Source organism: Orcinus orca, chromosome 4 (assembly GCF_937001465.1).
Source record: "Orcinus orca chromosome 4, mOrcOrc1.1, whole genome shotgun sequence".
Classification (NCBI taxonomy): domain Eukaryota; kingdom Metazoa; phylum Chordata; class Mammalia; order Artiodactyla; family Delphinidae; genus Orcinus; species Orcinus orca.
In genome coordinates, this window is record NC_064562.1 from 154,158,516 (window position 1) to 154,219,463 (window position 60,948).

Sequence of the window (60,948 nt, forward strand, 5' to 3'; positions counted from 1 at the left end):
GAGCACAGGCTCCAGACGCGCAGGCCCAGCGGCCATGGCTCACGGGCCCAGCCGCTCCGCGGCATGTGGGATCCTCCTGGACCGGGGCACGAACCCATGTCCCCTGCATTGGCAGGCGGACTCTCAACCACTGCGCCACCAGGGACGCCTGAATACATATTCTTTTTAAGCACACATGGAACATTCTCCAGGACACATCACATGGTAGGCCACAAAACAAATCTCAACAAATTTAAGAAGACTGAAATCATAGCAATCATATCAAATCATATATTTCCTGACCACAATGCTATGAGACTAGAAATAAACTCTAAGGGGAAAAAAAACCAACAGAAACACAAGCACGTGGAGGTTAAACAATATGCTAGTAAACAACCAGTGGATCACTGAAGAAATCAGAGAACAAATAGAAAATACCTGGAGACAAATGAAAACCAAAACACAACGATCCCAAATCTGGACTTCCCTGGGGGTCCAGTAGTTAGGGCTCCATGCTTCCATTGCAGGGGGCACAGGTTCGATCCCCGGTTGGGGAACTAAGATCCCACATGCTGTGTGGCATGGCCAAAAAAACCCCCCAAAAAACAAAAAGCAAAAATAAAATCTAAGGGCATGGCAAAAGCAGTTCAATGAGGGAAGTTTATAGTAATAAAATCTCACCTCAGGAAATAATAAGAAAAATCTCAAATAAACAACCTAATCTTACACCTAAAGGAACTAGAAAGAGAATAAACAAAACCCAAAGTTAGTAGAAGGAAAGAAATCACAAAGATCAAGGCAGAAATAAATGAAATAAAGACTAAAACATACAGAAAAGGTCAGTGAAATGAAGAGCTGTTTCTTGAAAAGATAAACAAAATTGATAAACCTTTAGCTAGACTCATTAAGAGAAAAATAGGGCTCAAATCAATAAAATCAGAAATGAAAAGGGAGGTACTTCCCTGGCGGTCCAGTGGTTAAGACTTCACACTTCCAATGCAGGTGGTGTGGGTTCGATTGATCCCTGGTCAGGGAAGTAGGATCTCACAAGCCGTGCAGCACGGCCGAGAAAAAGAAGTTACAATTAACACCGCAGAAATACAGAGGATCATAAATGACTACTATGAACAATTATATGTCAATGAAATGGACAGCCTAGAAGAAATGGACAAGTTTCTAGAAATGTACAATCTCCCAACACTAAACAGGAAGAAACAGAAAACATGAAAAGACTAGTTAGCAGCAATGAAACTGAATCAGTAGTTTTTTAAAAATTCCAACAAACAAAAGTTTAGGGCCAAATGGCTTCACAGGTGAATTATACAGTCATTTAGAGAAGAGTTAGCACCTGTCCTTCTCCAACTATTCCAAAACACTGCACAGGATGGAATGCTTCCACACTCATTCTATGACTAGCATCACCCTGCTACCAAAATCAGACAAAGATATCAAAAAAAGAAAATTACAGGCCAATACCACTGATGAACATAGATGCCAAATTCCTCAACAAAATATTAGCAATCCAAATTCAACAATGTATTAAAAGGATCATATTCCATGATCAAGTGGGATATATCCCAGAAATGTAAGGATTGTTCAATATCAATCAGTGTGATACACCACATTAACAAATAGGGGAATAAGAATCGCATGATAATCTCAACAGATGCAGAAAAAGCTTTTGAAAAAAATTCAACGTTCATTTATGATTTAAAAAATCCTCTCAAAAAAGTGGTTATAGCAGGAACATAACTCAACATAATAAAGATCACATGCAGGGCTTCCCTGGTGGTGCAGTGGGTGAGGGTCTGCCTGCCAATGCGGGGGACACGGGTTTGAACCCTGGTCTGGGAGGATCCCACATGCCACGGAGTGGCTAGGCCCGTGTGCCACAACTACTGAGCCTGCGTGTCTGGAGCCTGTGCTCCGCGACAGTGAGAGGCCCGCGCACCGCGATGAAGAGTGGCCCCCGCTCGCTGCAACTAGAGAAAGCCCTTGCACAGAAACAAAGACCCAACACAGCCAAAAATAAAGAAAAAAAGAAAGAAAGAAATATATAAAATTTTTTAAAAAATCACATGGAAACAGTAATGAAGAAAGCTGAAGTGGCTATAATAATTTTCGATGAAGGAAAACTATTAGGGGTAAATAGAAATATTACATAATGATAAAAGGACCAATTAATCAAGAAGACATAAAAGCCTAAATGTGTATTCACTCAACAACATAACCAACATGACCGTCAAAACACATGAAGCAAAAACTCACAGAACTGGAAGGAGAAATTGCAAACCCACAACTATGCAGGGACCTCAACGGTCCTCTCTCAGTATCAGTGGAACAAGCAGACAGATCATCAGCAAGGAAATAGAAGAACTGAACAACACCATCAACCGATGTTCCTAAATGACATTACAGAACAACACTCCGTCCAGCAACATCAGAATACATATTCTTTTTAAGTGCACATGGGACAGTCTCCAGAGAGACCACATCCTGGGCTATGAAACCAACCTAAGAGATTTGAAAGAATTCAACTTACATAAAAATATGTTCTTGACCACAATGGAATTAAACTAGATAGCAATAACAGTAAGATGTCTTTAAAACCCCAGATGCTTAGTGGTTAACAAACTTCTAAATAATTCATGGATCAGAGAAGAAGTCTCAGGGGAAATTAGAAAACTTTTTTTTTGCGGTACGCGGGCCTCTCACCGCTGTGGCCTCTCCCATTGCGGAGCACAGGCTCCGGACACGCAGGCTCAGCGGCCTTGGCTCACGGGCCCAGCCGCTCTGCGGCATGTGGGATCTTCCCGGACCGGGGCACGAACCCGCGTCCCCTGCATCGGCAGGCGGACTCTCAACCACTGTGCCACCAGGGAAGCCCAGAAAACATTTTTGAACTAAATGAAAAATTTTAAATATCAAAATTATTTGTGGATTGCAGCTAAAGCAGTGCTTAGAGGAAAATTTATAGTATTAAGTGTTTATATTGGAAAAGAAGGAAGACTGCATCAATGATCTAAGTTTCCCTCTTATAAAACTAGAAAAATAAGAGCAAAAGAAACCCAAAGCAACCAGAAGAAAGGAAATAATAAAGATGAAGCCCAGATCATTGAAGTTAAAAACAGAGAAACTTTAGATAAAATCAATGAAATCAATAATTGGTTCTTTGGAAAAGTCAATTAAATTGATTAATCTTTAGCTAGACTGAAAAGGAAAAAAGAGAAAGAGAGAGAGAAGATACAAACTACCAATAACAGGGGTAAAAGACAGCCATCACTACGGAGCCCACAGACATGAAAAGGGCGGTTAGAGATGACTCCACACACTCAGATTCAACCGTTTCAATGAATGGACCAATTTCTTGAAATCCACAAACTATCAAAACTTCCCCAAGAACGAGTAACGTGAATATCCCTCTATCTACTAAAGCAATTGAATCCGTAGCCAATGACCTTTCAAAAGAGAAAACTCCAAACCCAGATAGTTTCACTGGCAAATTCTGCACAATATCTAAAGATAAAAGCAACCCCAATTCTACCTAATCTCTTTGAGAAAATAGAAGAGATAACACTTTCCCGTTTTATGAGGCCAGCATTATCCCAACTCCAACAGCGGACAGAGACAGGACCAGATAAGAAGCTACAGAACACTACCTCTCATGAACAACCATGCAAAAATCTTCAGCAAAATACGAGCGAATCAAGTCTAGCAGCATCTGAAAAGAACAAAAACGTTAGGACCAAGTGGGGTTTATCCCAAGAATGCAAGACCGGTTCAACACTGCAACACCAATTATCACCACTGACCACAGGAACAGACCAAAGAAACCACATGATCGCATCAGTGGGTGCAGAAAAGCATTTGATAAAATGCAACATCTGTTCATGATAAAAACTCAGAAAACTAGGAATAGGAAGGAATTCCTAAGCCCATGGCTATCGTAAATTTTTTAAATTTCAGTTTCCAGTGGTCGATTGCTAGCAGATAGAAATGTGATTGACTTTTTGGGGTCGTATCCTCTGAGCCTCCTAGTTTCTGAGTCCCGGGAAGTCAGCTTGGGATTTTCTGTGTGGGTAATGGTGTCACCTGTACGTGGGATAGTTTCGTTTTTCCTTCCCAATCTGGACACCTTGTTTTGGCTTGTTTCTCTTGCCTGAAATATTTACAGGTGAAGGGACCTGATATCTGATACGCTTTAAAATATTCCAGAAAGAAAAGCGTGGCTGTGAATGGATGAACTCCCAGTGACAAAACGTCTGTAATTGTTGAATCTGAGTGACAGCACAAGGGAGCTGACTGTACTCTTCTGTGTTTTTCTGCGTGTGTTTGAAATATTTTAGAATAAAGAATTTCTTTAATCTATTACAACACAATAACCCCAACAGCTGAACAAATAGAAAAAGGGCAAAAGGCAGTTCATGAAAGACGGACCCAGGACCAGTTCCTCACCAGCGTCCGCAGAACAAAAATCACAGCAAGACAGCAGATCCGCCCGCCTCGAGCCCGGGAGCTCCGGCCAAGCGGGGCCTTGCTGGGGGTATCGTCCACGTCCTTCCCTTTAGCCCAGCAGCTCGTGTCTATTTCCTCTTACAGAGGGGGTCACACCTAAACCAGGGCCCCCACCACCGCGCACAGAGCACCCCGAGGCGACCCAGTGATGCCGAGCTCTGGCCTTGGGATGGAGCGGGCCCGGCAGTGGCTGCAGATGGTGTCATCTTGGCTTGTGATGTAATGTGAGGTAGAAGAGCGGCTGCCGCAGCTGGACACGCAGCACCAACGTGTGTGTTTCCAAAAAGCAGAAAACAGGATAAGAGGGAAACAGGTGAGATGTGAGCGGGGCCACGGCTGTGCTGTGGGATCATGGGAGACGTTCTGGCTTCTCTGCACGTGTCCCCTCTACAGTCATAGGAGAGTGTGGCAAGGCCGGGCCGGGTCAGCAGGGAGCCACGGGGCTCCCTTCTTCAGCTGGGAGCCGTGGCCCCCAAACCATCGCTCCTGGCCCTTCGTCCCCGCTGGCCTCCGCCTTGCAGGCCTGGGTATGCCACCTGCCCCCTTCTCTGCTTACAGTGCCCTGAGCTGTTCCCACATCTGCAGCGTCAAGGGAGGCGGGAGGGGACCCAAACGCTCACCTGTGCCATCGGTGCGGTGACAGAGGGCGCCTGGAAGAGGTGCGGGGAGGAGCCCCGGGGGGCACAACAGGGGCGTCTGCCCTGGGGCTCAAAGAGGCAGCCACCGGGCTCCACCTCTAGTACTGGGTGGGCCGTTAAGATATCACAGAAAAACCCGAATGACGTTTCTGGTTAACGCAATATTTGAGACCAGGAGCACGTGGACAGAGCTCTTTCCAGCAATCACCGGGAAACGAAGCAACCAACAGACAATAAGTGCCTGTGTTCGGGGCCCAGGCCGCCGGGGGATGGTGAGAATTTTCTTTTATTGAATTTTTGTATCATCGGTAAGAAATTAACCAATTTAATACTACCATGCAAAAGAGGAAAAGGTAATGGGTTGGTACTTTTAGATCATATTAACGTATTTAGTAAACTGTTAATCTGGGAATAATTTTAGGTCCAAAGAAGAGTTGCACAGTAGATTTCCTCCTACTCCCCCCACCCCCGGGGTCAGCACCTCCCCGCCGCCCACCGCATGCCTGTCCCTGGAGACATCAGGGCTGGGAACCTATTAAGGAAAACCCAGATGGGGTTTCATCAACTTTCTCCCACGAGCGTCCTTTCCCTGCTCCAGGATCTGGGGCAGGACATCACGGGGCACCGGAGGGCGCCATGGGGATGGCGCCCGGAATGACATAGTGAGGTCACCACGTCCTGCGTCTCCGTCTCTGTGTCTTTTTATTTGTGGCCTGCTGTTTACATGTGGTCACGGGTGGAACACAAGGATGGAGACAGGCGTGGCCTGAAGCAACGTGGGGCTCACTCCTGGCCGGTCTGGGGCCTGGAGACCCTGGATTCGTAGCTGGCTTCGTGTGAGATGACGCTTACAAAGCGGAAGGAGAAAACGTGCAGTCGGAGGGTTACGGGCGTCCCTACGAACTGTGCCGTGGCCGCAGCTACTGTCTAGACCTTGGGCCGAAAAAACACCTTTTCTGGGTAGGAGTATTTATCACTGACATTGTTGAGAATCACTGCGCTGGTGACAGCAGGAAGAGGACAGCCTGCTAGCTGGCTTTACTTGTGTTTTAAAATCCCTGCAGCCGGTGCCCTGCTCCCACCGTCCCACACAGCAGCAGCCCGGCCGTGAGGAAGGGGGCGGGAGAGGGCCAGCCGGGCAGACGCCTGGGGGCTGACGGGGAAGGGGAGGCACCAGCCGTGAAGGGTGACAGCCCTGCAGAGGTCCTTGCCCCCTCAGGGTGTCCACAGAGGGTCCTGTCCCCAGGCTCCGCTGAGGCCCAGGGCCGCCCCACCCTCCCGGCGGCCTATCTTCTCGGGGCCCGACTCCTGAGAAGCAGCTGACACCACAGTTTTAGGGGAGGATCCCAGGGAGAGCAGGGTGGCCTCCTGCAGCGGGAGGATGGGCCAGGGAAGGAGCAGTGTCGCTGAGCACACCTGTGGGCGATGCACCTGCACGTGGCCCTCGTCCAGACCACTGTGTCCTGGTTTTGTTCACAGGACAACTGTGCTCACCAAAGGCCACCCCGCTCAGAGGCAGCAGTAGCGGCCCATCATTCCTCCATCCCACCAGCATACAAATAACCATCGTCTTGGGCAGACACGGTGCAGTAGCTGAGACAGGACCTTCAGGCAGGTGCCGCTCGACATGAGTGTCAACGAGAAGATGGGGGGCTGGGCGACGGAACAAGGGAACGGCCAGTGCAAAGGCCCTGGAGCGGCAGCAGGAAGGCCTCCTGGCAGGGGTGTGGGAGCCCACGGAAGGGAGACGAGAGGGGGTGGGCTGGGCAGCTGGAGCAGGCCCCTCAAACCAAGGCAGCAGGCTTGGCTTTTGTTCTCTGTGCTGGGAAGAGGTTGGACGAGCACGAGGTGAGGCCTGCAAGCTGTGCTCTGAGCACCTCGGAGGCGGGAGCCCTCCGGTCTAGGCCGTCACTTCCGAGAGAGATGGGGAAGCGGTGGGGGCGGGCGAGGACCAGGACATCCCTGCACGGCCTGCAGAGCCTCCTTCTCCCCCAGCTGCTCAGAGGCAGAGTCCCTCTTCACGGCAGCCCCACAGCCCGTGACCCTGCAGACCCCTGGTTCGAGGGAGCCGGCTGTGCTGGGCTGGGTTCGGGGCCCGGGCAGCCGGGGGAGGCCAGCGCGGCGGGCGGCAGCGTCCTCGGCCTGCACGCGGCCCTCCTGCACCTGTCCCCAGATTAGATTCCTCCTTTCTCATTACCACCGTAATAGGTCCTTCAGACCTCATTCCAGCCCGAGATATTATCTGACCCGTATAATTAATTAATTATAGCCCCAATATTATAGATTATTAAAAATAGCATAACTAATAGTGTAATATCTCAAGCTGTCGACTTTAATAGTCAACATTGTCTTGGCGGTGCTTATCAGCCCGGGACACCCGGCGAGAATATTGATTCCGGGTAATTTTCGCAGTCATCTGCCATCCTGACGGCGAATTGTCAGGTCCTCACCCAAGCCGGGGCTCATTTGAAATCGTTAAACCACTGTGTGGCTCACAGTGGATCTTAATGTTTCCTTTTTCTCCCCCTTCAATATGTTTCAGCAACAGAGGAAAATAAATAGAGAAGTGGAGAGAGAGGGAGAGAGGGTGGGGGAGAGAGGGGGGGAGGGAGGGGGAGGGCGCTCTCAGGGCAGGGGAGGGAGGACCGATTGGTCTCTCCCCCTGGGGACCCCTGGCTCCCCCCGCCCTTCCCCAGCACATCTTCTCAGGGATTCTCCCGGCTGAGCTGTGCAGGGGGAGGGGCTGAAGGACAGGGCTGAGGGGTTGGAATCAAACACGGGGACAACACGTGCTGCAGCCTGGCCTGGCCTGGAGAGGGAGAGCCCACCGGGGCCCCTCAGGGTGGCCCCCGCCTGGTCTGCGCCCCAAAGAGCTCCCCAAACCCACACAGGTTACAGAGATGGAGAGTCAGAACCACACCACACACACGTACACACCCAGACACACACACGCACACAGATCCACTCTGGGCACATACACACAGTCACACAACATGGATGGACACACGCAAACACGTGGACACCCAAACACACACACGCAGAGTCACACGTGTGAACGGACACACTGGCACCGGTGCGTGGACCACAGGGACACATCCTCAACCGTGTCGACTCACTGCGGGCCTCCTGGGTGCGGACACAGAAGCGGGGGAGGGATGAATCTCACCCGTGAGGGGACCGTGGAGGGGGCAGGGGAGGGGGCCTCGGGAGAGAAGGGAATGGAGAAGCGTGAGCTCCTCCCGGCCCGTCACCCCGAAGCCTCCCCCTCGCCGGCTTCGGGCCAGGAGGGCAGCTGCGGGTGGGGAAGCCGCTGGGCGGGGCTGAGGGGCCCCTTCTCCCAGCGCCCCCCCCTCCCCACCGCCCGGCCACCCGCGTCTCCGGTCCCGTCCTGCGGCTCAGCGGCCCAGGGGCGCGCACGTCATCTCGTGGTGATGCGCAGCCGTCCTCGGACACGCGCCCACCCCACCCCCGCAGACAAGGCTCCCCACCCCGCGGACATTTCCTCTTGGGCACGCAGTCTCCCGGGCACACGCCCCTCCCCACCGCGGACCCCGCCCCGGGACCCCAGGAGGGCCCTGCACGCCAGAGTCGCTGCTCCGAGGCTTCCCGGAGCCTTACTCAAACTTCTAATTATGATTCATGCGTGTGATAATAATAATTTAATAATCAGGGAGCCTCACAGGAGGCATTAACCTCAATTAAGCTCATTACGCCGCCTGACTGCCCCCCAACATGCCCTCCTGACCCGCGGCCGCAGGCCCCGTGAGTGTGGTAGGGCCGCTGGGCGCCTACGACTTCTGTGCCTTCGTTTACTGAGCGCCTGCTATGTACCCGGCCTTCGCGCCCTCTCTGCACCCTCAGACCCCGCTGGACGCTCCCTACTCACCGCACCCCTTCCTCCCAGCACCCACCCAGCTCCCTGCTCACTCTCCTCTGGGCCAGAAGGGGCACCTTCTCACCTCCCTGACCTTCACCCCCCACCCGCCCTCCCTCAGGTGGTGTCCGGTGGGTGGTCTGCGCCTGCCCTCCCTGGTGGCTGGGTGACTGCCCAGGCTCCTCGAGGGCAGAACTGCCCATCTTGCTCTCTGCTGCCTCCAGACCCAGCCAGGACTCACCCTGTCAGGCCTGTGGTGGGGAGTGCAGAAGCATGGGCATGCGGGAGGGACACACTGTGACTGTGGTGGCTGAGCCAGCTGGTGGACAGGTGGAGGTCTGGTAACAGAGGGAGAAATGGATGGGAGAGCCACGTGAGCCGGGAAGCAAACAGACAAGTGGGTGGGTGCTGACAAGACCACGTTTTCTCAGCCCTGCTGCGTGGACTGTATCAGTCAGGGCTCTGCTGCAATCCCGCTGTGTAACAAATGGCCCCAAGGATCTCAGTGGTCCACAGCAGTGGTCATTCCTTTCCTGGTGGCAGACCAGGATCGGTTGCCAGTTGGCACCCCCTCCCCTGCCGGATTCATCAGGTGGGGTTCAGGCAGCCTCCACACCTTCATTCCCATTCCCAGCTGACGGACCATCAGCGCCCTGGAGCAGGTTCTGATGGAAGAGATTGGAAGTTGCAAGGGGCAGAAACTCAGAGGCCCCTGAAGGCCTGAGTGTAGAAGGCCTGGTCACTCCTGCCCGTGCAGTTCACGTGGCCCAGCCCAGCTTCAGCAGGTGGGAAGCATCCTTTCCCCATTGGAAGGCCTTGGCGGGGAGGGACAATGAAGGGAAGGGAAAGCTGGGGCTAAATTATCCAATCGATGACATTTCTGATTTAACTGGAGCTTTTCCAGTGGCATGGGGCTGGGGGTAGGGGAGACGCATTACTGTAAATGTCCACACACACACTCGGCACAGCAGGGGTGTAATTCCTCCCTGTACAAAGACTCCCCAGGTCTGTCTCCTGACCACTGACCCCCGGGGAGGCCCGAGCAGAGCCAGAGGCAGCGATTCAGGCGCCGGGGATTCACTGAGGCAGGAGAAATCCAGGAGGGAGTGCAGGAAAGGCAGGGACAGAACAGAGCAAGGATGCCCTCCTTTAGCCCTGCCCCTGGAGGAAGGGTGGTCCCCGGGGACAGGCACCGCCTGTTAGCCAGGGCCAGTTCTCCCAAGCAGATCGTGGTGTGAGCTTGACCCACCGCACTCAGCAGCTAGAACTGGGGGTCTGGGCAGGGCACCACCTTCATCCACTGCACCAGGCAGAAAACTGATCAGTGCCGGGTCACACTGTCAGCGGAGGACAGAGCCCAGACGGCTAGGGCAGGACAGACAGACTAGGGAGTCAGAGCGCCACGGGCGTGGCCGTGCGATGCTCGGCCGCAGGCTCCGCCCCCCACGTCACTCCTCCGATCTTCCTCATCAGCGTGAACATGCTTTTGCATCCTGCATCCTGCATCTGCTTTGATGGGGGACACGGAGTTGGTGAGACTCACACAGAATGTCCAAGAGCCCCCAGTCTGGGGCCAGGGCCAAAAGGAACACATAAAGGTCTCACGACACGTTAAGACACGACGGAGCGAAGCTCGGGGTTTGGATGGGCACCCAACGCTAAGGTGCGCAGGAAGGATCTGTGTAGACAACAGCCAGGGACCCCGCCAACGGAGGCACTCGGCAGCCAGACCGTCCAGGCTCATCAGGAGCTCCGGGCACAGGGTGCAGACCGTGGAGCTCCGGGCACAGGGTGCAGAGACTGCGGAGCTCTGGGCACAGGATGCAGAGACTGCGGAGCTCCGGGCACAGGGTGCAGAGACTGCGGAGCTCCGGGCACAGGGTGCAGAGACTGCGGAGCTCCGGGCACAGGGTGCAGACTGCGGAGCCAGGCAGCACATCCCACAGGACACAGTCAGGAAGGCCTTGGCGCCAGGCTGCAGAGCCCGGAGTCGGCCCTGGACCATGGCGGCCTTAAGGAGTCTCTGGAAGAGGAGGAGTGTGACTGGACTTGTGTCTTAGAATGATGGGGATAGACGGCAGGGCTGGGCTCCGGCGGGCGCAGGAGAGGCGCTCACCAGCAGCAGATCCTGATACCCAGGGCCAAAGGCACCCCAGACCCTCCACTCGGGAGGGTCTTCTCACCATCCACCTCCAGACAGAGAGGTCTTGGGCATTACCCTGGGGAAAAAAATCCATAGAAACCCCAAATAACTCTAGTGACCACTGACAGTGAAAATGCCTAAGCTTGGAGCTCTGGACCCTGAGGGACAGGAGGGAAGGTGGCCATGCTGGGCAGGGTCAAACCTGGACACCCCTGCTGCCCCTCAGAGATGAACAGTGACAGGGAAAGAGGCTGGAGAGGACAGAGGCCACAAGAGGGACAAGGAGAGACCAGGCCTGCAGAGACAGGGACCCCCCCCCGTCACCGGGCACCCCACCTGACCTGGAAACCAGGCCTGCAGAGGCAGGGACCCCCCCCCCCGTCACCGGGCACCCCACCTGACCTGGAGACCAGGCCTGCAGAGGCAGGGACGGCCCCCGGCACCGGGCACCCCACCTGACCTGGAGACCAGGCCTGCAGAGGCAGGGACACCCCCCCCCATCACCAGGCACCCCACCTGACCTGGAGACCAGGCCTGCAGAGGCAGGGACCCCCTCCCCCCGTCACCGGGCACCCCACCTGACCTGGACACCAGGCCTGCAGAGGCAGGGACACCCCCCCCATCACCAGGCACCCCACCTGACCTGGAGACCAGGCCTGCAGAGGCAGGGACCCCCTCCCCCCGTCACCGGGCACCCCACCTGACCTGGACACCAGGCCTGCAGAGGCAGGGACCCCCCCCGTCACCCCACCTGAACTGTCTTCCGTGTGGCATCTGTTCGTGCACGTTAAAGACGCTGGCACCAGAAGGACCCAGCGTTCACGTCAAAGCTCCACCACGTGCCGGCACGTCACCCATCCTCTCCAGCCTCGGTTTGCTCGTCTGCAGGCTGGTGACTCCCACCCCTGGCCTGCCCTCTGGTCAGAAAGCCTGTTGGAGCCAGGGTGCCCTCTGAGGCCGGGAGAGGGAGCTGGCGCTGTGTCTACAGCCCGGGTGCCGAAGCCAGGTGCCCCTGCCTCCACACCAGCACCCTTGGTCCCCCACAGTCTGAAATCACTCCCATTGTTGATTTTTGTTTGTTTTGGGTTTTGTTTAAAGGGTTTATGGATCTTTTTTTTAATTTATTGTATTTTTGGCTGCATTGGGTCTTCATTGCTGCACGCAGGCTTGGGCAAGCGGGGGCTACTCTCCGTTGTGGCGCGCGGGCTTCTCATCGCGGCGGCTTCTCTTGTTGTGGAGCACGGGCTCTCGGCACGCGGGCCTCAGCATCTGTGGCACTCGGGTTCAGTAGTTGTGGCTCGCGGGCTCTAGAGCGCAGGCTCAGCAGTTGTGGCACACGGGCCTAGTTGCTCCGCGGCATCTTCCCGGACCAGGGCTCGAAGCCGTGTCCCCTGCAGTGGCAGGCGGATTCTTAAGCGCTGCGCCACCAGGGAAGCCCTGTTTAAACCTCACCTTTGTATCTGATTCCTTGCCTCCAACCAGGCCCAGCGCTACATGCTCTTTATCTCTGAACTCATGCAGCTTACAAGCAGGCGGATTCAAACCCAGGCAGTGAAAACCCCTGCCCTTTGGTAGGTCGTGGTTTGGCCTAGGTGAATGGGCTGCTGACAGCGCGTTGACGGTGCCGGGAGGCGAAGGCGCCTGGGGCCTGCGGCGCTGTCCGCGGTGTTGAACATGGGCTCCTCGCGCGCTGCCCATGGTTCTGAAGACGCCCCGACGCCCGGGCTGCGCGGGGCTGGGGCCCTCTTGTCCCCAGATCTGCAGTGCAGTAGCCCGTATTCTCTCCCTTCTCTGGTGTTCTGAGTGTAGGGTACCCTTTCTCCAATAGTCAGGAGACCCCAGGAGAGGTATACCTTAGAGAAGATGAGGAAACAAATAAGCAGAAAGTTCCCCTTTCACTTGCCAAACTCCAGGTGAGAAAGCGGTTGTGTGGGTCGTTTGGGGGTGGACAGGCAAGAGGAGGGGGCACGGGGGCTTCTGTCTCCAGGCTCTGCCTCCACCTCTGCCCCCTCCCACACGTGCACAGGACAGTAGCCCGTTCAGAGAGAGCACAGCGTCAGCCGCGGGACCCAGGCGGACTGGAGGAGCCGAGGCATTAATTTGCAGAGGGGGTGGTAACCCCTGCCCTGCATATTCCACAGCGATGTTGAGAGGACCCTGGGCGGTCTGGAGTAGGGTGAGCTTTGCATGAATCTAACATCATTCAAATTGGGGGTTACTTATCCAGGCGCCCTGGGAACACCTAAGCACTGCTGCCCTTCCAGGTGCAAGATGAGAAGGGAGGCCCCTCACCCCACCACCATGTACAATGAAGGCTGTAAACTTGTCGCCCTTCGACCTTCGAGCGGAGGATATGGGGACCTTAGAGGTCATATGGAATCCAACCCCCATAATTCACAGATGAAGAATGGAGGAGGGGGGTCACAGACACACGGTGAGTTAACGGCAGAGGTGGTGGGATCTCCCACCTGCTCCAGAACCTCCCAAAACTCCGTTGCTGAGGAGAGGATACTGGCGATGGGCTGAAAAGATTGAGTGCCCCGCTCTCCCCCTTCCCTCCCTCCCCTTCCAACACCTCCCTTCCCTCCCCTCTTCTGCATAATCTCAGCCCCCACTCACTCATGTTCCCAGGGCCACTTTGAAGGCCTTTTATCACCAGTCTCTCCCCAGATTTCTACCCTTGTCCATGTCGGTTCCTGCCTTGACACCCTCCCCCCCGCCAGCCCGCCAATGACCCCAGCTGGCCCTGACTGATGTGCAGTGTGTGTGGGCTTAGCAGCGAAGGCGGTTTCCTGTCCGCTGGGTGGGTGGAGGCATCCCCAACTTAAGCACTGATTTCACCTGTCATTGCCCACCTGGGGCCCCACAAGTGAAGCTGGTGGCTTGGAGATAACCTGATATGGCAGATGGGCAGAGATTGCACAAATGACGGTCTAATTGACAATCAATTGTGATTAGGAGCAAAAGGACGTCTTTATAGACCCAGATGCTCTAGGTTGAAGTCGGGGAGATGGGAGGTTGTTTCCAGGTATCTGGGGGAGGAGGAGGGGTGTGCGCATCTCCACGACAGGTTGCTCCTTAGCGAGGGGAGAGGGGTGGGGCAGTAGAGGATGCCGCGATCTTCCTGACCCTTGTCCATGCACAGCACCCCCCTCCCCATGGGAAAGCGCCCTGAGGTCTCCTGTGTAGCTCTGGAGGTCCCCCTCACACCCCACTGCCCTGCCCCTGCTCCAGACTGAAGACTGCAGACTTTGCAATTCACTCCCTGCCTGCCAAGCTCCCAGTAGAATGTTTAGGGGCAGGGAGGAAAGGGGAGGGAAGGACCTGCAAACTCCAGGACAGGGACAGTGCTTTCATCCAAGTAGCACTCAGCCCTGATCAGCCCACCCCTCTCGGCAGGGAGAGCACTTTGCTGTGCTGAGCGTGGGCACGTGCTTTGGAGGGGAGCACAGTGTGGTTGTATATTACCGTATAGTATTCCTTTATGCGTATTACATATCTACTTAACATGCTGTATTCTACTTACTGTGCTTTAGTGGTAATCACCATACATTATACTACATCCACATCATATAAGACGTCATTTTATGTGTGTTTGTGTTCATGTTGAATGAAAGTCGTACCAAGAGAGCTCACGTACCTCTTCCTCACGTGTGCGTATAACGGGGGTGAAGGCAGACCCCTGCCGCCCCCTGCGCACCCAGTGAGGTGTGGCGGCTTTGGACTGCTGCGTTTGTGCCTCGCCTGGTGACCTGCGGAGGGACAGGCATGGAGCGTGGGCGTGCCTGTGAGAGGCTCGTGCCACCCAGAGCCAGGTCAGGGCCCAGCCCTTGGGACTTGGCCCCTAGGGTGCCTAGTAGCTGTGCCTCACGCGGGATCAGGCAGCAGCTCAGGGGACGGGGGACCTTGTGTGCCCCTCCCCCAAGACCAGCCCGGAGCTGGTGGGCGCATCTGTGAGCCGCAAGCCCCACACGGCGTGCCCGGGGGCTCGCGAATGGATTTGCGCTCGCGTGTGGCGCGTGCTGGAGAATGCGTGTGTTTGTGTGTGTGAGCGCGTGTGAGTGCGTGTGCACATCTATATTCAAACTTTGCTGGGGGAGGGGTGGAGAGAGCCTAAGAGTCCCTCCAGGAAGGTGGGGGTGGGAAGGAGATAATTACCTCTCTGTGATGAGAGATTATCCACCCTCCTTCCCCCAGAGGTGATTTATAATTTAAAGATAAAGAATAATCAAGTCCTGGCAAGAAAGGACACAGTGTTTCGGGTCTGATTAGAATCTCGGGACCGACCAGCACGCGGGGGAGGGGACCGGCTGGGGGAGGGGAGGTCTTGCCTGCCCCCCCGCCCCCTCCCCCACCCCGCCTCCCCTTCCCCTCCCCCGCCTCCTCGAGGCTAAGCATGTCCGAGCTTGGCCCAAATTACAGTCAATCGGTCCCCCATTATTTCTCCCAACTTTTAATTTCTGCTTCCAAAGGATCATTGCCCGCGGTAATTGCAAAGGACCCGTCCTTGTGCGCAGAGCAGGCTCCGGGGACCGCAGTGTGAGGCGATGCACACCGCTCACGCACACGCCCGCGCGCACACAGCCGCGCACCCGGAAGACACTCGCACGCGCGCTCCCACCGCCGGCTCCCGCCTGGGTCCCGCGGTCGGCAGGTGTGCGCGTTGGCGGGCGCAGGGAAGAGGGAGCAGCGGCGGTCCCGCCCACAGACGCCAGCCGGTCCCTCCACCCCGAGGGCCAGGGCCCTGGGGTGCAAACCTCGCCGCTGTAGACAAATGTGCGCACGTAAAGACCCGGACCGAAGGACTTAATTCTCCGGGCGTGGGAAGGGGGAGTTTGCTGCGACGTTTCTCCTTCCTTGAGGCTATCGATTTCTGTGTAGGCCTCCTGCCGTCTGTACGATTTTTTCGGTCCCCGTTTTGCGGGGCGGGGGCGGGGGCGGGAGGACCCTCCAGCCGTCCCCATTTTCGATTCCACGTCTAATGAGCGACCCTGGGGGCCTCCGGCCCCGCCCCCGGCGGGGACTCGAGGCCGGGCCCTAATTTGACGACGCAAAAGGGGCAGGGGCGGGAGAGGACAGAGGGCCGGAGACCCTGAGCGAGGGAGACCCCGAGACACGAGAGGAGACCTCGAGCGGAGCGACGGAGAGAGGCGGGACCGAGGTCCACGGAACGCCTGGGAGGGGGCTGACGACGCGGCGAAGACCCCGGGAGTCGGCCCGCGAGGACCCCACTCCTCGCCCCAGCCGCCGAGGGGCACCGAAGCCTCGGGAGCCGCCAGGGCGCCAGGGCCCCGAGCGCCGGGAGCGGGGGATGAGGCCGGCCGGCCGCCGGGATGCCCCAGCCAACTCTTAAGGCGCGCCCGGGGGCCTCCGCGGCCCCTCCGCAGACGGATCCCGCAATTATTTAAAAGCCGGGGCTGTCCCCTCCCCCTCCGCCCAGGAGGCCGGCGCGCCGTTTCCGGACCAGCGGAGGCGCAGCGGCACGCCGCGAACCGCGACAGCCGCTCGCGGAGCGCACTCCGGCTCCGGGCTGTGGGTCTGTCGGTCGGGCCCGGAGCGCAGTCCGTGTGTCCCGCGCGGGACCCGCCTCCTCCGCCCGGGACCGTTCGCAGCCAATTAGGCGCGCGCGCTAACGAGGGCGGCGGAGCCCGCGGCCGCCTGCGGGCGCACGTGTGTGCGGCGAGTGGGCGCGTGGGCGCCGCCGGCGGGGCCGCCATAAATGAGCGGGCCGGGCGCGGCGGGCGCCTGAGGCGGCGGCGGCGGCGCCAGGCAGCACCGGCCGAGCGCGGGGCGGCACGGGGAGCGAGCCGAGCCGCGGCCGCCGGCGCGAGACCGTGCGGCGTCGCCCGGGCCGCCGGGGATGGGAGCCCAGTAGCCGGAGGGGCCGGAGCGGCGGGAGGCCGGCATGAGCGCGAGCGGCCCGGCGGCTACCGGGGACGGCCCCGCGCTGCCGCCGCCGCCGCCCGGGCCCGGTCCGGGGCCCGCACCGCCCGCGCCCGCCGCCGCCGCCCGGGACGCCATGGACGGGCGCGCTGAGCTGCTCGCCTTCCCGCGGGCTGGAGCCCCGCCGCTCGCCGCCAGCGACACGGTGCCCGCGGCGCCCGAGGGGGCTGGGGCGGCCCGGCCCGGCCCGCCGCCGCGCCCCACCTCCTTCTCGGTGCTGGACATCCTGGACCCCAACAAGTTCAACAGCAGAAGACGCCGCTGTGTGCTGCTGGGCCCCGTGGCGCCCGCGGCGTGCGCCCCGGCCCCCGCCGCCCCGGGACGCCCGCCGCGCTCAGAGGAGCTGGAGCGCCGTGCCCTCGCCGCCGCCGGAGGAGCTGGAGCCGGTACCGGAGCTGAGCCGCCGCGTGAGTAGGGCACGGCCGGTGCCGGGTCGCGGGGGTAGAGGGACGGGCCGCGTCTACGCGTTTGCGCTCCCGGGACCCCTCGGCGAACCTGACCGGCCCGGCGCCAAGGCTCGGTGGAAAGTTCGCAGCGCGCGGGGCCCGCACCAGCCCTCCCGCCGCCTGCGTCTGACCCGGACTCCAGGGCCCGCACCGCCCGGTGCCTCCCGGGATGCCTCCCCCAGGCCGGGCCCAGGGCTACGAACTGCATGGCCGGCCCAGGTTTGGCCACCGCGCACCCCCGGCATTGGAGGGCAATAGGTGGCAGAGGAGGGGGAGTCGTGCGCGGCGGCTAGCCCGTAACCTCCCCACTCCCACCGCAGCCTCCGGAGACCTCCCTCCCTCCATTCTTTTATTTCCTTTTTTTTTTCCCGTTCTTTCTCTGTCTCTTTTTTTTTTTGGGCAAATCAGACTAATTGTGACAAAACGCTGGTTATCTCTGGAAAAACAATTAAATCCCTTCGATTACAGTTAAGGGGAAATGTGCTTAGCGGCGGAAAGTGGCCGGTAATGGGGCGGCCCGCAACCCCGGCCTGGTCGATATCCCATTACGGCTGCATGCATATCTCTTTCAAGCACCTTGCAAACTCCCCCCGAACATCTAAATTATAGGGTCAAAATTCGGATAATTACTCGATTAAAACCTATTACACTTATTAGGGGCCGCTATTGATCGAGAATTGCATTCGACCGGCGCCTGATTGCTTTTGGAGCCCCCTCCGCCGGCCCTTCCTCCCTCCAACTTCCCGGGTCCTCTGCCCCGCGGGGAGAGGCGCGCAGGGCCGGCAGGGCTCGGGTGGGCCTTTTCAGGCGAGGGGCCTCCCAGCACCTGCACTGGGCTTCCTCCCGGTTGGGCGGAGATGAAAGAGGAACAATCTCGGGAAGGCTGGAGGGGAGCCCCTCAGGCTTTCGGCCTGGCCAGGGTTCTGGGAGTTTCCACCTGGAGCCTCTGATGGGGAAGACATCCCAGTCGGAAGGCCCAGTTTCTTGGTAGTTTAGGGAGGGAGCTGGGTCAGGGCCCCTCCTTAGCCCACCCCTGGACAGAGCAGGAGCTGTCAGGGTCACCTGGGGGACTGTCTCTTCTCCTGCTAAGGGGTATAGGTGGGTGCCAGGATATCTGCCCTGCCGGCCTCCACGCAGCCCGTGGTCACCCTGGAGGAATCGGACTGAATTTGTCCTTTACTCTCCAGTTCTCCGTGCCAGCCTGACCGGGGCCTGGTGCCCGACGGGGCGGCATGGTGTTGGGCGCTTGCCCTGGCTTCTCTCCTGGTTGTATGACCACCTGTGGGAGCAGGGGCTGCATAGAAACGCCCTCCCCTCCCCTCCCCTCCCAACCCCTCCCCGCCACCCCTCCCCTCCCCTCCCCATAACCCCTCCCCTCCCCTCCCCCCAACCCCTCCCTCCCCGCCACCCCTGCCGGGCCCTGACCGGGACAGATGCTTTTCTTCCAAATTTCTGAGATTCACATTGCAGCCACCGCGCGGGCCTCTGCTTGGAGGATCCGGAGCTGCTGCTCAGACTTGACCTAGTGGGGACTCCCATCCCGGCTGGTCTCAGCGCTGCTCTAGACCCCCACTGGTCCCTGGTTGGGACCAGCCTGGACCTGCTGGGGTCTCAGCCGAGGGGCCAAGGGTGGCCAAGTTCCAGGGCCCCAAGTCTTGAGGTAGGGATGGATCCAGGGCAACTTTTTTGGTCCCCGGAAATCGCCTCCTCACAGCGGGCTCCAACCTTACCCCAGGACTCTGGCCCGGCCCACTCTTAAATGCCCAGTAATTGGCTGGCTCTGTTGGAGCCTTGTGGTAATTGGAGGGTAATGTACGCTGAAATAAATTAAATGGCCGTTAACTAGTTTCTACATTACGCAAAATGAGTTTAATTAAGTTTGTATCTGCCCCATGGATCGATGGGATCTTTCCGTCTGCCGTAAGCTCTGCGGCCCCGTCCTGCCCGGCTGGGGCAAAGGCGCAGGGCTCGGGAGATGGCGGGAAGGGGGGCTCTGGAGAGAAGGAATGCACAGGGGACGGAGAGAGAAAGCGCGGGAGGGTGAGAAGAAAAGGAGGGGAGAGGGCAGGGAAACGAATGCGCTAAGGGGAAAGGGAGGCAAGAAGAGAAGCAACGGAAACAGGAAAAGGGATTCGTTAAGGGGAGCAGGGCGCCGGAGGGGCGAGCGAACGGAAGGGAGGCGCCGGGTCCTAACTGTGCTGTCCTCCCTCCCCGCCCCGTCCCCGCCCGCAGACGCCGGCGACTCCTGCAAGGCGGACGAGGCCGAGGCCAACGGCTACAGCAGCGGCGGTGGCCGCAGCCCGAGCGCGGACAGCGGGGACGAGGCGCCCGACGACGAGGACGAGGCGCCCGAGGCGGGGGCGGCGCGCGGCGCTGAGGCGCGGGGAGGCGGCAGCGGCCTCGGGGCCCGCGGGTCGGGCTGCCAGGGCGAGGCCGAGGCGCCCCCAGGCGCTGTCGATGAGGCCGCTGTCCCCGGCCCCCGTGGGAACTCGCCCGGAGCCCCGGGCCCGCCGGGAGCCTCGGCGGCGCCCGGGGACGCGGGGACGACCCCGCAGGGCGCGGCGACGGCGACGAAGCCCAAGCGGAAGCGCACAGGCTCCGACTCCAAGTCCGGGAAGCCGCGGCGCGCGCGCACCGCCTTCACCTACGAGCAGCTCGTGGCGCTGGAGAACAAGTTCAAGGCGACGCGCTACCTGTCGGTGTGCGAGCGCCTCAACCTGGCGCTGTCGCTGAGCCTCACCGAGACGCAGGTGAAGATCTGGTTCCAGAACCGCCGCACCAAGTGGAAGAAGCAGAACCCGGGCGCCGATACCAGCGCGCCGACAGGCGGCGGAGGGGGACCGGGGCCGGGTTCCGGGCCGGGTGCGGGGCTGCCCGGTGGCCTCAGCCCGCTCAGCCCGTCGCCGCCCATGGGCGCGCCGATCGCCATGCACGGCCCGGCCGGGTACCCGGCGCACGGCCCCGGCGGCCTGATGTGCGCCGCGCAGCTGCCCTTCCTGTCGAGCCCGGCGGTGCTGTCGCCCTTTGTGCTGGGCTCGCAGACCTACGGCGCGCCCGCCTTCTACGCGCCGCACCTCTGAGCACGGCCTCGGATCAGGACGGGACGCCGGGCCGGGCAGCCCCACGAGGCCCTCGCGCCCCTGAGGCCGCGCCCAGGACCCGAGGGCGCCCGCCGTCGGCCCTTTTGTAAGGCTGCGGTCGCTGACTCTGTATATAGCCGATTGCTACAGAAGAGTTTTAAATTTATAAACGACTGTCCGCGCGCGTTGGGGCCGAGCTCGGCCCTTTGGGAAGCACTTTGCCGAACTCTACTTAATCAATAAACCGCAGGAGGCCGCGCCCAAGTCCCTCAGGCTCCCGCGTCGCCCGCGCCCCGTCCTCCTCGCCGCCCTTCGGTGGGGACTTCGGCGCGACCGAGGCGCTCCGGGGTGCTCGACCCGGCGCGGGCCTTGGGCCCCAGTTTCCCCGCCTCCCGGCGTCCCGTGGCCAAGCTTGCCCCATCCTGCGTCGCCCGGGTTCCCCCACGCGCTTGGGAACAGGCGCGCGGCCTCGGTGCTGTGTGCGCTGAGGCACCGGTCCAGGAGTCCCGTGTCCCCGCTCCTTCCCTTCCCCTCCCCCCTCCTCCGCTCGGGGCGCTTGGGGGTGAGGGAAGCCCAGCGGGACAGTGCCCGCGCGGTGGGGCCTGGGGGCAGCGCTCGCGCCGGGCGCCGCCCCCGCCCCCGCCCCCGCCCCAATGCGCATCCGCGCGGCCTTCCCTGAGCACCAGGCCGGCCCGAGGAGGAGGGGCTTCCCGCCGCTTCCCAGTGGAGGAAAGCTGGGGCTGGCCGAGATGGGGCAACCTGCCCAACGGCGCCTGAGCCGGACCCCGAGCCCGGCCCGCGGGAGTCCGGCGCGGCCACCTCTCCTCCAACAGACTGCAGCCCGGCTCTGGGCGCGGTCCCCACGCGGGCTCCTGGAGCCCTGGGGAGAGAGGGGAGGCGAGAGGCGGCGGCGCCTGGGCCGGGTGGCCGACTCGAGGCGAGAGCCGAGGCTCGGGGACGCGGGCGCTGCCGCGCGGTGAGGGGGTCCCCGCCGCAGCCCCGCCGGCACTCAAGGTGGGTGTCCACGGTCGCTGGACGCCAGCGCGGTGAAGCCGTGCGCCTGCCCCGCCCCCTGGCTGCTCCGCGGCCGAGCCTTGCGCCCGCAGAGGGGACATCCCTCTCCATGTGCGACTAGCGAGCTCTCAGACACTTCCCTGCGCTGTTCAGCCCATCACCCACCACCGTGGGCAGGGCTGGGGCTGAGGCTAGGGCTGGGGAGAAGGACGACCCTGCGGCGGGTGAGTGACAGCCACCGCCGTCCAGGCCCAAGTCCGGGAAGCGGCGGCGCGCACGCACCGCCTTCACCTATGAGAGGGCGCCCCACGTTGTCCTCTCCATCACCTGTGGGCAAAGGGTGGGGGAGGAGCAGCCCCCGACCACCGCGCAGCGGGGAGGGGCGGAGGCAGCTGGGACCGCCCTGCGCACTGCTGCAGCCCCGCCGCCTGGGCCTCTGGCCTCCCGCAGGCGGCTCCTCACCTGCCTCAGACCCGAGCCCCCCCCACCACCATGCACCACTCCGCCTCTGCCCTCCCCGTCAGCCCGGGGCGGGCGTTGCTGAAATTCTCGGAGTATTCTCGCAGCTGGTGGTTATAGCCGCCTTCCGAATCCTCCACCCAACCTGCGGGCAGCCGGACTGTCCCCGAATCTAACCGGCCGGGGTGCAGAAGGGTGAGGACACCCCTGAGGCCTGGGCCTCCAGGGTGTAGACAGCTGACAGAGGAGCCCCAGAAGGCTCCAGAAGGTTCCAGAGGGCTCTCGGCCTCAAATCATCAGCATTCCTGTGCACTTAGCCCAAACAGGATGCCAGGGGCTGCCAAGCAAGAAGCCACAGCCTCCACTTCCAGGAGCTGGGGGGAGAGGCCAGAGGAGGGCAAAAGCATCAGGACCTTGCAGGAGCTGGACATCTGTCCCTCAGGGGTCCCCTGCCTCCCCTAAGGCCACCTTGCTGGGCCGGAACCTGCTGGAGCAGAGAGAGAGGTTAGGGAAGGGCAGTGCCCCCGACCCTCCACGAGGCCTGGTCCTGCAGCGTTGTCCACGGTGGGGCAGGAGGGGAGGAGGAGGGAGGGAGTTTCAGACTCGAGACTCGACAGCTCCAGCCTCCTTCCTCTCCCCATCCCGCATCCTGCCCTCACTCACCAAGGTCGCCCAGAAACAAAGCGGCCACACCGCTGGACCCTTCAACATCAGTCCCCCGTGGCTCAGGACTCGGGTGCAGGGGGCCGTTGGAAGCCATGAGGCAGGGAATCAACGCCCCCCGCCCGCCCGGCTCCACCTCCGGGCTCGCAGACACAGCCCTGAGCGGATACCACAGCCGTGATTGGCCCACGCGCTAGGCATACACTGGGCTGCTCTGAGCTCCTGTGCAGGCCCTGCTGCGGGCGCAGGGACGGCACCCTGTCACTTCCCTGGGCCTCTCCAGTCTCTCTTTGGTGCGTGCCTACCATGTGCTGGGCCCTGTGTCAGCCCATCTGAGCCTCCCCACACTCGAGTGGCATCCGAGCTGCGGGTATCTGCACCCTGGCCCCGGCCTGGGTGCCCTTGCCCCTCCTGGAGGTGCCGACAGGCCCAGCTCCCACCCCAGCACCCCCGCTCCCTCTCCTATCGGGCTCAGAAACCGCCACGGACCTGGGGAACTTGGGGGTGCAGGCTCCTCTGGCTGCTTCCCCAGGGACCCTCCAGCTGGCCCTACCACCCTTGCTCCCAATAGGCTATGGGGGGCCCCTGCCTGCCCAGTTCTCAGCTTGGGGTTCCTGAGCTGGAAGCAGAGGGCAGTGGTGGCCCTGCTGGTACCTGATCCCTGTCCCCCCCATGGTCCCACTTTGTTGTCAGTGCCATGAGGACTGGCACAGCCCCCAGGATCTTCATGTACTCTGGGAAGGCCCTCCTCCAGCCCCTAGGACCAGCCCTGGCCCCAGACAGCATCCACCCCCAATCCCAGAATGGTACTCAAGTAGTTTCCATCACGTGGAAGGAGCAAGCAAGACACAGCCCCTGCAGGTACGAGCCCGGACAAGCACAGGCACTCAGAGCCCTCCCTGGGGGGCTCCCCTCCCCACACTGCCCCCCAGTCTCCTGCCCAGGGGCTGTTGAGCCCTACCCGCCTCCCCTCCTTGTGCCCAGCCCACAGCTGGCTGGCTGTGGTCCCTTGCTGTGTGTTAGGCTTTGCTTGCATGAAAGAGAAAAACTGAATGAACAGAAGTTGAAAGGAGATTGTTTATTTTCTCTTGTGTGAGGGAATGCTGGCCTTTGGCAGCCCTGGGCAGCTAGGACACCTTCCCAGGGTCCTTGGAGAGCCAGCTCTGTCCAGCTCTCCACTGCCTCATCCTGGCTGGGCTGGGCCCTCATCCTCATGGACCCATATAGAGGGTGAGGCTCCAGCCATCACATCCACGTTCTAGGCAGCAAACAGGAAGAGAGAAGAGGGGCACAACTGCCTCCTTTTAAGGTGATTTCCAGAAGCCCATGTAACAGCTGCTCACATCTCATTGGCCAGAACTTGGTCACATGACCACTCCTATCCAAGGGAGTTTGGGAAATGTAGTTTTTCTAGCGGATGCGCTCTCATTCCTGGTAAAAAGGGGAGGGGTTGCGGGGGCTGCTAACAGACCTGCCACCCTTGCCGAGCAGCACCCTAGCAGCTGCACCCGTTTCCCTGACTGCCTGTCCCACTTAACTTTAACCAGCTTTGTTCCGTTTGGGCGTGTTGGGGACCCTCGGCCTTACCCAGTCACGGCCAAACCCTCAGGGGACACACCTGGACTGCGGCGTGCCCCTGGCCCACTGTGCTCACTTCCCTGCTCAGGATCCCCAGTGCCCACCGCCCCACCCCCACGGCAGGCTCATGCCACCTGCCCGTCCTGCCGCAGCCCTCCCCTCCCCCCTCAACGGTGGCCCTGCTGCCACCTCATCCCTGGCCTCCCCACGGTCCCACTTTGGTGTCAGTGCCATGACGACTGGCACAGCCCCAGGACCTCCACCCCTCCTTGCCGGGCTGTACTGGAGTCCAAATACACTCTAGTGTCTCCACCCGACCCGGGACTGCTTCTTCCGGCTGCCTGCAGTGTGGCCTCCTTTCAGAGCCCAAGTTACCAAAAGAGCTGTCTACGCTGCCTTCCCTTCCCCCGCCCATCACACCACCCTCTTGCCCGCCCACAGCCCATCCTGCGCCCTTGCCAGGTCTGCTGCTGCTCCTTCCTGCCGCGGACGCTGCCGATTCCTTCTCAAAGCTGGGGGTGGGGGGGGACCCATTGTGCCCACCCCTGTCCTGCAGAGGCAAGGATGAGCCCCAAGGGCCAAACCCAGCTCTGCCCCATCTCAGACGTGCCCCCAGCCGCACCTCACTCGCCTCCCAGGACCCAATGAACTCCCGCTCCGTCCCCCCTCCACACAGCAGCTCTCCTGTGGCCCCCTCTCCAGGGCCCCCAGCCCTCCCCAGGCCAGTGGTGCTGGCCCATCACTCAGCCTCCTGTGCCCCTCCCCCCTTCCCACCCCTTGCTCCAGGTCAGCCAGCGTGACCTACCATGTCCCCCATCCCAGGGTGGCACCCAGGTCTCCATCCTGGGCCACTGAAGTGTCACTCAGCTGAGGGACCTTGCCCAGCCATGTGCGGTTTCCTGGAGGGTGTGATGTTTCCACAGGGAAAGGACAAGGCTGGACAGACAACTCGGGGCACCTGGGGGCAGACAGAGGAGTAGTAGCAGGGAGGGGGTGGGGAGGAATCAAACAGGTCATTCTCAGGGACGCAGGGACTGTCACTCAAGGGGAGGGTGCAGAGCTGAGGCACGCAGGTCCACGGGGTGGCGGGGGGACGTCCCGTCCATTCCACGGCCACATCCCCTGTAGGCAGGCCACAATTCCGGGTGCCATGTCCCACCCCATACCAGACAGCCGTGTGGTGGCCCCCTTTGGAGAAGCCCCTGCTGGGCACTGACAGGTTCTCCCTCTTGCGAGGACACAGCTGATGGCAGCTGGGCGCCCATCCCCAGAATAAAGCCAACTTTTCCTGCTTTCTGGGCAGCTGGACGATGCCGTGTGACTAGGTTTGGCCAAGTTGGCATGAGCAGGGTGTATGTTGCTGGAGGGGTTCCCAGGGAGGCTCCTCACAGGAAATGGCTGAGCCCAAGGCACACACCCCTGCCCCCCTTCTGCAGACCCAGTGATGGCTGGAGCTCCAGCAGCCACCTTGGGCCAAGAGATAGCCTTGGGGATGCAGGCCCTGTACTCTGACACTGGGAAGGGATGGGGGCCAGTGGCTCCATGCGGCCTCCTCCCCAGCCTGGGCACCACCTTAGGACAGAAGCACGTTTAAAGCCTGTGTTCACAAGCCACTGTCACTCCAGAGTTTTCCATTCTGTGCAGCCAGCTCTGACTGCCGCTGTAACAGCCCTGCCAGTCCTCCCTCCTGCGTCCCTCTGCCGCTCCCTGGGCCGGCCCAGCCAGTCTGCCTTGGACCAGGGCACAGCACCTTCCCACCCCGCACCCCACGGCAGCCCCCGTGGTCCCAGGCTGGAGCCAGAGCCCTCAGCGCCACACGAGGACCCGCTCCCACCAGCCCTGCCCGCACTGCCCCACACCACCCGCGCTGACAGGGACTCCCCACTCACTGCTCCCGCCCTGACGAGAACCTGCCTAGCCCAAACGCCAGCACTGACACCCCCTTGCTACACGGCCTTGAGAGGCCCTGGGACCCCACCCCCCCAGGCAGTCCCACTCTTGCTTGCCAGGTCCTCACTGGAGTGCCGCTCTCCCACATGCAGGTGGGCTCCTCGAGGCACTCGGGGTGTAGCCTTCCCCTGCTGGCTCCAAACCCACCTACTGCCCAGGCTGTCCCAGGCCCCCCTGCCCTGCCCTGACTCACGGGGTCCCAAGAAGCACGTGACAAGACAGGTGGGGGGGCACTGGGGGCACCAAGGGAGGGGGTGCAGCTTCCTCTGCTTCCGCTGGGGCCTCTGAGGAAAGTGGGACCCACCCAGGACCCCCTCAGCACCAAGTCACTGCCTGGGGGCCCTGGGCTCAGAGTGGTGGAGCCTGCTCCCCGAGGTACCGTCCACTGGGCCCCACCGGCCAGAAGCGCCAGCCCAGCTCCCATTGCTGCTCCCGCCAGCCAGAAACACATGGACCTGTGGGTCTGTCTTAATAAACACTCATGGCGATTCACTAAAAGATACGATGCAAAGAGCCCCAGTCACCAGTCATGAATTAAATTTTATAGAAACACTAGTTATGTAACTTCACCTGAAGTTATACAACAGAGAACAGAAACATAAAAGGTCTTTGACATAGGCATGTACTACCAAGGCACAGTAAGTAAAACAGTATGATGATATATAAACAGGCAGACGAGCTGATGAGCTAGAGCAAAGTTCAGAAAAAGAACCACTGTACGTAGGGACTTCAATAAATGATAAAGGCAGTATTTTAAATTTGCAAAAACAAATGAATTCATTACTAGTGTTGGGATACCTGGATGGGTATTTAAAATAAAAAACTGAATTTCCAGAGCCGTATTTTATATCAAAATAAATGTTAAGTAGATCAGTGACTTAAACATGAAAATGCAACCTATAAAAGTACTAGAAGAAAAGATGGAAGAATTTTTTAGTACAATCTTTGAGTGGGGAAGGAATACAAAAGCAGAAGCCGTGAAAGGTTGGTTAAATTCATCTGCATAAAAATCTACATGGCGAAAACAACATAAGCAAAGTCAGAGATAAAATGAGGAAACATTTGTGACTCACCATGTACAGCTCGTTACTGAATAAAGAGCTCCCACAGCTTAATAAGAAACCAATAAGCTAACAGAAAAATGGGCAGAGGGTATGGAATACAATTCACAGAAAAGGATAAACAATGAATGCTTTAACATTATGAAAAATGCTTGCTCTCACTCCTAAGAGAAACGTCAATTAAAACTATAACACGCTACTTTCTCATGGAGCAAAGACCAAAACATTCATCAAGTGAGAGCCAAGGCAGAGTCAGCAACCGGCTGGCAGAGCGCTGAAGGTGTGCCCAACACAGACACACGCACACACAGCTAGTCGGGAAACCACCAGACTCACTGGATCAAAGCATTTAAGGAAATCTCTGTCCAATCATTAGCTAATCACTAAGCTGCCTTGAAGGTAAGTCAACAGGTCCAGTCTGAGACACAGTAAAAAGAACGAAGAAAAATGAACAGGCCTCAGAGGCCAACGGATACCATCAACCAAGTGTGTATACATGATGGAGAGGAGAGGAGAGAGGGAACAGGACAGAAAGAATCTCAGGAGAAACAGTGGCCAAGTTTGATGAGAAACAATCTCTACAACCAAGAAGCTCAACAAATTCCAAGTAGGACACACACAGAGAGACCTTAACTAGACACTTCGTGGTTAAAACCGTCAGAGCATAAAGACAAACAGAGCATCTTGAAAGTAGCAATTAAAAACCCAACTCGTGTTCAAGCCTTCTTTCCAGACTAACAGCTAGCTTCTCTCCAGAAACCCTGCAGCCCACGAGGTTGTGGGATGACTTGCAAGAGGGCTTCCCTGGTGGCGCAGTGGTTGAGAGTCCGCCTGCTGATGCAGCGGACACGGGTTCGTGCCCCGGTCCGGGAAGATCCCACATGCCACGGAGCGGCTGGGCCCGTGAGCCATGGCCGCTGAGCCTGCGCGTCCGGAGCCTGTGCTCCACAACGGGAGAGGCCACAGCAGTGAGAGGCCCGCGTACCGCAAAAAAAAAAAAAAAAGTGTTGCAAGAAAAAGACTGTTAAACCAAGAATTCTACATCCAGCAAAACTATTCCTCAAAACGAAGGAGAAATGAAGACATTCCCAGAGAGACAAAAATGAAGAGACTTCACTGCTAGCAGACCTGCCCTACAAGAGACACTGAAGGGAGTGCTTCAGGTTGAAGTGAAAGATACCAGATTCAAATCCTCAAAGAGAAATTAGGGCACTGGGAAAGGGAACTACAGAGCCAGATAAAAGACAGTATAAATGTGCTTGTGTTTGTAAACCTTTTCTTTTCCTATCTGATTTAAAAGACAACTACATAAAGCAATAATTACAAAACTATGTTGATGGGCTTACAATCTATTAAGATGCAATTTGTATGACAAAAACAGCAGAAAAGAGCTGGAAGGAAACAGAGCTCTAATGGAGCAGTTTTTGTACATTACTGAAATTAAGTTGTTATTAATCCAAACTAGATTGTATTAAGTTGTTCATTGTAATCCTCAAAGCAACCACTGAAAAAAATTACTTAAAAAACAGTGGTAGAGACACAAGGGAATTAAAGTATTACAAGGGAATTAAACAGCCATTTAACACACAAGAAAAAAAGGTAACAGAGGGAGAAAGATTTAAAAAGATATGTAGAAAAACAGAAAAACGGCAGACATAAATCTTACCTTATCAGCAATTACATTAAAGGTAAGTAGATTAAACACTCAAGCAGCAGAGACTTGGTAGAGCAGATATAAAAACATGATCAAATATATGCTGTCCATAAGACTTCAGATTCAGAGATATAATGCAAGTGAAAGGCTGGAAAAGGATATGCCATGCAAACAACCAGAAGCTACGCTAACTCATACAAAAGAGACCTTAAGGCAAAAACTGTTTGGTACTAGAGATAGAGAAGGCTGTGCTGTAAAGGGTCAACCCATCGGGAAGAAATAAGAAGTATAAACATATATGCACTTAACAGAGCCCTAAAATACACAAAGCAAAAACTGACAGAGAGGGAGAAACAGATAATTAAACAATAACAGCTGGAGATTTCAATACCCCACTTTCAATAACGGATTTAACTGCTGGGGTAAAGATCAATAAGGAAAAGGAGACTTAAACAATACTATAAACCAGCTATAGACCTGACAGAACACCCAGCAGCAGCAGAATACTCATCTTCTCAGCTGCACATGAAACACTCTCCAGGACAGATCAGAAGTCTCAAATGTTAAAGAACTGGAAGCACACAAAACATGTTCTTTGGCTACACAGAATGACATGAGAAATCAAATAACACAAGGAAGTTTGGGAAATTCACAAGGATGTGGAAATTAAAGGACCAACTCCTAAATAAACAGTGGGTAAAGTAAGAAATCACAAGAGAAGTTAGTAAATACTTTTGAGATAAAGATGGACACACAACATACCAAAACGTACGGGATGAAGCTAAAGCAGTGCTTAGATGGAAATCCATACCTGTAAACACCTACGTTACAAAGAAGACAGGGCTCAAGTCAATAAGCTAAACTTCCACTTAAGAAACTAGAAAAAGAATGAAAACTACTAAACACAAAGCAACTCAATGGAAATAATAAACATTAGAGTGGAAATTAAGTAAAAAATGAAAAATAATAGAGAAAAACAACTTTGAATAGATCAGTAAAACTGATAACCCTCTAGCTAGACTAACCAAGAAAATTAATGAGAGAAGACTCAGATTTCTAAAATCAGGAATGATAGAAGAGACATTACTATCAACCTTACGGAAATAAAAATGACTATAAAGTAATGCTATGAACAACTGTTATGTCAACAAATGATAACAAATAACCTAGATGAAATGGACAAATTCCTAGAAATATACAGACTACTGAAACTGACCACATGGGATTTATCCCATGAATGCAAGTGCGGTTCAACATACGGAAAACAATGTAACACACCATACGAAAAGAATAAAGGACCAAAACCACACGATCATTTCAATAGATGTAGAAAGTGCATTTGACAAAAACTCAACTCCCTTCACGACAAAAACACTCAACAAACTAAGAACATAAGGAAACTTCCTCAACCTGATACAAGGCCATCTACAAAAAAAACAGCTACCATTACATTCGATGGTAAAAGACTGAAAGCTTTTCCTCTCAGATCAGGGACAAGACGAGGATGTCTGCTCTCCCCAGTTCTATCTGGCACTGTACTGAGGCTCTAGCCAGAGCACCCAGGCAAGACAAAGAAATAAAAGAAATCCAAATTGCGAAGAAAGAAATACAACTTTCTCTTGCAGATGACATGAGAGTGTGTATAGAAAATCCTAAGAAATCTACACACACATACAACTATTAAACTAATAAGTGAGTTCAGCAAGGTTTCAGGATATAAGACCAACATAAGAAAAGTAGTTGTATTTCTATGCATTAGCAATGAACAATCCAAAAATGACATTCAGAGAACAGCTGCATTTACAACGACATCAAACAGAATAAAACATTTAAGAATAAATTTAACAAAATAAATGCCAAACTGGTACACTGAAAACTACAAAACACGGAGAAAATATAAAGAAAACCTAAACAAATGAAAAGATATTCTAAGTTCACTAATTAGAAAATTTAAGATTAAAATGACATTACACGTGGCCCTTGAACGTCTCAGGGTTTAGGCGAGCCTACCGAGCCTACCCTCCATGCAGTCAGAAATCCACGTGTAACCACACCCTCAGCCCCTGCGCCTGTGGTTCTCCTCCAAGGAGTCAACCAGCCATGGCTCATGTGGCCCTGCAGTGTTTACTGCTGAAAAAGTCCTTGTGTAAGTGGACCTGTGTACTTCAAACCCGTGGTTTTCAAAGGTCAGCTATACTTTCCAAAGTGATCTCTAGGGTCGACACAATCCCTAAAACCTCAGATGCCCTTTTTTTTTTTTTTGGTGGCACAAATTCATTCATTCATTCAATCATTCATTTATTTGTGAGATTCCATTACTCTTTATTTTTAGCAAGAGCGACAGACACATGAGATGGCTCAAAAATTTGTTTGGAAATGCAAAAGACCCAGAATGGCCAAAACAATGTTTAAAAAGAACAAAGTTGGAGGATTTCGAAACTTACCACAAAGCTACATTAATCAAGACATTGTAGCAGTAGCATAGGATTTATAGGTCAAGGGAATAGAAGTGAGAGTCCAGAAATAAATTCACACATTTATTGTCAATTGATCAAGAAAAGTGCACACAATTCAATGGAAGAAAGAATAATCTTTTCGACAAATGATGCTGAGACAACTGAAGAGCCACATGAATGAAGCACAGACAAAAATTAACTCAAAATGGGGCTCCCTGGTGGCGCACTGGTTAAGAATCCGCCTGCCAGTGCAGGGGACACAGGTTCGAGCCCTGGTCCGGGAAGATCCCACGTGCCACGGAGCAACTAAGCCCGTGTGCCACAGCTACTGAGCCTGCGCTCTAGAGCCCATGAGCCACAACCACCGAGCCTATGCTCTAGAGCCTGAGAGCCACAACTACTGAAGCCCGAGTGCCTAGAGCCTGTGCTCCGCAACAAGAGAAGCCACCACAATGAGAAGCCCGCGCACTGCAATGAAGAATAGCCCCCGCTCGCCCCAACTAGAGAAAGCCCATGTGCAGCAACAAAGAACGAACGCAGCCAAAAATAAATAAAGAAAAGGTAAATAAATAAAATTAAAAAAAAATTAACTCAAAATGGACCAAAGACCTAAAATGAACAGCTACATCTTAAAACTCTTAGAAGAAAACATAAGAGTATATATTCATGACCTTAGAGTAAGCAATAGCTGCTTGGATATGACACCAAAATCACAAGTTACAAAAGGAAAAATAGATATATTGGGTATCATCAAAATTCATAATTTTTGTGTTTCAAGGAATACCATCAAGAAAGTGAAAACACAGAATGGGAGAAAATATTTGCAAATCATGTAAGGATCTAGTATCCAGAATATATAAATTACTTTTACAACTGAAAACAACAATTCAATTTAAAATGGGCAAAGGATCTAGATGTTTCACCAAAGAAAATACACAAATGGCCAATAAGTACATGAAAAGATGTTCAATATCCTTAGTCAAATCAAACCACAATGATACGCCACTCCACACCAAGATGGCTAAAATTAAGAAAACTGATAAAAGCAAATGTTGGCAAGAACATGGAGAAACGAGAACCCTAATACACTGCTGGTGGGGACAGAAAACGGTGCAGCGGCTTTGGAAAATGTTTTGGCAATTCAATCAATAAGTTAAACACAGAGTTACCACGTGACCCAGCCATTCCACTTCTAGGTATAAACCCAAAAGGAATGAAAATATACGCCCACACAAAAACTTGTACACAAATGGTCATAGCAACACCATGCATGATAACCCCGAAGTGCAGACAACCCGAGTGTCCACAATGAACGGATCAACAAAGTGCAGTATCTTCATACAGTGGTGAGTTATCCGGGCATAAAAAGCAATGAAGCACGGACAGAGGCCCCAGCAGGGAAGAACCTAGAAAACTCTGTGCTACGTGAAGGCAGCCAGACACAAAGGGCCACAGGCTGCTATGACTCCATTCACAGGAAACGTCCAGCAAAGGCAAATCCAGAAACAGGAGACCAGAGGGGGCCGGGGCTGGGGGAGCAGGGTTTCTTTTAGGGTGATGAAAAGCTCTGGAAGTAGACAGTGGTGGACACTGTACAACACTGTGAGTGTACTTAACGTCACCGAACTGTATGCTTTAAAGGCACGGACGTTACAGTACGTGAGTTACGTCTCAATAAAGTCGATTTTAGAAGAACCAAGAGTGAGGTAGTTCCCTGCATTCTGACGTGGAACCACCACCAGCAGGCCTATGCGCTGGAAACGCCGAGAGCAAACAGCTGGCTCCCCTTCGTGTCAACGTGAAATGTGGGTTTTCCTCCGAGGCGGAGAAGGCTGGGGGGCAGGGCTGGAGGCTGCGCACTCGTCTTGGACGTTGAGCGACCCTGAATCACACCACGAAGGGCACAGGCTGTACAAGACACCCACCTGTGGACACGGTTACCCGAGTTCACCCCGGGCTACTAGGCAGTCAGACCCATAAGCGATGGCCGTGGTCCCCCGCAGCAGGGGAGAGTCCACACCTCTGGGGCGCTTGAAGCAGAAAGTGCACCATTTCTTCACGTTAAATACACACTATAATTGTGGCTGTTGTTATAGCCCAGACCCGGGTCTGCCTTCCCATCCTAGCTCATCAGCAGAAGAAGAGGAGCTGACGATCAGAGTGGACCCGGCCTGGCGCTCTAATTCAGCGCGTAGTTAAACTGGTTTGCAAACTTCTCATGCTTCTTCCGGTCCATCTGGTTCATGGCTGTGACCACCCTCTGCACAGCGGCCCTGCAGGGAAAGCACAGCGAGACGTGATCAGGGAGGCACCGGTCAGGGCTCCGGGCTGCTCACTGCAGCCTGGCTGGGTTCAGGCATGGGTCCTGGGCCGACTGCCCGTCCGCTCCCCACGGACGGGCGACACAGCTCGGAAATAGCTAGAGCTTCCCCGTCCAGAGCCGGACACCACAGTGAGTGGCTCTGCCCCCGAACATGGCCTTGGCTGCGTCCTGGCACCTCTCCCGTCGCTCCCTGAGCCCTGAAGCCTGCTCCCAGGATCCCCAATTCTGCCAGCACCAGGGTGCACCCCAGAACGAGGGCGCAGCCTGCCCAGCAACCGGGCAGGAAGCAGCGTGTGGGCAGAGGCGGTCAAGACACGCTGGATCCACTCAGCCCAGCTTGCTTTCGCCCCACTGTGCACAGAGCTCGACATTGGGCGAGGAACACACGTCTCACAGCCAGCCTGGCTGCCGTGACGAGGTAGCGCCTCTGCCTGGGAGGAAGCCGCTGGGGCCTGGCAGCGAGGAGGCCCAGACACGGGCACCACTCCAGGCATCAGGCACGACCTCCCTCACAGATCACAGAGGCTCCGGCCACAGCTCCCAGCCCCTCGGAGGACACCCCCGGGCCCCGCTCCTCCGGGCGCCAGCACCCACAGCACCATCACCCCTGGCTGAGCCACGGGGAGCCAGCCTTGTGCCCGGAGCCTGGGGGCCGAGCCCTCCCCTGGATGCAGACGCAAAGGCAGGCCGGCGGTGAGGAGCCGTGGGCATTCCGCAGGGTGCTCAGGAAGCTGCCCTCCTGCTCACCTGACTTGGGCAGGGCCCTGGCGCCGCCTCCTCTGCCCAGGGTGGACGGCGCCCATGGGGCCTGGGCGCAGACACCCTCGTGCCTTCTAGGGCACCTAGCAGCGCCGCAAGGAGCGCCTCTGGCCGCCAGAGCGGCGGGGTGGGGGGCGGGCGGTGGGGGTGCGGGCTGGCGGCCTTCTCCACTCTCACCACCGACACCGGGCCTGGGGCGGAGGGCGGGACCCCGCGAGGAGCTCTTACTTGGCGAAGACCTTCTTGGCGATGCGTGCACGCGCCGTGTCCGCCTGCCGCTTGAGGTCGGTGAGGCCGGACCGCCGCCGCCTGCCCTTCCCACCGGGCCTGGATGAGCCAAGATGCACCCCAGTGGCTGCCTCCACGTCCCTCATGAGCTCAGGGTCCTGCCAGGCTGCAAACACAACCGACACTGCAGAAAACTCCCAGCACCGACCTCACCTGAGCCCCAAGCCCTCCCTGACACGGGGGCAGGGAGGGCCACCGGCTGCCCAAGGAGTGGGCGCAAGTCCCCGTAGGCCAAGGTGGGCGCCTCCACTGGCCCCTTAGGCAGGAAGGCAACCGAGGCCGGTGGCCAGGGGCAGTGCCACGCGCAGGCTGCTTCCGCCTCCAGGCTGACGGTGCCCCGCCAGAACCCAGGCGTGGCCTCCGGACCCGTGTGCTGGCCAGAGGGTGTGCACAGCAGGGTGGCCACGGTCTCTTTACTGGTCCAAAGAGAACTTGGCCCCAGGCCCCAGCGATGAGGGTGCCGGTTCAGGCAGGCGGCCCTGCTCCTCCCGCCACGGCCCAGGCCCTTCGGGTCAGAAGATGGTGCTCCGCGGGGAAACAACCGTCACCCAGCCCCAAGGCCTGGTCTCACCAGACCCGGCTGCAACAGAGACAGGTGAGTGTGCCTGTTCGCCAAGACGGGAAACGTTAACTGTCTAAATGGGGGGCTCCCAACGCAGCAGGCCCAGGCATCGGAGTCAGAAGCCAGCATCCCAACTCCACCCACCACTGCCCTGGCAGCGACTTCCGCCTCAGTCTCCGTCCGCTGGGTCGGGGGCAGGGCTGGGTCGCGTGGAGGTCCCTGAGATGCAGGCTCCATCTAGCCTGCTGGCTCGGGAAGGCCGCCCTGGTCAGGAGTGTGACAGCACAGCTCCCCAACGTGCCCAGACCTACGGACCCAGGCCCTGGCTGGCAGAAGGGGGCTGGATACCCCAAACCCCGATGGCGCCCACCACGCAAACAAGAGCCCCATGGGGGGCTGCGGCAGAGGGGCCGGGTGGCAGGCAGGGCACGTCCAGTGGGGGGAGAAGCCACGCGCCCAGACAGACAGCGAGGCCTCCCCGAGTTGATTTTTGAAGTGAAGGAATACGGGGCGGCCCAATCCAGATACAGGAACGATTAATCCAAGCTTAAGGAAAACTGTCCAAACAGTTTATCTCCCAGAACGAGAAGGCGTCACAGTTTAGGAACCCGGTGAATGGAGCAATTGTTTAAACACAACGGAAAAATGCTGGCACCCAGTAGAGACGGAATGAGCATCTCAGTAAAATGAAGGAGCAATTTAAAAGCCTTTGAAAAAAATCAATAAGAGCCAGGCCGCGGCCGTCCTGCGCGCTGATGGGCCCTGGAGCTCCGCGCGCATTGTCACTGAGGTTAGCGCCGGGAAAAGAAAACTGCCCGGCGTGTGAGGGAGGTGGGGATCGATACTGTAGTTAGTAAAGAGATGCTATTTCACATCTGACTGGCCAGCGTGGGCCCGCGGCCCCAGCCTGATACCTGTTGTTAACAAGTCACTGAGGGCTGCAGAACCCGATACTCTTCAGGGCTGACACAAAAATAGGCACTTAATTTGCTCCCGAGTGGGCCACCAGGGAAGGCCTCGCCTGCGGATTAATGGGTCAGGGCGCCTCCGCGCCGCCCTCCAGGGCTCCAGGCGCCAACCCTGGGTGTGAGGCCGAAATCTAACATTTGTCTCTCGTGACAAAGGGAAAAACCCTGCGAAAGAGGACACACGGCCCAGCTGAGACCCACACTAGCACCACCCCTACAGACACAGCCGCCTTCTGCCTCGGGGCTCTGCGCTGTGGGCCTGGCCTTTCTTTTAAGGAAAGGGGCCCAAGGCGGGACGGCCTCCAGACCCCAGCCCAGATCTGACAAACCACGGGATGTCGACACAGGTCAGGGCCGCACCGTTGGGCCCACCACCCCCACCCCAAGTGTGCTCGGGTGCTGCCCTGCCCAGGACGCCGCTTCTGCGGGTCACCATCCTGCCCGGCTGTTCAGGGGCCTCTGGGGGCCAGGCAGCCACCACCCCGCGGCTCGTGCCAGAACACAGCACCGGCTCACGTGCCAGGATGACATGAGCTCCCTGAACGGCGGAGAACAGCGTCTCGGTGGCTTTGGCACGAAACAGGCCTACAGGCCGGAAAATGGGGGCCCTGAGTAGGACCCCAAGAGAGTGCTCCAGGCTCAGAGGCTCAGCAAGGATGCCTGGGACCACCGGGCAGGACCCTCACCTTCTGCCCACACACGCGCACACACAGTCCACGTGCACGCAAATCACACGCCGCACACGCCGCAGCCCTCCTGCCCGGCCCTCGTGCACGGCTCTGAAGACAGCAGGTGGCGGGGGCGGCTCGGGGCTCAGCCAGCTAACTTTCCATGCCTCGGTTTTTCCACTGCTTAAAAACAGGCTTAAGAACCCAGAACCCAAACCAGCGATGACAAGGTGGTTTCCGGCCGTGGGCGTGTCCACGGCGCCCGTCAGGAGCCGCGTGAAACGCGGCCAGGCTGGTGCTCAGTGCTCTGCTGGCCCCGAGGACAGTGTGTCCCGGCCACGCTTGCGAGTTATGACTGAGTGGGAGGCGGCAGGCGACCACACGTGGCAACCACGGGCCACCCTGTCGGCTGCCGGGGTCCAGGGCGCCCCCCCACGCCGTGGCTGCCGCTACCCCGTCCCCCGGACCTACCTGGGCGCCCCCCCTGCCTCTGCAGCTGCTGCTTCTGCTTCTGCTCGCGGGCCCTGTCCTCCGGATGGAGGGGCCGTCCCGTGTCATCTCTCGGGATGATCTTCCCGTGGAAAGGGCACTGAGGCAGAGAACGGAGCAATTCTGAGGCGGGAGCGGGCCACTGGCCATCCCTACCTTCATGGCTCCCGGGGCCGGCCGGTCCACACCACCCTCTGCTCACACACCCCTCAAAGGAGGGGCCCTCGGGCGCAGCCGCGACACAGCCAGGCAGCGGATGGAGATCTGGTGTCAGTCTGGCCAAAGCCCCGCCTGGCGCACAGTGCCGCCTCCGTGGACCCCCGGCCCAGCACAGAGCGCGCTCAGGAGACACACGTGGGCAGGGACGCAGGAGCCAGGGCAGAGCAACCCAGCCCTGTGCCCGCATGTCAGACCACCCACCCAGGGGAAGGTCCTGGCACCAGCAGCCTGGAGCCCAGCGCCCCCTCCGGCCCCATCCTGGCCTGGCCGAGGTGGCCACCCCACTGCCCAGCCGCCCACCCTCCTCACCTTCAGGCGGTCTTGGCGCTCGCAGAGCCGGCCGTCGGGCCGGGGGGCACGGCACCGGTGCTGCACGGGCTCGAATCGCCCCGCAAAGGTGATTTGGCGGCTCCGGAGAGACTCAGAGACAGCGGCACTCTCTACTTCCGCGTCCACCTCGCGGGGCTTCCAGAAGCGGTGCTCCGAGTCGGACCTGCACACGGACCAGACGCTCAGCGCCGTCACGGGGTGGCCACCACAGCACCCGCAGCAAGGCCGGCCTGGGCGGCTGAGCAGGGGGCACCCCTGGGCTTGTGAGCCCATTCGGGACGAGTAGAGACGCTGAGTATGGTGGGGGCACCGCCAGGCACCCCACCCCGGTGGCCCGCCTCCCTAGCCTGGCCTGGACCCGGGGCAGGGGCTCCCTGACGGAGGTTAACAGAGGACAGATCCGCCCACCCCCACCCCCACGCCCACGCCCACTCCGGAGAGAAAGCGTCCAGCGCAGCAACGGGGGCGGCTTCCCAGAAACTCTCTGCGGAGTCCCAGGCCGGGCCCGTGGAGATCCGAGTCAGAGGACCAGAGGGCAGTCATGACGAGGGCCTGGGCAGAGAGCCTGGAGCAGTCCTAGGCAGACAAGCCTCATGCCGTCTGCCATGATGCCCAACCATCAGGGCAGACAACAGGGAACGTCCCCCCAGGGAGGAACAAGGAGATTCAAAGGAGGTCCACAGGCCTCTGGGCAGGGCTGTACAACCCCGGGTAGGCACCATGCCTACGAGAGCCCGAGAGCCGCGCTTGGCGGGACGCGTGAGGGCCTGCGCGGCAGAGCCGGGCCCTGCGCCCAGGCCGGGGGCAGAATGGGTGCCCACAGGACCCACGGGACGCCCGCACTCACTTGAGGATCTTCCCAGCCATCGGCTCCTCTCGGCCCCAGTAGCACAAGTCCACCCCGAAGGGCACGACAGGTGCCCGGGCCCGCTCTGCTGCCAGCTTCTTGGCCTCCTCTGGACCCAGCGGCACCCTGGAGACAGCAGAGGAGTCGTCAGTGCTGTGCTGCCGGGAGCCGGCCTCGGCCACCTGCCTCTCCGCATCCCCCGGAGCTCCCGGTCACACACCTGGGCTGCGACCTTTGCCACCTCGGGCCTGGAACCCAGGGCAGCCACTGAAGCCCTACGAAAAGGCTGGCCACCCCAAGACCACACTGGGAGCTGGCCTCAGATCTGCGGTCCTCACGGTGGGCCCAGGGGTGTCCTGACGCCTGACCCCTTGAACCCCAGAGCCCTGGCCCACCCCCATGGCCTGGCCTACACACCAGCGCTGAGGACCCCCGGCCCCTGCAGCCCCCGCCCCAGTACAGATATTGGCAGGTGCTTGCCCGGCCGGGGGTGCACATGTGGGGCTGCCTGGGCAGAGGTGGGTGTCGGCATCACCTGGGGCTCGGGGGTGAGGCCGGGGGCAAGTGGCGCTGGAGCCAGTGCAGCTGGGCAGCCGCAGAGGTGGGGTCGCAGGCCTCCTCACTGCTCCGCGTCCTCTTCCTTGCCTGCGAGGCCGGCGTGGCCGGGACTTTCTCCAGCCCTGCGACAGAGACGTATCTGCTCTTGGCCACCATCCCCATGACCCTGGACAGACCCCTGGAGGGCGCCGCGTCCCCATCTCACAGTGACAGCACAGCACGTGTGAGGGCGCCGAACCCTCCATCAGCACAGCACCTGCCCCGCCAGCCAGATGAGGCCCCAATGCCAGCATCTCAGCAGCAAGGCCACCGGGCCACCTCTGCAGGCCAGGGTCCGTGCCCAGGTCCCCAGGGCAGGGGGAGGGCAGCTTCTCTGACACTACTGGGCCCCACTGGCCCAACTGTGCCGATTCCCGGGCTGTCCCTGACCCCTGCCAGCCCCTCCCAGTTGGGCACCTGGGCCAGGGGCTGCCCAGGAGGCACGGGGCAGGGTGTGGGTTAGGACCTCAGAGGCACTCCATCCCGAGAGCGAGGGCAGCGCCTCCCTCCCCAAACTCTCCTCCAGACAGGGAACCACTGCCAAGAAAGAGGTGAACAAGAAACAAAATATCTGGAAGGTGAGAAAGAAAGAGGAGCTGGAGACCCACCAGGGCCCCACAAAGAGGGAGCCAGGAAGACGAAGACAGCGGGCAAGCACAGGAGCGGACGACTCCAGGCCGGGCTGAAGGACAGGAGGGCGGCTGCACACCCATGGGCAGCTCTCTCTGGTCAGAGACGTGAAGGGCATTCACACGGGCATCAACTTCCTCATGACTGGACCCCAGAAAGAGGAAAGATAACTGGAGTGGATGAAATAAAAAGCCCAATCTTCCTGGAATCAGAGCAAGAGCAAGACCGAGGGGCTCACTGAGTGTCAGGAAGGAGACGGAAGGAAGAGCGTGCAAGTCACTTACAAGGATGTTTAGGAATGCGAGAGAGAAACGCAATGGTCTGAGAAGCTTTCCTTCGGAAGCCGTAAGCATCCCACCGGCACCAGCGTCTCTCAAACAACAGTGAGAGCAAGGTCTGGGGAAACAATCGAAGTCGGAATTCTATACCCAGCCACGCTAGCTTTCAGCATGCAGGCGAAGGACACAGCCTCACCTGCGGGCTCAGGAGGGTCTGCGGGACAGGGGGACAAAAGGCCAAGGAATGACCTCAAAGATCCACTCCCGCCTCCCCCGAAACCCGAGTACCCACAACCATCAGAAGTAAGTTGGTACCTGGACGACCCAATGTGCCGGGCTGGGGGGGCCTGAGCGAGCGGGAGCCAGCATGTCCCCCATCCTGTGCAGGACGTGGGGACAGGGACGTGCTGGGAGGTACATGGCGAGGGGAAGTGGGAGTGCAACTCTCCCGAGCGGGCGTCACCATCAGAAGCGAAAATACTCGTATCGTTTTATTTATACTGGATGAACGCTCTCAAAACCCGCAGAAAAAAGGTTTACCCAGCAAATAAAAGGTAGGGAAAAGAAAAAACCGAAACAGTAGCAACAAGAGCAAACTGAAGAGGAAGGCTGGCAAAGGGATGCGCAGCACACTGGCAGCCCCAGCTGAGAACACGGCAGTAACTCAACGGACTCAAGTCAACGAAAAGACACAATGACGACATGAAAAACAAGCAGCAATTCCCCACTTTGGCGAGAACCCCTTAAAACAAAAGGTTAACAGAGACTAAGAATAAAAGAAAACAAAAGGACGAAAAGACGCTCGCTGTGCCAATGGGAACTAGAGGGATGCTGAGCCGACGTCACCACAAAGAAACTGCGTTCTACGTCAAAAAGCTGCATAAGAGGAGTGTGTGAAGGCGTAACAGACGCGAACGGCTCTGCCTCAGGAGCGCCCTGGCAGTTCCGGCCCGACCCTGGCCAGTGGGGGTGGACGAAGGGTCAGTGAGGCCGTGCCTTCTACGACAGACACCCTGGGACCTCACGTCTGAGAAGTCCTTCCCAGGACACGTGGAAAACTGACAAGACAGCCAGGCAGGCAGCTCCAGGGGCCAAAGGGCCGCCACGGGAGCAGAGCAACACCAACACCGACACGAAGCGCTGCCCGCGACGCCACGAGCCTGGCCTTCCTGATGGCGCATCTCCATCCCTCCATCCCTCCATCCACGTGCACAGGCTCGAGAACATCCCCCGCTTAGAGTGAGAAACCAGAAAGGAAACGACACAGCACTGAGCGCTGGGCCCCAGGGGAAGTACTTCCTGGGGGAGGAAGGGGAAGTGGGAGGGGGTGGGAGGGGAGAAAGGCGAAAAGGACGGGCTGGGAAGGCTGGCTCAGGCCACCATCAGCTCCGGGCTCTCTGCAGCAGGGCGGGCGGACCTCACGGCCAGGTCCTCCCGGTGTCTGCACGTGGCCTCCCCACGTGCACGGCCGGAATGCTGTCCAGTCCTTTTGTAGATGATAGCAGGTGAGTAGCTGCGACAGAGGCCTCATACTGCCCACAAATCCGAAACCGTTTACCCCAGGCCCTTCACGAAAAACTGCCTTCCCTGGCTGCTCCAGACGCCCTCCGAGTTTGCGCACGGCTCTGAGAGTACGGGGTCCACCCCTGCTTCTCAGGTGCCTGTGGCTGACAGTGGAGGACGTGGGGCAGAGCCACTTGGCGTGGCAGGGTCCACCTCGGTCACCCGGCAGCACCCTGAGCCCTGAGGCCTGGGTGCTCTCGGAAGGCCGCCGGGGACCCGGCCCCGTCACCAACACAGCCCGGGTCCAGTCACAAAGCCTTCCAGATGCCCCCACTCGGGCACCGACAATGCAGAGTTACCAGCTGGTGCAGACCCCGACACGGGCACGCGCACACACGGGGAGGCGGGACTGGTAAGTGGCCGCTGTGGCACTCATGTAGGTGGCTACAATCGCAACCCGAAAATCGATACGAGAACTCCTAAGAGTTACAGGAATGAAATATATTTTTCATTGATGTGTTGTTTTAAACCATTAAAAAGATGGGTGAGCGTGCTGAAGCAGAGTAAACACTCACAGCACTAAAACACCACTACCGTTCCCACACTGCTGGAGAAAATCAATCTCCCTGACACACTTTCAAGGCAAAAGTCCTAAAAGCAGACGTGTCCCCCGGCCCCGGGTGCTGTGCTTTCGGGGAGAACGCTGAGTCCGGGGAGACCAGAGGCCACAGGTCACGGCGAACCCCGCCAGCCCCACCCACCTGCACAGGGGCGTCTGCCTCAAACACAGACTCAGCTCAAATCTGCTCCCTCGGCGGCTCTGAGGAAGAGGCATGAGAATGCCCAAACCCCTGGGCTGGTTTAAACTGACCCAGGGGCCCCTCCGTGCCTGCAGCGCTAGAGCAGATGGGGCGGGCGGGATCGATGGCAGGAAATGGAGGGGCGGGGCTCCGCGTGGAGGGCGGCTGCGAGCCTGACACTATTGATTTTACCTAGTTCAGCTGGCCTTGTAATTAAAATGTAAATTTGAGAAAGAGATTACGTCCTGACAGAAATGGGAGGATTAACGGCAAGATAAAAGCCCCTCGGTGAAAATTCAGAGAAAGAAATGAGAAAGAAAACGGGCACCCGTCTCCTCAGCTGTGGATTTAGACCGAATCTACTGCAGTCACCTGAGTTTAATTGAAAAACCAGTGACGGACTATCAACTACAGTTATGAACTGGCACACCCAGCACTTCCTGCAGTGGCCTCGTGGCCCCGAGCTCTGTGCTCCAGACCAGGCACCAGACCCCTCCAGGGAACGGGGGGACAGCACCCAGCCCCCCCACTGCCGCAGGACAGACCCGGAGCTCAGCAGGTCCTGTTGTGCGAGGGCTCCCAGGCTGCCCGGCCCACGAACTATCGGGATGGCTCAGCTCCGCTCTGTCACACCTGGGGCCCCGCTGGGAAGACAAGCGGCAGGTCGGCGACACCTGGAGGTGGTCACCCACAGTGGTGCCTGGCGACCTGGGAGCCTCCTGGCGGGGCTGGAGCTCCCTTGAGGCGGGGCGGCCAGGGGAGACCTAGGAGGGCAGTCATGGCACCCCAGGGCCTCCAGCACCCCTGGCAGCCTCACGGGTGTGGGACGAGGCCTCGTGGGGGGCGGGCCAGGCACCTGGAGGACGAGGCAGAACAGAGGGCACGGGGAGTGGCCCAGTGGTCAGAGGAACCCCACTGCTGGGATGGCGCGGTTGGGGCAGCCGGGACGGAGGGCGGGGCGGTGGCCGGGAGGGCAGGAGGCAGGTGGAGGCTGCACCCTAGGGCACCCAGGGAGGGTCACGTGGCGCAGACGGCAGGACCCAAACACTGGAGGGCTGTGAAGCTGGTGTGGTAACTTGGTGTGACACGCCTAACGGGTCATGCCCTCACACTCCAACTGCCTGAGCATCTAAACTAACAAGTTCACATCTCATCTCACACGCTCTGATTCAAATCAACTTGTCCACGTCGCCACAAACCCACATGTGACCTTGGTTTTATTAGCTTCCTCTGGACAAAAGATGCCTCCTGTGCAGAAGAGGCTTTTGGAGACTTTTTGGAAAAGAAAAGAATGCTACACGGGAAAGACAGGTCGCGCGGGTAGCACGCCTTCTCAAGGTGTGTCATTTGCTCCTGGGCCAGACGTCAGGCTGAGACTCCATCAACGGGAAGGAGGACACCGCCTGACCTGTGACGCCCCTGAGAAACGGAGACTGGGCAGCAGGGGAGCCCAGAGAATGTGGGGTGGTTGCCCCCCACCCACCGAGGCAGTGGCGTCCCCCCCGACTCCCTCCCAGCCCAAAGGGCCCTACCGCCACGGTAACCACACCGCGTGCCCCCAACACCCTCCCCCAAGCCCAGGAGGAGCTCTCTGCTCTGAGGGTGCCCTTCCAACCCTGGACTCGCTCCCGACGGCTGAGACTTCTATGACCCCAAGCAGGGCTGCCCCTCACCGTGGTGAGGCCTGAAGCTGCAGGGCGGGGGGGTGGTCAGCATGGGCCTGTGGGGTGGGTCAGGGGCCTCCGTGTGTGGACAGCCTGGCCGCACCCACAGGAACTGGCAGCAGGGCCTGCCCACCAAGTGGACTGCGGGAACCCGGGGCGGACCTCGGGGAGGGGCCCAGGCCAGTGAGCACCCCAATCAGGAAACGAGAATCACATGGTTTTCAATGAAGGCAGCTCCGCAGGGTCGACGGGTAGGGAAGCAGTGAACCTCAGGACCAGGTGGCACAGACTCGGAGTGCCTACCACAGCCAGCTCCCTGCTTGGCGGGCCCCAGGCCGGACGTGAGGTCTGCCCTGAAGGGCAGCGTCCGGGGCGGGACCTCCTCCCGTTCCCAACCTGGCCACTCACCACACTCAGGCTGCAGGTGCTCAGGGACGCAGGCCTCATAGCCCTCCTTCTCCGGGACCTCCACGAAGTCCTCGTCGTCCTCATCCTCGTCCCGCGGGGCTGCCGCCTGTGGACACACCCCCAGACCTGTGAGTGGACAGCACAGGCAGAGACCCAGACAGCCCCAGTCCTGCTTCTGTGGACTTTCTCCAGCTTGGGGTTTACTGTCGACCGTGACGGCCGCATTGGAGGTCCGCTCCCGTTCCTAAACCACACGAGCTGCACGCGCTCCTCCACCGGCCGGCCCTGAGATGCGCGGACGGGCCCTGCTTCAGCCCACAGAGCCCCCACGAGCGGCAGGTCTCAGCCGCACAGGCAGGGCCTGGATGACAGCCCTCCATCCAGCTCCAGCCAGGCCAAAGCACCTCGTCCTGCCCCGGGCTGGCTCCCCACCTGGGTGTCCAGTGGTGCCGGTGTGACCTACAGCACTTCTGCAATACTCTACCCTCAAGACGGCTTGTTAAGAAACCACCGAAGAGGAAGCTTCCTCTGGACAAGGCCAACCTCCCCACCTGCTCTGTGAGGCAGGGTCACTGTGCTATGCCTGGAGCCCCCCCACCCCTCAAACCCAGGGACCCAAGAACCACCCAGGGCATTCTTTTCAAGACCCATTCACTCCGCCTCTGCCCCCACCCGCTCCTGGGCAGTGCCCAGCTGGGTAGGAGCGGCAGGGACACAGAGCACGGAGGGCTCACGTTGTGGGGACCAGAAGGCCCTCCAAAAAGCAGGACGACCGACAGCCTCGCACACGTGCCAATGTGCTGGGGCCACGTGCAGCATGGACGAGGTGCTGGCAGCCCATGCCGCGCAGACTCGGAGGCATAGCCCCTCCAAGGCCAGAGCAGCTTCCTGCTCCCCTTCTCCCTCACCCATCCTCAACGGCCCCCCGCACTCCAGGACAGGGCGTGGGGGCCTGTCCTTCTTGAGAGGGTCACGGCAGGAAGGCGCCCAGAAGCCCGGCCCCGCTGCCAGCGCCAACCTGAAACACTCGGGGGGCGCTGCCTGCCTCCAGCCTCTCAGGCCCACCCGAAGGAAACGTCCAGAGAGGTAGCCTGCTATCGGGGTGATAGCAACCAATGGTTGTATCCATCAGACTTGCCCTCCCCTCCAGAGCCCATCTTGACAGCAACGCCTCAGGGGCACACAGGCACGCCGGAAGAAGGACGGAGGGCCCGGCCCGCCGACCCCCAGGGCAGGAGGCCAGCCAGGCCGCTGCCCTTGGCACTGCCAGGCCCGGGATGCCCCACGCCCTGTGGACCTGGAATCCACGGAGAAGCTGCCCGCGAGGCCTAATCAGATGCAAATGCACTGAGCTTGGACACAACCCGCGGCGTGCGTCTGGGAAGCACGGAGACATTAATCATTGGAAACTGTAATTTTTGTTATCGGTCTAACACTGATCAAAAGGGAAGCCTGTCTCCGCCGCTGACCTGTGAAACGTCCCAATTATACTCTTTGGAAATGACAGGGGCACTTAACTCCAGAGCTGGGCAAATGACGACGATCAATCACGTTTGAATAACAATGAGCCGCGGACCTGAAAATTATTTTTGTATAGAATCTGCCCAGGAATTTATGAAAGGTGGAAAGCAGCCCAAGGTTTTAGGGCATTACGGTCCCGGCTAGTGCAGCGTGTATCAAACACTAAACAGAATTTATGTGTTTTAATTTTCTAAAAGGTAGATGTGGACCGAGTGCCACAATGCATAGCACATGGTGCCAGACTTTAAATACGGGGCTCATTTTCATACAATACTATGCTTACTGCTCACACCCTTGAATTTCACCGGGAACTTTTATTAAATTTTCATTTCCTAAAAAATAATTAGCTGCTTAGCTAACTATTAGGAATTATACCTTCTTTCTCCCCAACTAAAGTTGTTTACCCCCACGATTAAACACTAAAGCCTGGCTCCCTCTGTTCTTGAAGTCTCACTGACGAGGCCATGAGGCCGTACCGCACCCAGGAAGACCGTCTGGCCCTCAAGAGCTGCCTCCTTAGGGCCCCCGGCCAGATCCTCGGGCACAGCTCTGCTGTGAGCGGCCCCGGGGCCCTCGTACGAGACCTACCTTGGCCATCGCTGCCACGCTCGCGTCCTAAACCCCTTAGCAGCTGGGGTGACCCTCAAACCACGGCCCTGCGGAAGGAAGCAGGGGCTTCGCTGCTGATACTGAACTCAAGCTTGAATGAACCCATTCTCGAGTTCTAGTTCATACGGGCTGGGCTGGGCTCTGCTGTCCTGAGCACACAGCGGGACCTTCTGCGTCCGGCTCTGGGCACGTTACCCTCACGGGAGAACAGCAGTGCAGATGTCCCAAGGCACAATCCCTGCGGCTGGAACACCTGGGGCCAAGGGCCTGTTCAGAGGAAGGGACCCCTGCCCGCAGGCTGGACAGTCCTCTCCAGGCCTCCGGAAAGCACATGGCTGGAGACACTGAGGCCCACGAGAAAGCATCCACCTGTGCTCGAGGGGCCAGCCCACGGGTCCCAGGCAGTCGCGCTGGCAACCTCCCCTCAAGGCTAAAGGTCACATATCAGGTCAGACGCCACACTGGGTGCGGGTAGAGGCACTACGGGCAGAGCAGGGGTGAGGGGAGGCCCGAGGATCCTAGGAGGAGGTCACGCCCTAGGGAGGAATCGGTTGAGGGTGGGTGGCCTTCAAAACGGGGCCAGACTCGCCAGTGGTTCTCAAGAGCAGTTTGCTGGGAGCTGAGCTTCCCAATCGGGAAGAAAGACCACCAGACATGCTTGAGAAAGCAGCCCGCCCTCATCCAGGGGCCAGGAGGCCATGCCAGGCCGCCCCCAGGGGAGCGCCCACCCTCCCTAACAGGTCAAGCCCCAGGGCCTCGGAGGCCCGGGCAGGCGGTCCGAGCCCTGTGGTCAACCGTCTGGGTGAGGGCCAGGCCCCAAGCTGAACCCTCCCAAGGCCGCAGGGAGGTGTGGAGGACGCCCTGGGCTTTCCTCTGGTTTCACACAAATTGATTCTCGCCCACAGTTAAAAGGATTTAGAAAAATGAGGCTCCCCGATCATAATTAAACAAGCAATAAAAACAGCTAAGATGTACAACGTAATCTGTTTACAGAACTAGGGCAGCGGGTTGCTAATTACTTGAGAAGGATGGGAAGAGCTACCTCCCAGGTCTGCCCGCCCAAGGCACACCCGAGATACAGCTGGACCATTAAATAAATTTTGTGCGATCTAATTAACTCGGGGCGCCATGTCCATTATTTCTCACCCAAGAAATCACTTTTGTTCAGTTTCATGTGTGTCTGTTTCCCTTTTTTAAAAAAAATGATGTAAGGCCTCGTCAGACAAGTGAGCTCCAAGTGGCATTTGTCTCCGCGGCTTGATGGCAACGCATTTAAAACCCCATTCTATCTTATAAACTAAAAATTAAACGTGCTCAGCTGTGATGGCCGTCATCACATCTGCTATTTATATGCTAATGCCCTCCCTGGACGCAGTGCAAATTGCCCAGCCAGGCCAATATCTCACGCGCATCTCCACTGCCCGGACGCACCTCAGAGGGCAGAGGACGCGCAGTGACCACCACGGGCCCGCGGAACAGGAGGCGGACGGGGCGTGGAGCACGTGCTCACCTCCCGCACGGGGGCCTGAGAGCCACCAGACCGACTGTCCCTTTCTCACCCGCCCCCACGCGGCCGAGCCCTGGGAGCTGCTCCAGCACCTCAGCCAGCCTCCGGGGGTGCGCAGGGAGGCCACCAAATGCCTGGCGTCCATTTCCAACCGAGGCCGGGTGGCCTGGGCCTGTTCTGCATGCAGATGAGCGGCGCGCTCCTCCCTCGGCGCGACCTCCTAGCAAGAGCGAGGCGCTTGCTGTGCCGCCTCGCCTTGGCCAGAAGACCCATGCGGCTCCACCTAGACTCAGTCTTCCCATCCGTGAGAAGACGGTGAAAATGGAATCGACCTCACAGGGCTGACTTTGGAATTAACGGGACCGCACGTGAAAAGTGTTTGGAAGAGAGCGGCCACCCTGGAGGGTGCCGGGGAGGATGGGCTGCAGGGCAGGGAGGGCCCAGGGGCTGTGGGGGAGACGGCTGGCCCCCACCCCCCCAGCAGCTAACACGCTCCTGGTCCCCGTCCTCGCGAGCACGTGTGCAGCCCCCTCCCCCGGCTCCAGCCCTCACACAGCAGCCTTCGGCACGGTGGTGGTGGTGATGGAGAAGCCGCGCCACCAGGAAGGTTGTTTACTGGCCCTGACGAACACAAGGTCCTGACTGCCAGCTGATTTAGTTCCCTTGCTTCCCTGGGGCGCCCGACACGGTCAACATTTCACTCCCCTTGTTCCCTGCTCCTTCTTTTTCACCTACAGGAAGCCAGCACTCAGCTCCGGCAGCAGAGAAATGCCTCGCCTCCAGCGCACAGAACAGCCGTGACAGCAGCCTGGCCTCGGCCCGCGCACCCGCCTGGGCGACCAACAGGAAGAAAACCTCACCCAGAGTTAAGAGGAGCGATCTCCACTTTTGCAATGAGAGGGAGTGTGTCTGAGTTAAAAGCCTGTGGCTGCCACCTCAGACCACCAATGGGCGAGAACGAGAGCATCCGTGCGGGCATTCCAGCCGTGGAAGCGAGGAACCCGACAACTGAGCAGATGCCCACGCTGTCCACGGCTTAAACATACTGATACTTGGAATTATTTTTTTCTGACTTACTGGTTGGGGGAAGATTAATATTTTGTTAGTTACACAATACAAAGTTAAGTGGCGATCGTAACTACACAGTTAAACAGCAGGCAATTTGAAAGTTTCCAAAGGATTTTTATCAGTTTAACAGATGTAGCAGCCACGGATTATTAGACCTCTCCTCGAGCAGCAGAACCGGAAACTAAATCTACCAAACGATGCTCCGTATCTATCTAGTTAAGATTTTTCCCCGGCCCGCTTCCACAAGGAACTGGGACAGATGCTCTATAAAACAAACGGTTAAACGTATTTAAGCTAGCTTAAGTACTCCTTAAAGACAGAATGTCTACGTCAAAAGGAAAACAATACAGCAACCCACAGACTGAAACAGGAAATCTGAAACAAAGGCCCTTGGCCTGGCTGCAGTTAGGCTGCCCAGGAGAAGCCCCTGCATGACCCACTTTCCACGGTCGAAGCCATCGCCTAAGCTTCAGCACGACCGTCACAACAGCTTTGGTCTCTTCCACGTTAAAATTCTCAAATATTTAACTACACGCTCCCAGCTCAGCGCATGCTAAGTGGGTAAACACCAGGCAAAGGATTTAAGCCCCGGACATTTTACGTGAAAACGAGCGAGCGAGAAAGACTGGGCCGTGATTCTAATCGCCACTGGGCCGCGCGGCGCGGGCACAGGTGCGCAGATACCACAGCCTGCCTATTCTGGGAAGCAGGCTACCTGAGCGAGTGGGCGCTGCCACTCAGCGGCCCAGCCCCAATCACCCCATCAACAGGCCCGCACCACTGCTAGTGAACCAGCCAGCACGCTCTCCAAGGATTCAGGGCCTCTGGAATCAACTCCTGGAGGAGCCTGACAAGGCAGCGCCACTCCCACACCCGACCACACGCCCACCCCGACAGACCCCGGCCACCCCAGCTCGTGCCCTCAGCCGCCTCCCTGCACAGAGTGCCCTCTGACCTGACCGTGCCGCCACGTGCCTCCTGGGCTTTGGGGCTGCCCGGCCACCGTCAAGGATGCGTTGATGTTCCAGCTGGAACCAGATGCAGTGGGCCGTTCAGGGCTCGCTCCCAGCAGCTGGCCTCACCTAGTGGCCCTCAAGGGAGCCACGTCAAAACATCCGGAAGGTTCTGCTACCAGTTCTGGGCTCCGAGTCTTGCCGGCCCGGGAAGTGCAGGCTGGCCCCAGACCCGGAAGGACCAGACTGTGCTGCCTGGTCTCTCCTTGAGGCTCTCCCCCAAAGCCCTGGCTGCTCCAGGATGCCTGCTGCTCGGAAAAGGGGGGAGCTGCCCCAGCCCCACCAGACACGGTGAGGGAAAGGCGGCCTCAGGTGCCTGTGAAGGGGGCACACGGTGTCAACCCCTGATCCCCACACCCCTCACTGCTCTCAGCCCGGCCTTCCACCCTGACACCGCGCCAGGAGTCCGCTGAGGCTCAGAAACACGCCCCCCCCAGACCTGAGAGGATGCACAGACCAGACCAATTCCTCCCCCGGGCCCAGAAAACACCCTTACTCATCGTGAAACAAGTATCTCGGTCAAAATTCACAGAACTAACTTATTTCCTATTCAGTTATGCACCGAGCAGAGCCCTAGCGTCCACGGAAGCAGGGTCAGGCCCCCAGCTGACGACCAGGCCTCGTGCCCGCGTGTCTCGGGAGAAGGTCAAGATCGCCCTCTGCCGGTCCCCGGGGGCTGCACACCCGCAAAGAGGAGGGCAGACGACGGCCCTCGGCTCCGGAAACTCTCGCAGGGCCCATCCCCGCGGGCCCCTGGGGGCAAGGATGAGGCACCCAGGCCCAGGGTGCTGGCCACTCTCCCCTCTAAGTCTGAGGGGCTTCAAACTTGACCTTTTCCTCAGCAAGGAACAGCGCTCTCCCCACCCCAGGGCTTCCTCAGGAAACGGGAGAGGGACCTGCCCCTGCCCCCGCCCTCCTCCCCCTTCAGGTGCCACAGCTCAACACTGTGGGGTTCAGGCACTGGGTGCCCCTGGGGCGCAGTGCACTCTGCTGCCTGTTTCCTTGCTGGTTCTCACCAGAGGCTTCTTGGCTCTGATGGCTGACGACATCCAGCTGTGGCTGTCACCTCTCCCCACTCACACCCTCCAGCTGTAGCGGCTCCCCGCCCCCCACGGCCCCCTGGAACACCCTCAGAAGACCCAGCTCTCTCTGTCCCTTTCAGGCACGAAGGTCCAGCTCCTGGTGCAAGCCCATGGGAGGGGCCCTGGACGCCACCACCTCTGAGGCTCGGGGTCACCGCACAGGGGCCTGGTGTCCGGGAGCAAGTGGTTTTACCCCTGCCCAGTCCCCAGGGCCCCTGGACCAGGGCCACACGCCTGCCCCCGCCCCACAAGCCTTGCTGGGGACACAGCCATCGAAGATCAGCTCCCCGCTCCCGAACCATGTGGCACCTGGGAGGCGGCGCTGTATGCCTAGCAGATGGCGGGCCTTAAGCACCCTCCCAAAACCGGGCACCAGTCCCCACGTCCACCCCACTTGGCCGCCCTAGGCTGGGACACCGCTCTGAGCATAAGAGACATCCTGGTCTTCCGTGTCCTGCAACCACCCTCGGCTCCAGTGCACAGACGGGAGAAACGCCCAAGGCTGGACGTTGCTACCGAGTTCACAGGAAGGGGCCTACTAGGTGCTTGGGCCGGGCGGCAGCCTAGTCTCAGCGAGGCCGCCTCCCACACATCCCTGCCTGGGCCCTGGGAGCCCCCTCCCCAACTAGAGCCTTCCGCCCGCTGCCCAGCCCACCTCCCTCGCCCTTCTGCCAAGACCCGGTCCCAGTCCCTCCATGTGTGGCGAGGGCCTGGCTGTGGCCTCTGGTGCTCAGTCCAGGGCTCCCGCTCGGGGAAGTCGGTTCCCAGGGAAAAAGAGAAGGAACAACGCTGGGGCCCCAGGGACGCCTGCTTGCTTAGGAGGCCGAGCTGGTATCAGAGGAAGGTCCCCTGGCTATCCTCACGGGCGGACGGGCCGGCGGCACTCACCTCCCTCCTGCAGCCCTCCTCGGGCATGACATCCAGATCCCGAGATCGCCTCAGGGCGGTTTCCAGCTCGGCCTTCAGGTCGATAGCACCCTCCAAGTGCCTGCCGCGTGTCCCTGCGCGGGTGAACAGCTGCGAGGACGGGGAAGCGCTCAGCAGGCTGGGCACCCTCCCTCCCTCCCCCGGGCTCGCCCTGGCACCGTCTGCCCACACGCCTGGCCCACCTGGACCCAGGAGCACACGGCTGGCAAGAACTTGTTCTGGATGAGCCTGAGCGTGTCCCGGACCACGTGGATGATGACCAGGTTGTCCTCATCCTCGTGCACCTTCAGGCTGTCTGCAGCAAGCACACAGGTCATCAGAGTGACCACCGTCCGGGCAGATCACCAGGCACCCCAGACGGGCCACCCGCACTGCCACCCACCCTGCCCCAGCCACACATCACCCGGGACCCCAAACCTGACTCCCTAAGGAGACTCACTGCCTTGTGATCTCGGCCACGATGGATTTAGCCTGACCCCAACGCCTCCCTCCACGCCAGGCGGTCGGGAGACCCTCCCCGCACTACTTGCGGGATGGAGGCCGCACCTGCCCCTGGGCCCCAGGGTCCTCCCTCTGAGCTCTGCCACGCCCGCAAGCCTCAGCCAGGCACCCCAACCTCCAGCACATCCCTGCCTCCATGGCCCCGGCCAGAGGGTGTCGGTTCCTTGGGGCTTGCAGGGCTCCTCCTGCAGCCCAGCTGTCCTCCAGCCCCGCCCCAGGGGCCTGGGCCACATGGGGTTGGACGGGGTGTCAGTGCCCCTGCCCCACCGGTGGCTGGAAAGCAGGAGCCACGTGAGGCCAGCCTGTCACCACCTGTGTCGTCACAAACACGGTGATGAGCTGTTTCTCAATGACTTCTTTCTCCCAGCCACCCTCCGACCCCTCCGCAGGGGCGCCCCATCACTGGCGCGTCAGGCCCACCCTCACCGCCGGGCCTGCGTGTCGCGATGAGGACCCACAAGCCTAAGTCACCCCTGCCCCCACAGCTCGGGAAGCAAGCCCAAGCTCTGGGACGGGCCCGCACCTGAGGAGAGCTCCACCTCGAGCATGTACTCGCGGGAGCCCAGCCCGTGGTGCCGCACAAACGCTTCGGGGTCGCTGTCCTCGTCCCTGTGCTCCGCGGGCGGGCCCTCCGCACCCGCGGCTCCCGGGCGGCGGGTGCAGGCGGCCAGGGTCTTGCTGCAGCAGGGCTGCTCCTCGTCCCTGCCACCCTCCTCGGCCATGGCAGGCCAGGCAGCCCCCGGGGTCGGGTCGAGGTCAAAGGGCACCAGCAGTCGGAAGCAGCTCTCCAGCTCCATGAGGCAGCTCCGGATCTCCCCGGACATTTCTGGGAGGATGAGACGGGGCTCGCTGGGTCCCATCAGGACTTGGCCGTCGAGGGTGGGGATGCAACCAGCCGCCCGCCCCGTCCCCCACTTCCTCCACAGAGGCAGACAGGCGCCCTGCTCCAGAGAGCACCCGGCCGGCCGAGGCAAGGCCGTCCTTCAGGACGTCCTGGGTACCACCCTCAGTCCCGACTCATGCTGTGACGGCACCCGGCGGCGTCTATGGACACCCAGCGAGAGCCTCTGTGGGCAGTACTTCTGGAAGAGAGCAGCCAGCCGAGGGAGCACACCACCACCGTCCCGCTCTGGCCGCCCCCCACCCTCCCGGCATCTCCCCAGGGCCGACCACCTCTCCCTGCTCTGCGGCTCTCCTAAGGCCAGGCCTCCTCCCCAGGTGCTCCCACCCTGGCTGCCCTTCACGGGAAGGGCTGGCCAATGGTGGGGATCTGGGGAGGAGGCCGGCAAGACCATGGCTGGGGGGTGGGGGAGCGTCAAACGCATGGGGTGTGCAGACCACCGCGGGGTGCACGTCTCAAGCACTGCCGCCGGGGCCGCGGGGGAGGCGTGGATGGCCTGCAGGGTGCCTCCTGCTGCCCGGCCTCCAGAGGGGAGGGCTGGGGTCTGTGGCTGAGTGCCTCCCCCAGCCCTCAACCTGAGCCAGCTCCGCCCAGCCAGCCTGCCCACTTGCCTCCCCCCCCGCCCCTCCGTTGGGGACCAGGCCCTGGGATGGGAGAACAGAGGGCTGGGCGGAGACCCGAGCTCTGCCTGGGAAGGTGCAGCCGGTGGGCGCTGGGGCACCCCGTTCCCCACAGCTCACCTTCCATCTCCCGCGCGGCCTGCTCAGACCTCTCCTTGTAGATTCTGTCCAACCGCTTCTGTTTCTCCTCTGCTCGCTTTCTCTCCGCCAGAGTCCTAGCGCCCACATCTTGGAAATCTACCTGAGAAGTCGAGGTAAAGATCAGATCTGACCATCGTGAACCCAAGTAAAACAAGAATCAAAAACGGGCCTAAGGGGGCTTCCCTGGTGGCGCATACGTTAAGAATCTGCCTGCCAATGCAGAGCACACGGGTTCAAGCCCTGGTCTGGGAGGATCCCACGTGCCGCAGAGTAACTAAGCCTGTGCGTCACAACTACTGAGCCTGTGCTCTAGAGCTCACGAGGCCACAACTGCTGAGCCTGCATGCTACAACTGCTGAAGCCTGCAAGCCTAGAGCCCGTGCTCTGCAGCAAGAGAAGCCACCGCAGTGAGAAGCCCACGCACCGCAACAAAGAGTAGCCCCCGCTCGCCCCAACTAGAGAAAAGCCCGCGCGCGACAATGAAGACCCAACACAGCTAAAGATGAATAAATAAAATAACTAAAATCAAAAGAACAAAAACTGGTGTAAGGGAAGACGGACCCTCGCCAGCTACAGCCATGAGCTCTACGGGTCTCAAGTTCACACGCGCTGTTTTAACACACACAGCAACACGCTCAGCTGCGATGTTTAACCCCCGGTAAGAACACAACCACCGGCATCTCCTAGTAAAATTAAACGTAAAAGATTTCCATCCCCACGTGTGCTGCAGGCAGGCAGGCAGCAAGCTCGCTCCAATTAGTGGGAAGGAAGGCTGCTGGCTGGACCGAAGGGCCTGAGAACAACGCTCGAGTGGACCCTAGGGAGCGGCAGGAAAGGCAGCAGCCACAGACCAGGAGCACGGGCACGTGGGGGAGGCTGGCGCTACTGGTACTGGTAGGTACCATCCACCAGGCTGGCCAGAGCCTGTGGCAGCCCAGGCAGCAACTCACAGTGAAAGCAGGGGACAGCCCAAGCGCAGAGCCCAGCACAGAAGAGGGCTGCGTCTGAGCAGCTGAATCTCCCTTCTCCTTTTCTCATCTTTCCTAAAAACCAGGTCCAAAGGCTCAGCACCACCTACACGTGGGGACAAGCTGCGGCTCTTCCCCCAAAGCTGCTCCTCCTGTCTTGGGAGCCCCTGAGGCCCACCCCCTTCGGTACCCCCAGGGGCCAGGCAGGTCTCCCCGCGGGGAGGGGCAGTGCAGCTTGGAGCCTGCCTACCTGTTTGTTGTGCATTAAGAAGTGGAAGCCCAGGGCCAGCTTCTTATAGGCTGTACCATACTTCTCGTTCCAGCCGCGGATGGCCCGGGTGGCGGCCTGCCTCAGCTTCTGTGCCACCTCTCTGGGCGGTGGCAGGGGCCGCTCGTGGTCGGTGCCCAGTGTGAGCTCCAGGAACTCCTGGAAGTTGGAAACGACTAGCATCCTGAAATGGTGAGACCTGGCAAACAGCTGGTCCAGGACCTGGAAAGCGGAGAGGCGGACCTCGGCGTGCTCCTGGCTCAGCTGGGCCATCAGCAGGTGGTAGGTGCGGCCAAGCTGCTCCTCTGAAGACCTGAGGACACAGCCGTCCTCACCAAGCGCCTGACGCACCCACAGGTGGCAGGGACGCGGGCCCTCCCACAGCCCTCTGCCCTTCCTCCAGAGCAAAGTGGACGAACTACTGCCCGCGGGCCAAAGCCAGCCCCTACCTATTTCTGCACAGCCCACAAGTCAAGAACAGTTTTTCCTTTTTTTGCTTAAGACAAGTCAAAAGAGTAACACTTCCTGACGTGTGAGATTCAGCGTGGGTGCCCAGTTTTATTGGGACCCAGCCAGGCCCATTCATTCATTCAGCGGCTGACCGCCTGTCCACAGCCCAGTGCCCACAGCAGACCTGACCGCCTGTGGAGCCTGAAAGACTCCCCGCCCGGCCGGCCCGCGCGTAGAGGCCTGCCGGCCCTGCACTCGCGTAGCAGAGACCCCACCCCGAGGGGAGACCACACGTCCCAGCACCCCCAGAAAGCTCTGTGGGCCTCTGGGAGCCGCCCTGGCAGGCCGGCGCACACCCTGACCCCTCGTTGCTCCTCCTACCGGCTATCCCCGCCCCTGCACACACCCTGCTGTTTGGGGGGATTCTGGGGCGTGCGGCAAAACCTGATCTGAGCCACTATTTTCTATCAAAACGTAAATCACTAACAGGATCACTTGAGTTTCTAAGCACAGGATAAGAACGATCAGTAAATCCCCTCGGCTTACGTTCCCAGCATCTGAGAGGCCCTCGGCAGTGGGAGAAAAGAAGGGGTGGTGTTGAGAAACAGGTCCTGCAGAGCCCCCCTGCTATGACCTCTAACCTTCCTCCCATCCTTTGTTCCAACAGTAACTAATCCATAAGTCACACACGTGCGCTCAAGGACACACACACACACACACACACACACACACACACACACACACACGGGAGTGAACAGACACCAACCACAGCCCTGCTGTGTTCTCCCGCATGCCACACAGCCCCACCTGGGACCGCTACCCAGAACACGACCAGGCGCTGCAGGGCCCTGGGGAGACGTCCCAGGCGTGTCCCTTTACTAGTTCTCTCCTGGCAAAGGGTCGATCGTGGGGACAGGCAGGGGAGGGCGGACCCCGGGGGAGCCCCACAGTCTCCCAGGACTGTCACGGGCTTGCTGAGACAGCCGTCACCTAAAACGTGAACGCTTATGACGTACTTGCAAATTTTCTTCAGCTCCTTCATTTTCTCGAGATTCACTTGGGGCTCTCCTGAAGTCGTGAGCTCTTCCACCAACTCTGAAAGTTTCTGATCCATACGTAGAAACCTGGAACGCAGACACGCTAAATGACCGCCTAGTACTTCAGGGCCCTGGGTTTCATCGGCAAGTGTTTGCTGGGTTGCACTCGGTGCTGGGCATCGGGGTGTGGGCGCGAGGCTGGGGCCTCGCTCCCTGGCCTCTGAGAGGTGACCCCCGATGCTGAAATACAACAAATCAAGGAGACGTTCCAAATCAGACCAACAAGACGTTTTCGGTGGAAATTAGGAAAAGAGTAACAACAGCACGTGAGCTCTGGAGGTCTACGGTCCGGCCCCACCAGCGCGGCAGAGGCTGCAGCCCCGGCTGTTCTCCGCCTCTGGCCACGCACTGCGGTAAGGCAAGGATCAGAACGGTCTAAGTTGCACTTAGTTAAATTCGCTTTCCCACAGGACCGCCGCCGCCCCTCTTTCCTCGCCAACACGACTACCCATCCAAAGGCCACAAGGCGGCCTCTACACCCGGAGCGAGCTGCTGCGACTCGACCTGCGCGGAGAGCCGCCCGGAGGCCGGGTGCGGCGGAGGCCGGGGCGCCCGCGCAGCACTTGCGCAGGAAGGAAGGGGCCGGGGTCGCCCTGAGCCTGGGGCGCCGAGGACGCCTGGCTGGCTGCAGGGCTCGGCTTCACCAGTGGAAAGAAGGGCCGGGAAGGTGGGCGCAGCCTCTCCCGTCGCGCCCGCCAACAGTAACGTTTATCGTCGCCGACCCTCGGCGGCCGGGGCGGGAGCCGCTCTCCCGAGCACACGCCAGCACCCGGCTGCCCACGGCCCTGTCAGGGCCGACTCCGCCCCCATCCTGAAGTCCGGGGAGCGGCCGGACTGAGGAGGGAGCGTCCGGGGAGGGGTGCGGTAGGGGCATCACGGGGGGGACGCAGGGGTCATCCCCGAGAGAGGACTCGCCCTCCGGCCCCCCGCCCCCGCCCCGCCGCCCCTGCCCGGCGGCGCAGGACCGCGATACCTACCGCGCGACCCGGCCGCTCGCCTCACCTCACCCTTCCGGCGAAGGGCCCGCCCCCTGTCACATGCCCCAGATCGCGACAGTCATTGGCTCGCCCTGGCCCGGGCGGCGCGGGGCCGAAGGTCGGCCCGGCCACGATAGCGTCTACGCCGCGACGCGGCTGCTCTCAAGTTAGCCCGCCCCTTCCGGATGAGGCCCCGCCCACCTCCTGTCACGCGCCGCCGAGCTCGGCAAGCAATGGCTCGCCCTGACCTCCGAGGCGCGGACGTGGGGTCAGGGCCGAGGTCTGCGCGGTGACGCAGGCGCGCTCCCGGCAGGGGCGGGGCGGCCTGGGCGGGCGACGCGCGAGAAAAAGGAGGCGGGCGGGCGCAGCAAGTTCTTAAAGGAGCCGCGTGCGCGGGGGACGGGGCCGGGCCGGGCTGAGGGGTGCGAGCTTGGCGTTCACGGCGTCGCCGCCGGGAGGACTGCTGTCCCCCGGCCCGGCCCCGCCCCTGCGACGGGACGCCCGGGTGGGCGCCGCTGCGTGTTTCTTCGGGAGCGCCGGAGACCCTTCCCCAGACGCCACTCGGAGGACCCGGGAGGGGGCGCGGGCTCCCCGGGGCTGGGGGCCTCGGCAGCTGACCCCCAACCCTCCCCGAAGAGTGGCGCCCCCGCTGTCGGCACTAGCCTCGCCTGGGCGGCTACACTTCCCGGGTCCGATGGCAGCGCTGGGAGCCGTGTCCGGGGGACCCTCCCCGGGAGACGTTGCCGAACGTCCCGGAGGCGGGGACACCCCGGGCTGGGCGTTGTGTCCTCACGCGGCCGGGGACCCCAGGTGCCAGGTGACACCCCCAGCCAGGTGGCCCCGCACCCCAGCCGCCCTACCCGGCGGCCCCTGCGTCCTCGGAGCCCCGCCGCAGCCAGGCCCTCGGGAGGCGCTCGCCCGCTTACCGGCCCCGGGCGCCCGGCCCTCCCTCCGCAGCGCCGCCGCCTCCCCAGCTCTTGCCCGCCTCACTCGGGCTCTGGGTGCCGCGGCGCCGGCACAGAGAGGCGTCAGGGGGCAGCTGGGATGTGCCGCGACCCGGGGTGGGGGCCGAAGGGGGTGACGGCGCTGGAGGCCGCCCGCCCCTGAGCGCGGGCGCCGCGGCCTTAGCGCGCAGCCCAGGCGGGGCCCCTCCCTGGCCGACGGTGACCACACGCCTGTCTCCAGCCTCAAAAGGGCTTGAAGCGCTGAAACGCCACAACACGAGGGACCTTAAACACAGGACACTGAGTGAAAGGAGGCCGTCAAAAAGAGCAAATGTGTGATGCCACTTGGACAAAATGTCCAGAAGAGGCAAACCCACGGCAGAGGGAAGGGAAGGGAAGCGCCTGCAGATGGGCACAGGGGTTCTTTCTTGGGGTGACAGACGTGACCTAGAATTAGAGGTGGTGGTTGCCCAACCTCCTTACTGTATTAAAACGTTGAGTTGTACATTTTGAAAGGGTGGCTCTTGTGGTACGTGAATTACATCTCAATAAGTAGCTATTGAGAGAAAGGAAAAGAAGGAAAAAGACAAAGATGAATTAAAAAAACGACACAAAAAAGAGAGAGGAAGTGGCCACCCGCCCTCTCTGTGCCCAGACCTCAGGCCTCTGGTTTGCTCCGAGCAACCAAGAGCTGCTTCTCTTCTGCAGCTACAGGGTAACTGTTTCCTGACAAAACGAGGCCCGACTCTTTCCAGCTCCTCCCAGCCCTGTGCGGCCCAACTCCCTAAGAGCTGTCCCTGCCCCGACCCAGGTTGCCCAAGATGCTTGTGTGGCCCAGTCCAGCCTTGTGCCCGCACCACCTGAGCCACCTGCCCACCGCCCTCTGGTGTCAGCTGATGGATGGTGGTCTGTCCTTCCACTCACTCGGGCCAATGACCTTGGAGTCCCGCTGGACCCCTCTTCCTCTCACCCGACTTGGAAGTCCAGACAGGCCCACTTTCAGAACGTATTCAGAATCTGAGCACTTTCCGTCACCCACAGCCACCAGCAGGTCCCTGCCACCATCCCCCTCAGCGGGTCACTGCAGTCACCTCTGCCCACTCCGCCCTCAGACCCCTAGGGTCCATTCACCTTGCAGCAGCCAGAGGGACCGTCTAGAGGCTAAGGTCAGATCATGTCACCCCTTCGCCCCTGCAGTGGCTCCCATCCCAGAGCAAAGCAAAAGCCTTTATCAGACCACGGGGCCTTCCTGGTCTGTGCCGGCCGCCCCACCTCCTCCCTCCTGCTCTCCCCTCATCCCTGCAGCCACGTCAGGCTTCCTGGAGCCACCCCGTGCCTGGAAGTCTGTTCATCCCACCCCAGCACTTTCTCCTGCAGCCTGTCGCCTCCCCTGCTGTGACAAGCCTCCCCTCGCCCCGCCCCCTGCCCAGCCTGCCTGCCCTTTAACCTCCTGTACTTTGTCTCACAGCGCTTACAGCTCTATCTCACACTCACAAGATTACAGGCTTGTAATCTTATTACTAGGTTATTGGGTTTTTCCTCTTCTGCTCTCAGGACATATGCTCCGT

The 60,948-nt window shown here is 59.3% G+C and overlaps 2 protein-coding genes across 5 annotated transcripts; one reads left to right on the plus strand and one right to left on the minus strand.

Moving 5' to 3' along the window:
* Positions 1-17,054: 17,054 nt before the first annotated feature.
* On the plus strand, positions 17,055-20,618 carry NKX1-1 (NK1 homeobox 1). The gene is made up of 2 exons (XM_004265188.3): positions 17,055-17,499; positions 19,771-20,618. Exons 1-2 carry the CDS (start codon positions 17,055-17,057, stop codon positions 20,616-20,618), a joined length of 1,293 nt encoding a protein of 430 aa, XP_004265236.2.
* A 6,188-nt stretch (positions 20,619-26,806) lies between these two features.
* On the minus strand, positions 26,807-60,530 carry UVSSA (UV stimulated scaffold protein A). 4 transcript variants are annotated; one of them, XM_049709441.1, is made up of 14 exons: positions 60,512-60,530; positions 57,379-57,486; positions 55,895-56,225; positions 54,656-54,776; positions 53,538-53,840; positions 52,696-52,808; positions 52,475-52,603; positions 44,787-44,892; positions 39,442-39,586; positions 38,907-39,032; positions 38,039-38,222; positions 37,493-37,610; positions 34,764-34,929; positions 26,807-33,726 (listed from the first exon to the last, which is right to left on the minus strand). In XM_049709441.1, the coding sequence occupies exons 2-14, from the start codon at positions 57,474-57,476 to the stop codon at positions 33,633-33,635; spliced, it is 2,034 nt and encodes a 677-aa protein (XP_049565398.1). In that variant the 5' UTR covers positions 57,477-57,486; positions 60,512-60,530; the 3' UTR covers positions 26,807-33,632. The 4 variants fall into 4 exon arrangements, with proteins under 4 accessions (XP_049565398.1, XP_012386778.1, XP_033275526.1 ...); XM_012531324.3 differs by lacking the exon at positions 60,512-60,530 and adding an exon at positions 58,437-58,590; XM_033419635.2 differs by lacking the exon at positions 60,512-60,530 and adding an exon at positions 58,437-58,449 and having other exon boundaries at positions 55,895-56,071.
* Positions 60,531-60,948: the final 418 nt, after the last annotated feature.

Coding starts and splice junctions, on each gene's coding strand:
- NKX1-1 (XM_004265188.3), top strand. CDS start 17,055: ATGAGCGCGAGCGGCCCGGCGGCTACCGGGGACGGCCCCGCGCTGCCG. Junction 17,500..19,770: donor TACCGGAGCTGAGCCGCCGC/GTGAGTAGGGCA, acceptor CCCCGCCCGCAG/ACGCCGGCGACTCCTGCAAG.
- UVSSA (XM_049709441.1), bottom strand. CDS start 57,476: ATGGATCAGAAACTTTCAGAGTTGGTGGAAGAGCTCACGACTTCAGGA. Junction 56,226..57,378: donor GAGCTGAAGAAAATTTGCAA/GTACGTCATAAG, acceptor CTGTGTCCTCAG/GTCTTCAGAGGAGCAGCTTG. Junction 52,809..53,537: donor CGAGGTGGAGCTCTCCTCAG/GTGCGGGCCCGT, acceptor TGCTTGCTGCAG/ACAGCCTGAAGGTGCACGAG.